The sequence below is a fragment of the Crassostrea angulata genome, chromosome 3, assembly GCF_025612915.1.
Source record: "Crassostrea angulata isolate pt1a10 chromosome 3, ASM2561291v2, whole genome shotgun sequence".
NCBI lineage: Eukaryota > Metazoa > Mollusca > Bivalvia > Ostreida > Ostreidae > Magallana > Magallana angulata.
In genome coordinates this window covers 52184233-52256321 of record NC_069113.1, presented here as the reverse complement: position 1 = coordinate 52256321, position 72089 = coordinate 52184233, and the positions used below count along the sequence as shown (strand labels likewise).

Sequence of the window (72089 nt, the reverse complement as noted above, 5' to 3'; positions counted from 1 at the left end):
GAATTGATTTTCGAAAAAAATTAAAAATACAATTCTGGTTAAAAACGCATTCATTAATTCAACAAAATACTTTTTTTACAAAACATAAATACAGTTTATTTTGTGAAATTAATGAAAAGTTGTAATCCAAAGTAACTGAACTCTCGTGCAATAACCTCGGCTAAAGATATTCCATATGTTGGTCTGAATAATAAATGTGTTACAAAAAATTTACTTTTTAATGTAAGATTAACAACGTGCTGGTCAATGTGCCCCCAAAACTAATTTATCATTCACGTCAGTGGTGAATCGGAAAGACATTTGTGACTTTTCTAAACCAGGAAAACATACCTTTAAAATATGTTAGAGTACACAAAGAATATATTGTCGCTAGGTTTTTTAATCGACTTAAGAAAAACTTATTACATGTATTTCATGAATGGGATGGCTTTAATGTTAGATAACACCGCTTATATGAACATTATAACTTTCAATCTGAAATTGTCTCAAAATGATTTTGGACTAAACGTATAACTTTATGGATTGTTTTTCATTCAAATCTTTATATTTTTCTTTCTTAATTATTACTCGGCCACTATCGGAAACCAATCACTAAATCCATTTTGATGTTAGTTTTTAACATATCTAAATATAATAAGATAAATCAAGCATTGTGCAACCATCATTAACATTTATAGACACATTTATATTGAATTTAAATGATCAAAGGGCAACATTTAGGATAAACAAAACATGGAATGTACAAAAAAGTTGAATAGAAATGAATTTTGAAAAAAAATGCATAAAAATAATACTGATCATCTTTTTTAAATTAGGCGAAATAAACCGAGGGCTTTCAATCGCTTTCACAACTGACCTATTTCTACCTTTTCTGCGTAGGATGTTGGTACCCTTCTTGTCATTCGAGTGAGTGCAATAAATGTTTGATTTAAAAATCTTTTTTGATAAATAGTGTAGTTTGGACGATTGTTTAACAAGTACTTGTGGCGAAATGATGGCACCTTGCGGTTAATATCAATCACTTTCGTAACGCAGATTACGATGACGTTTAACCTGCTAGTGAGTATATAAGTCACAACTGAGCTTCAAACAATATTGGATAACCACCAAAGACCGACAAAAGGTAAAGATTTAAAAGTTATTGTATCTGAATAAAATAAAAGGTTTGAAAGAAGTTCTTTTTCAAAACAATGTAATTAAATGGTTGTAAGTTATTGGCTACTTTTTATTCTTTTATTATTTTTCGATTTAGATGTTCCGATTGCTCTCTTGCCTTGCCCTTTTCTCTGTGGCCTTTGGCTTTTACTACGGAGGCATCGGCTACGGTCAGGGACTTTACAACCCCTACTACGGTAACAGTCTCTATGGAAACGGACTGTATGGAAACGGGTTATATGGTAATGGGTTGTATGGAAACGGTCTGTATGGTGGGCTGTATGGTGGTCTATATGGAAACGGTATCTACGGAAACGGTCTCTATGGCAGGCTCTACGGGAACGGTCTGTACAATAGCTTGTATGGAAACAATGTGTATGGAGGCCTAAATGGATATCGAAGTGGTCTTGGCCGTCTTGGCAAGGTAAATTGAATATTGCAAGTTCGAATAGGTTAATCATGAAAAATTGTTTTTATAGTTTTTCTTTATATTATATGTTTTGATTTTCTTTTCAGAGCTATTATTAGAGGAATGTTCGACAAGGACGTCTTGGATTTGTTTTTACCAAACATGACCGTGTACATAACTCATAAAATGTATTTAATGACACAAAATAAATGACTTTACACCGTATGATTGTTATTTCTATTGATTAATTTTTTTTTGTGTTTATATTTATAAAGGCGTTCAATATAGCTTGTTGTTTAATAAATATAGGAAATGTTTATTTTTTTTTTCGTGTTTTCAGCCATTCTTATAGAACAGAAAGCTTAGCGCGATAGGAAATGTTTGATTCCCAAAATCTTATTGGTATTATAGACTTCATTGAGAGCTAAACTATTTAGAAGACAAGGATAATGCATTACGTAAGGTGTTTACGGCGGTGTAAATGGAACATATTGTATTGATGTCCTAATGGATGGTTGCTGGAATGAAAGAAAACAGCATGTTTGTACAAGTTTGACATGTACAGCTTTGTTAGTATGAGCTGAATCAAAAACTTTTCATGTTGTTACCTTGCTGCTTTGTTATTTTCTTAGATTTATTTCAATCGTTATCGGGACCTAAATTATAAGATTTAATTACCTTGTCATTGGAAATCTAAAGAATTATTTTGTTAAAAACCATTCTGATTGCAACCACAAGTACTTTGAAGTTGACATTAAAAAGATGCTTGAGTTTCTGATAGACAACATCTATGTAGTTTTTGGAAATCAAGTCTTCCAACAATCTGTTGGAATTCCCATGGGTACCAATATTGTGCCCCATCGTTAGCAGATCTATTTTTGTATTCTTATGAAGCAAACTTTATTCAAAAACTTGTACGTGAAAAAAATCACTCGCTGTGGCCTTCAACTCAACATTCAGGTATATCGACAACGTATTATCAATTAACAATTGTTATTTCCATACCTACGTCGACTCGATATATCCCAGTGAACTTGAAATAAAAGATTTCTATCGTCAACTTACCTTACTTATGTAGCAATATACCTTCATCACCTGCATATGGTGTTTTTGTCTCTCAGTTAATTCGATACGCAATGGCATGTTCTTCGTATGAACAGTTTCTAAGACGAAGCAAGCTACTGACAAACAAGTTGATAATACAGGACTATCAACAGTCTCGCTTAAAGTCATCTTTTCGTAAGTTCTATGGTCGATACAACGACCTTGTCAGCAAATACAATCTTCCACTGGGTCGCATGCTGACTGACGTTTTTCACACTAATTGTTAGACCATAATTAATCACCTAATTGTCTACAGACTTTTCCGATTTTTTTTTCCGATTACGACAAAGAGCACACGGCTGTGACCAGTCAGCAGAGGATTCTCACTCCTCCATGGCACCTGATCCTACCTCTATCTCTTTGGAGGTCCGTGTTGCTCTGCTTTAAATTTGTATTTCGTTTTACGGATTTTAAGATGGTTCACGGTTTGTTATTGTCAGTTTTTCACGAAATTTCGTCCCAACGAACCTGAACAATTTACGCAATCCACGAAAATTCAGCCACAGTAAATTTAATGATTTCACAATACATAAATATGTGACTTATGCTTAAATACAATGAGACGTTATAAACATCTTAAGAAGTAAATAATAGCAAAAAAGAATTTTAAAAAATATACTAAAGATAATTTGATTGTCCTAGCCTTGATAGAATTAAGAATAAAACCCAAACATTAATGAACCTACATGCATATCTTAAACTAAGTGAAATATATATACAGTACTAAAATCTCTTCGCGTATTTAATAAATCAATGGACAATAGAAAAACAAATCAGAGTTTAATTTATATGAATATTGACTTTTTCCCCTTAAATAAGAGAGTTTCAAGATCAAAATCAACACCAATATTATTTAATTTATATACAAGTATACATGTATATTAATTAAATAATATTTGTGTTGATTTAAAATTATAATATGGACACTTCCAAAAATAATGTTTAGTGTCTTCTACATAATGACCACATTTTGATATAGCTGTACATCTGAAAAAATTGACTTTTTACGTGGGAATTAAGATGTCTAGCATATTATTTCTAAGTTTACAATCTAAGATATTTTCTTTTCTGCTACCAACATTTAAATATTTAAAAGACGTTTGTAACTTCGTTGCATTTAAAGATTAAAAATGAAGAAGAGGGTTGTTTTTTTTACATTTTCATTAATATTATTATGATTATGTTGAAATATATGCACTACATCAACCCTTAAGATCAGAGATCAAGTCTCTATCAATTATTAAATCAATTATTAAAAATCAACTATTGAAAATGAAATAATTGTTCAATAGCGACCCTTTTATGAATTCAAAATATGCAATTTGTTCTAAAAATTGACTCATGTATTCAGAAGAATTTGAATCCAAAACCCTAAAGTGACAGTTTCCATGGCGTATTCATGAGAGTGGTGGACTTGTGCTCAGTTGACCCGGGTTCATTCTCCGAGAGCCGATTTTTTTTTTGTTCTTTAATTGTTTCGCTTCTTGATCTTTTAACTTATGGATTTTACTGATTTCCGTTTATAATTTTATCAAAAATCTATATATCAGTGCCTTTTCCCAATGTAAATATTGTCATTTGAAATCCTTAGAAAGGGTTAAATAGAATTTGAAGAAAAAATAAGAAATTATAATAGAGAAGAACAACTTTCCTAATAGCAAATGCACTCAAACAGAAGAACTTTTGCTGATAGCAATGAGACCGCGTCTAGCTTTGATCATTTTTTAAACTTTTTCTCAATAATGGTTTCGCAAATTTCGATGAAGCTTTTAGATCTTATCCAGGACAAAATTTGGAAAAAATAATTTACACTTCATTTTTGGTCGTCACTTCCAGTCATGAGATTATAAAGATTTTATGTTTTTTCTTGTTTACAATTTTCCTCAAAAGGTTTTAAAGAAAGGCTTTCAAATTTTCAGGAATGGTGGAGAATCTCCAGCCTGGGGTTTTTTTTGGGGGGGGTGCTTCTTTTTTTTTTGGTTCCTTCGTTGTGTCTTACTTTTTTATTTTATCTTAAGAATAATATATTTCACTTATTTTCGTTTAAGATTTTATTAAACATCTAAATAAAAGCGCCTTTTATATATCTATTGAAAATTTTACAAGGGATTAAATGAAATTTGAAGAAGCGTTAAAAATGATAGGGAAAACTGATTGTTGCGAATATATTATATTCAATTTTTTGTCGCTAAAGCACAATTAATCGAAGTGTGGCTTTTTGAGAAAGCGTACATAACAAACCATTATTATCACCTCTTGAAATGACATAACTTTTATTACATTTATACTCGAATTTTATCATTTACACTTTAGATTTTAAAGTTTATGTTTGTGTAATATTCCCAATTTAAGATAATGATAACGTGTTTACGTAAAAGTGCTATCACCAAATCTGAGTAATGCACCAGAAAAAAAAAATCTTTATATGTTTATGCCACGAATTTTTTTTCCTCAAAGAATAGCCCAACATTAGTGGATTTTCTTTTCTTTTCTTTTCTTTTTTTTGGGGGGGGGGGGGGGTGGTAGGGGTGTTATTTACTTTCTTTATTAACTTTTTGCTTTATCTGAAAGGTATAAACATTTTTTTTCAAATTATACATTTTTTTAAAAATGGTTTTGAAAGCAATCATTTCCTTCTAAATAAATCGTACTAAAACAGGAAATTTAAATGAAAATGATACGAACAGATTGTACATTTAATCATATTTTGAAATTAGTGACAAACGAGGACCACAATATGTAGAATAAACATTTACCTGGATGAACTTTAAATTTGCGTCGCTATATTGATGACCCTGCCATATTTTTCATTTTTATGATTATGAAATTGTCTTTTAAATGTGACCTCCTATGATGAATCATCTTTATCAATGTTGAATGTTTGTTGAAAACAAATGTCCTCGGTGGAGTTGTGTCACATGGTGGTTAATTACGATTGTTTTTATTGATGATGTTTGGTTGACTTTTATGTGATTATTAGTATATATACCCCTGCACATACAACCTTTGAGCACACAGGATCTTAACGAAGACCTTTTTAATTATCAAAAAGGTAGGCCACATTGATTTACCTTAACTTCATCATTGGCTTATGCTATAATTTTCTCAATACTCAAATAATCAAATAGTCTTCATTAAATAATGTCAGTAGGTAACGTTTCATTAAAGATACTGAAATAATAACATCAATTCTCCTGCTTTAGATGTTCCGATTGCTCTGCTGTCTGGCCCTTTTTTCTGTGGCCTTTGGTTTCTACTACGGAGGCATCGGCTACGGTCAGGGACTTTACAACCCCTACTATGGTAACAGTCTCTATGGAAACGGTTTATATGGAAATGGATTGTATGGAAACGGTCTCTATGGCAACAGTCTCTATGGTGGACTCTATGGAAACGGTCTGTATGGTGGTCTTTATGGAAACGGTCTGTATGGGGGATTGTACGGAAATGGTCTATACGGGGGAATGTACGGAAACGGCCTGTATGGAAACGGACTGTACGGAAATGGACTGTACGGAAGAGGCCTTGGCTATAGCAGACTAGGCAAGGTAAATTGATCTTAGTTAAAAATGATTTTAAAAATAACGGATACTAAAGGATATTCCTTTTCCTTTTCATTAACATTTCTTTTTGTTTAATATATTCAAAATCAATGTGTTGAGGCCTAAGTCGCTTTATAAATACGTGGGTTTTTTTTTTTATGTGTGTGTCTAATTCTAAGCTTAAAATGAAAATAGTTATGAAAAATATGAGTTTTTTAAATACCAAAAACATTAGAACTCTTCTTTAAATTTTATTACAAAAAGATATTTAATTCATTAAACATTTTCATTAACCTTTTCATTAACATTTCTTTTTGTTTAATATATTCAAAATCAATGTGTTGAGGCCTAAGTCGCTTTATAAATACGTGGGTTTTTTTATATGTGTGTGTCTAATTCTAAGCTTAAAATGAAAATAGTTATGAAAAATATGAGTTTTTTAAATACCAAAAACATTAGAACTCTTCTTTAAATTTTATTACAAAAAGATATTTAAGCTTCTTCTACTAAAATTGGTTAACTGTATGTAGTTTCTGACCAAAAAAATATAATCGTATTGTGCAAAAATACTGTTTTTGAATTCAAATTTATTTTTTTTCCATGTGATAAGAATATATTTCTTTGTTGAGATAACGAAGTTTTTTTTATTGATTCGATTGTTTTACAAATAAGTTCTACAATGGATAATTTTTAGCGATCTTTTTGGTCATATGTTTACTCTGTATTTATATAACATTCATGTATTTTGATGAACTCATTGTTACCCGTTAATATCTTTAAAATTATTTCATTGCTTGTGTTACTCTTTTATGAATGTCGCAACCAACACAGTGTCATTTCCAAGCAATAAAATTAAAAAATGACATCTTGCATCATATGTTTATATACCTAATGAATGTATTTTCAACAATTCTTTTTTTTTTTTTGCAGAACTACTATTAATGGCTCCAGTCATTTTTGACATTCAAGAAAACTACATTGTACCTCAAAACGCTGTTCTCATGATTAACACACAAAATAAAAGCATGCAAGGGAAAAAACTACATAAACGACTTTCTAATAATTTGTCTATTTATATTTGTTTTCCCTTGGACTGAAATGTCACATTTTCATTGGTTTAAACATAGCACGTGATTGCCTCATATATCTCAATATTTGTTCCGTGAGAAATAATATTAGGCAATATGGCCGTCATTGGTCGACGCTTCGCTTACTCATTTCGACATTTCATAGTATTTTATACATATACTGCGTGCTGTAAGTTCTTAAAGTATTTGGAGTTGTTGCCCTTTGAAATTCTTTAAAATTAGAGTAGTTGCCCTTAGAATATTGACGTCACATTGTTTTGTCTGGAGCAGAACAAAATGGCAGCGTCGAAATTTGCTCAAATCTCTGCAGAGGAAAGGGAGAAAACATTTGAAATTGAATAGCAACAAAACATTGTAAGTAAACATGGGTAAAGCAAAGATTTTGAAAGAGTATTTGAAAGGTGAGATGAAAATTTTGAAGAGTTTAAATGAGTAAAATTGGAAGATATGTAAGGCATCTTGTACACTGCTTTGCGTAGATCATCGTTATTTGTGAATAAATATGTCGCTTGATAGTCCTCGAGAAAACAAAACACTTATTAGGTTAGTTACTGACTCACTACGGAAATATATTGGGTTGATCAATCTCATAGAAGGCTCGGCTTCGCCTCGCCATCTATGAGATTGATCAACCCAATATATTTCCGTAGTGAGTCAGTAACTAACCTAATAAGTAATAATAGTGTCGACATTCATCACATGTACTGTCTGTCGATTTTATCAGAACAATCTAATACAAAAACAGTGTTATAGTTTTTCAAGGTTTCATTTCGTAAAAAAAAAACCACTAAAATGATGTTTTTACGAACAAAAGGCAAGAGACCTCTAAATAATTGTGATCGTGGTGGGGTTTTTTTTTGGGGGGGGGGGGGGGGGGGCGTCATTTACTATACCAGCGCATGAGCAGACATTGCATTACTAAATCAACAGAATGTAATATTACCTTCCAATCATTTCTACTGAGATAATTTAAATAAGTTGGTTTTGCCTATTTTATCAATTTATACTTTCATCTTTGGCCATTTGTTACAATATATATATATATATATATATATATATATATATATAATATAATATAATATAATATAATATAATATAATATAATATAAATGAATCATATGTAAAGTAATTGTAGGTGCAAAAATCAATTAAAATATTGAAAATTCATGCATAAAATACGATCTTGATTTAGTAAATAAAACATAAAAAGATGGGTATTACACTCTTAAAGTTTCACAGGGACACATTTGATGAACGATGAACTAACAAATTCAGAGATTATATATTTACTTATTTAGTAAAACAAACCTAGTACTTATTTTGATAAAATTCGGTATTTTTAACAGATAGTTTTATTCAAATTTACATTTGTGATTATTTTAGTATATTAATGCTAGTTTGAAGAAAATGGATATATTCTAGAATAGTATAATTTGATAAGTGAAGAACACTAAGACAAAATAGATATCACTATATTGTATTAAAGTACATTAAAATTGAAATACTTTCACTGGTTTAGGAGTTTATAAATTTTACAATATTTTACCAAAAAATACGTTTTAAAAATTTTGGAAAATGATAAAATTTAAAATCCCTAGCGGATCCGAACTAATGACTTAAAAATTCGTAGTGAACCCTCTTACCCACTGCGCTGCGATATTATAGGTGTCAGCTGTCAGCTTATCTCTTTATAGTCACCTGAACAATCATGCATATTTAAGACAATTTGTAGTTGAAACTTTCAGGACTAGCATTTAAGAGTTCTTAGAATACTCTGTGTCAGTTAACAGTTTGGGTCAACGAAATACTAGTGAAGAACAGGAATGCATATATACACCGGCAACGGCTCTCAATATGAATATTTTAATTACATTTGGTGGAGATGACTCCTCATCTTAGTGCTGCAAACTAGGATAACATACATATCATTTGGAGAAAATTGTTGGTGGCCATTTAGAGTCAGTGTCAGGTGTAGGAAAAGACCATATTGTGATCTTCCAGAGCATCAAATTATTTGCAGTTATCGGGATAATCTCCACACAAAGCTATAAAAGACATTGAGACACAAATATCAAAGTCAGTTGAAATCCAAAGTGTATGCAAAAAAAGTCATTACCCATGCTTAATCATGAAAAAGAAGACATTGGTAGGTTGTCAAAATGGACAAAAAATGTTCCATGCAATTCAAAATCCTGCATTAAGCGAATAAAGCGCAGAATGAAAATCACTCTTTTATATTTGATACTTTAGTAATGAGAAAAGTAAGTAAATAATTAGAAAGTAACTATATAATTAGTGTATAGACTACACGATCTGTTTGTACTGGTCCCTGCTGACAAAGCAAGAAACAACGTTGTCTTTGGTTGTAAAGTTCATTATATAAATAATTATTGTATTTTAGAAGACTTGGATTCGATTCTGCAAGTGGCATTCCCACCTATACTCATAGCTCTCTTTCCAAGGAGAATATTCTTTAAAATCGTACGTCAGTTTTGAATATTTTCAATATTCCCAACAATCAAAATAAATTTGAATAAACAATTAGTCTCCAAACTTCGTTTGGGAGACTTAAAGGGGCATTGTCACGATTTTGGTAAAAAATTATTTTTCCGATTTTAATGTTTACAATGCTTTAGTAAAGCATTTTTAATAAGCAACCAAAATTTGAGTGTCATTTGTTGAAATATAAACGAGTTACAGAGCTCACAATTCTTTACTATGTATTAAATAAAGCTTTTGTTTGCATTTTGAATGTTGAAGTATAAATTCTAGTTATATATTTAAAATGAATGTGTTAAACGTTAGGAACTGTTTATTTATCTATTTTCTTAAAATGAATAAGAAAATAGATAAATCAGCTTAAAAAGATTTTTTTACTTATATATTGAACTTATGTAAACAAAAAAAAACGCACGAGCCTTGTTTACATTACAAAAAATTGTGAGCCCTGTGTCTTGCTTCCGTCCCTTGTATATTTACATGTTTATCGAATGTAACAACTAGTATTATAAAACTTTCATGTTAGATACTGAAATCTGATTGGTTTAGACGCAGTTGATAATATTATCCTCAGCGTTATCAACACACTTGGCAACGGGTAACCAACGAATTGTTACATGCGCGTACATTATGCGCGTACGGTTCGCCGTAGAATTCACGTCATTTTTATATAAAAGCAGTAAAATTTTCTCTGAATTTTCTCCGCTTCGCGTCGGTTGACAATGGTGTTCTTTGGGTGTCAATTTCAACTGTTACCATCCCAAACAGGCACTATTTATATAATATACACACTGCAGCATAAATACAACTTGAGAACATCTTGACTATCGAGAACAATTAAATTGATTTGATACCCCAACTCCACCCCCATGGAAGAATATACTATTACCAATAAAAATTTCATTAATACAAAAGGTAAAATAGGACTTCGTTGGTTTGGTTTGAAATGTTTTATTGTATATTTACACAATATGATTGGGCACAAGTTCCATAACTTAAGTTCCTTAAGGTAGTCCTATACTCGGCACTAAATGGGCTCAATAATTAAAAGCTTAGCTTTAAATGATAAATATACATTCTAGCAATACATATACAAAAGAAAATATATATGTTTACATGCTAGTTTGTTTGTTATCACCTCTCAGACGGGTGTACCCCTTGCGAAAATTATTGACAATTATGAAATTTGCCAGACGTCCGTTTTTCCTAAAAATAATTACCAAATTTGGGAAAATTAGAACTGAACATACAAAATAGAGTATAAATATTTATTTAAGCCATATCATCAATAATTTTGCGCAAATTTTTGTATGTAAGTACGCTTTATGGACCTGATGTATCAAAATAGAATACAAAAAATGCAATGCTAGTATCGCGTTTGGTAAATTTTTTACTATTTTATGGACTCAAACTTAAATTCATGGTGTTTATTCTATTGATGACATCTTAGAAAAAAGATTTGGTAAAATAAATTATATGTTGACGGATTACTTTTCACGCTATAAGCTCTAAACCAAGTAGACCCTGACGAAAAAATCCGTAAAAATCACATTTTGCTACAGTTTTCTGCCTAGATCTGTCAACAATGTTAGATTTCATTTAAACATTAATAAATTGACAATTGATTAAATTCGAAATAGCTTCAGTCTCTAAATTTAAACCGGTTTTAGTAAAAGAAAAAGAAAATTTCGGGGGGGGGGGGGGAGGGGGTCAAAACAAGGAAGATATAAGCATACCTGAGATCCTGGTTAATCAGAAACTTCGTTTTTTATTTTACTTTAACAGAATCGAGTTTCTCAACAAAAATATTTCTATCTCTCATAGAATACATATATTACCGTTCTAATTGCTTATTATTCCCATTGTTTACTACAGCGATGTAGAGCAAAATCAAAAATCCGTATTATGACGTAATGCGATACTCGGACTACTTTAAGCCCTCTCCCTAAACTTCGTCCCGCCGGGATGTCTCAGTCATTGACTTTTACGCACCGTTATAGTGGACGAGTCCGAAGTAGGAACTTTTAAGAGACACATCATATAATGGGAATACCCTGGAGCATACATATGCATGTAGTATTAATTTTGCGTTTATTATTAAAAAGTGTTGAATTCTTCAATAATATGATTTAATTTTTTAGATGAAAGGTATTCACAGCCTTAAAATGGTTTGTTATACATAATTTGACTGTTATTTTAAATGCAGCTTCATTTTCTCCAAAATCGTTTCGGAGCGATTCTGCAATTTTTTGCTACATTACGTATATATGGGAGGCATTTTAACTGTGGTGAAGGCCTGTCCCGAGACACCGTTAGTTTATTCTAACTAAGCAGAGTGTTGTAGGCTTAAAGCTTGGTTCTGTAAATGTCAAAGTCTAGTGCCTATTTAACAACTCAAAACAGCTGTCAAACCGTGCAGCTACAGACTTATTTTGAAAATTAAAAAATCTGAACAAATATGAAGGAGGTGTATTGATGTCCTCTCTATAACCATTTGATGAGAAAAAGTTTGCTCATTTAAGTTGTACCTTTGTCTCAAAGTAAGGTACCCTATTCTTTAAATGGGCCTCAAAAACCACAAGATATATTTGTCAGTGTCAATAGAAGTACATTGCAGAAACATTTTTATTGAAATATTATGTATACTTTTTTAATGTAAGACAATCACTTTTTGGACCCCTATCCCACTTTTAAAAAAATTTACTTTAATTTATACTTCTAGAATTTTTAAAATTTCCATAAAACAAACGTGGTCCAGGTATATAGATGTATTTCAAATTCAAAACAGATTGTTTGGAATTGACAATTTTTTTTATGTTAGTGTTTATCCATAGACACAGGAGTTCTAAGTATAGACTGGATTTTTCTTGTTCTAAAAATGAATCCCATGCCGACTGATAATAAAAATAGGGTACCCTATTTTGAGGCATCTTCGCTAGCCAAGGGTTTTCGGTCCACTCTGCTCCCCATAAACCCTTGGCGGATTTCATTACGAAAACTCGGTGACAAGCTCCGTTTTATGATTGGCTGCAGCTGCGAGTAGCTGATCCAATCACAGTGCTTGTAAATATAAACTTTAAAAGAAAACACATGTGTGGTCTTTGGTAAAACATTCGGTTCCTTGTAACAAGTTGAGGCACAAGTTCTCAAGTACAGTGCCTCCCCAACGATGGTCTAACCAGATCGCTTTAAAAACCTACATATTTTACTGGGATTATATATAGTTCTGCAAACTTGTCAATGCTCGCGTGATAGCATGGGAAGTAGACATGGCGAATGTAGAAGTTGCCTATCCCGTTAGTATATTCGTTCCTATTTTGGTGCTTTCCCTAGGTTATAACTTAATTCGTATTTAATAGCATCGTTAATTATGTACCGATGTTCGGTAGTCAACATGTTTTCAAATTGTATTAATGCCGTAGTGTATATATAACCCGTTGTTTAATTCGATTAAAATGTAAATATGCAAGGGGCGCAACTCAAGTTGCTCGCTAGATAGCGCCACTACATCACCGAGTTTTCGTAATGAAATCTGCCAAGGGTTTATGGGGAGCAAAGTGGACCGAAAACCCTTGGCTAGCGAAGATGATTTTGAGGCAAAGTTACAACTTCAATGAGTAAAATTCAAACTTTTTCTCAACAAATGATTCAAAAAAGACTCGCCTCGAAAATGAATCAGATAAGGTCAACTGCAGGTTCTGCAGTAGAGAATGATGATAAACAAGGGCAAAAACTTCGATTGGCGAAGCCGTCTTCGGCATGTAAAGCAGGTGGCAAACGTAAAAATTTATTTCAAAATAATGCAACAAAAGCGATTAAAAATAAAAAGGATATTTTTGGTAATGGCGCAATTTTGAATATTGATAATAAAGATATAATTCAAAGAAATGATGGGAATAAATGACATTATTGGATGCATTTATAATCTTCAAAAGGAATGAGTATATCAGTAAGTACAAGAGAGTGTTGATCTTGATGTCAATAATAATGAATATTAAGGCTCAAGTTTAAGTGATAATAATGATTTCGACTTTGTCATGATTGACAAGGAATCGGTTGAACAAGATAAAGAAGTAGACAATGACTGGGTTATTCCAGAATGGTTTTCATCAGATAAAAAAGGGGGGGGGATAGATTATATGGTTAACACTCTCTGTACTAAAGAGGGTGACATTAAAACCAGTGGATTCAGAGAGTCTAATTTTAATCAGATTGTGGTTGTAAATTATCAAATTAATTTACTGCTTGGAAAAGGTCCAATAGAAGTAATATCGTATAAAAGTGATTTATAGTGACTGTAGTGGGGTTTTTTTCTTTCTTAAAGTCTTCCGTTTCCAACAGAAGATCTTTTTCTTTCTTTCTTTCTTCTTTTCATAAATGTCTTCCGTTTCCAACGTAGACATTATAGTGATTGTAGTGTTTTCTTTCTTTCTTTTTATCCCCCCTCCTTTTCTTTGTCTGCAGAATATTTAAAAGATGACTAAATAGATTTTCCTGAAATTTACAGGGATGATAGAACATGATAATGTCTCCAGTTTATTGTTGTAGTTTTATTCTTCCAGAAATCATTTCCGATCGTCCGTCTCGCGACAAAATGATTGTGTAGCGCGATAATGATGAGTACGTAATTATTTCATAATTAAATTTTACAGAATGTTTGAGTGTGAGTGCATTTGTTCATTTGTTTGAGAGAAATCCATACAACATGACTACGAAAGTAAGTGTCCGTCTTTCCGAGGAAAAGTTAGCTGCGATTCAGGCCTTATTTGCCTTTTATGATTGGAACTATAGGACCCCGAGCATGAGTCTGACCAAGAACATCCCGTGACTGAACATCGTTATACATGTATCATACTGCCATCAGATGGACATTTTGAGTGTCCCGACTGCTTTTGTAGACCGTTTGTCATGAGCGACCAGAATCGGCAGCTTTGGTGGCCAGAAAGAAGCAGAGAAGGTTCGAAGAAAAATAAGCACCGCAGAAAAGGACTTTATAAAAAGTTTTGGACAATGTTGTGCCACAGAGGACTATGGCAGGATAACCGCTACCTAGAAAGAAAGTCCGTATCAGTTCGTCTCGACAGTCGTCACCGCCGTTTTGTATGGAGGTCCCACGTTTACAAGCGAGAAATTATGCCAGATTGTGTTGTACGCCAGGTTAGAGGCTGATTTCCCAATCTGCCAAGTCAGCCGTACATGGGTCATTTGTGGCAGTGATGTTGAAAAACATGAGATCCACACATATATGCAGGGGAAAAGGCCATATATAAGGGAGGCCTCCGCGTGGCTAGAGCTGGACACATTATCCTTTACAGTGATCAGATTTTTATAAAATAGTATTATATATCTATAAATGATCGTTGTGAAGAATAATGGCTGACATCCCTACATGTACACATTGTCTGAAATTACATATATATTAATACATTTTTTACACAAATATATGCAAATTATAAATCACATATATAATTGATAAAGATAACTATGAAAGCGAGTTCATATGGCCCACAAAACAGTAGCAAGAGAGGGGAAAATACATGTACACCAGACAGGGGTGAAGGGGGGGGGGGGGGCTTATTGTTGCAGTACAAACAATGTTGGTTGACAAGCAATATACATTGAGCATATAGTGAACATACTGAGATCACTCCGTTTTCATTTCTCTCAGAGTGAACACGTATCTTTTGTGAATCTTAGTGTTTGTGTAAAGTATAAAATATTGTATTCTTTGAGTATCGTAACGATGGATAGCGCCCCTTCAACGCCAAAAACTCTAAAGACGCCCTGGAGTGCGCGGAAAAAATCGACTGGAATTACCCGGAGAACATGTCTTTGCCTCAACGCTTCGTCAGAATATGGTGAAGTTGAAGGAAGCAAAAAGACCAGCGCCTAAACAACGCCGAGATTATCGAAAGGGCCTTGGACGCTTTACTTCATAGTCGAGTCTCCCAATTTTTCTCTTCCGGATGTAAAAATTGAAAATACCAACTACTTCATTTGTACAGAAAGTGCTATTGCTCGACTACTTCAGTCCGCTCATAGATTTCGGAAGAACTTCAAGGACACGAACGTTGTGTCCATCGGGAATGCAGCGCTTAAGGTGATTCGTGAGGAACATGTCACTCGGACGGATGACCAGTGTGTTCAGCGTCACAAAATTCAAGGAACAAGAAGACTATACGAGTTTTTTGACAGCAACATTCCAAGCATCGGCGATCTAGTTACAGTTCGTCTCCATGCCCATGACCCTAATGCCAGTATAAATACATTCATCAGAGAGGAGCACTACGACTTGACAACTTAGTCTTTCACTATAAGAACATCCATGACAACTGTCCTGCAGAAAGCCGATGCCGCACGGATCCAAACTACGAACCATGCAAGATTTTCATTAGAGATCCTGTGGCAGAAAATCTCCTCAACAGCGACGTCTGGAACACAGTCGTGTACAAGTGCCCAGAGAACTACATATTCGCAATGATACGTACTCCATGGAGTCCTTCAACAACGTCCTCAACATATTCCATGACAAGCGGATCAGCTTTGGGGATGACTCCTACATATATGTACAAGATGATGACTGCACTAGCCATTTTCACTGGAACGGAAACGTCGACAGGTACAACACAAGTGTGTACGAGACATCATCTGGAGAAGAGAAGAAGACATCGGTGCGCCGGACTTACGCATATCGACACAAAATCTGGTGCAGGTTCCTGGACTTACTCCAAAACTGAACATAAACAATTCAAAGCCGCCACAAAAACAAAAAACAAAAAAATAAAAAAAAACAAAAAAAACCCCAAAAAAACCCCAAAAAAACGCGCACATACAACACAAAAACATGGCTTATTAAATTTGTCTACATAAAAGGCAATATTATGGTACGGTTAAAAATTCCAGATAATTAAGAGTTATCGAACATTGTTGATGATCAGAGATCGTTAAGGTTGGATTGGACATTTATTAATATTAATGTGGATTAAAATACGTTATAATTATAATACATGTACTGGTTTAGAATTTTCGGAGAGGTAAAAAATGTAAAATCCCTGGCGAAATTCGAACTCATGACTTACTAGATTCGTAGTAAACTCTCTAACACACGGGGAAGAAATTTACACTTTATTTTATTATATACCTTTACAAAATGTACACCGGTGTACCATAACACCATAATAACCATGAGATTAATTTGTTTTTCAAATATTATATACGGGAGTAAAGATTTTATTAAGATTTAATATATTTTTACGATATGGTTGTATTTGTTACGCCTTAGGGCCTAAACCCCTTGCTCAAGGGTGCATGAATTTAACAATTTTTATAGAAGGCTTCATGGACATCATAACAGTGTATTTAGTTGTTTTCCTTAGTGTGAAAGTAGAGAAGAAGATTTTTGAAACTTGTTTTTTTTTTCAAATTTGGCCATGAGGTCCCGGGGTGGTAAAGTTATGAATTATACAATTAAGATTATCATAGAGATGCTTCAAATCAGTTGGCTTTTTAGTTTTCAAGAAAAAGATACAACTGTTAAATTGTTAACGCACGAGGCACAGACGACGGACGAAGACTGACAGCAATAGATAACCTGAGTGTCTCAGGTGACTAAAAAATGCTATCAGTTTTAAGTCAATAATATCTAATACAAAAGATTGTGTTGTGGTTTTTTAAGGAAAGTATGCTCTATCATTTGAAAAATAAATAAGAAATGCTTCCCCCGGTTTAGACCCCCACCCCATTCTTTACATTTGTATCAACAAGTGTATCAAACAAGAATTGATCTTTTAAACATTTTTTTTCCACGAATATGCGATGTTTATAAGTGATTAATTATTATATATTAGGTAACTTCAATCTCTGTGTACCATTGCATAATACATGTATTTTTAAGAATGTAACAAATGGAAGGGTTTGAAGCAGTTTTTGCAAGGCAGTTACGCGTTTTCAAGTACCTTAAGCTGTTTCTAAACGCCTTCCGTATACTTCGTTGCAAGGGCACCACAAACAGCACTGTCGTCTGTGTCGGAAATCATGTCAAAACTTCTTGGTGTTCATCTTCGCAGAAGATGGTATTAAATCCAGAAACAGAGACAATGTGGATGTGCCTGCATCAGCATAATTATGTTGTACTGCTTTAGTTGCACCTTGTCTCGTAAAGATCCATCAAGTATTTGGTCCATTTGCTACGCTCTTTTCCAATTGTTTTCTTTTTGATGGTCTTGTGTTTACATCCAAAGCATACGCAACTAATGTCGTAACGTTTTTATCATTCAACTGCCGTAATTGCACGATACGTACAGAAAGTGGGCGCTTAAGATGTAGATTTTGCAGGAATATGAGCGCACAGGAAGGGCAATATTCATCAAATACTTTTGCACATATTTTGGACCTTAATTGTAATTTGGTTTCTCTGGGACGTAGAATTGGTAGATTAATGTTTGAAATACAACAGATTTTATCTTTATATGGGTATACTGGGTTTTTTTTCAATAGTTGGAGAGATGTCCCAGAGAAGACCATTTTTTTTACTTTTTGAAGGAAAATGAACAAAGTCCAGAGATATGACAATGGTGTTTCAATTAATACTTTTACCACACACTATTAAGCCTCGCATGGCTCACTGGTTTCGTGCTGGATTACTGAAAAGAAGTCTTTTTGGGATTTTTTTTGTGTTTTGGGTTTAAATCTTGCTGGTCTTTCCTTCTTTTTTAAACTGTTTTATGTTTAAATAAATTACATCATACGTATAATATATGTTTGAATTTGTTGTAATTGATTTCTGCTATATGCCCAACATTTTCTGTTCTTATTGCTAGTATATTATGATTTACAATATGTAAAGTAAACAAATCTAGCTGCATTGAAACATATGCATTAACAATGAAATGTAGCTATCCTGATTTACCCTCATGGCCCTTTTCAAAAAGCTTGTTAAGTTGTTTTTTAGAAGTAGAAATATACAGTCATGCACTTCAACTCTATCAAGAGTTTGAACCGGTAGCATTGTGAGGTTATATACATTTAATTCCAAATTATTCGCGTCGACGACCTGTAAACTAATATTCTTGTGTGCCCACTTTATTTACGACTTACGACTCAATTACGGTAGTTTGAATTAAGCAGGGTCCAACAATACTAATATTTGAACTCAGATTCGCCGCATTAAGACCAGCATTGATGCTACAAATTTTCTGCACATATCAAATGGCATCTTGTTTTGCATGACTTCCATTGATGCCTTTCTGTTTTCCTATTATTCAAAGGTCTACTGACAATTAATAAAATGACTGCTCTTTAACTGTAATGATTTACAATCAATTTTTGGTCATCTGATACACTCACAATAAAGCATGCCAATTAATTTGAAGCGCTTATAGAGAAAGTCACCAGTGGGTTTATTCTGATAAATACATAAATACCAGTATCACAAATTATTTACATGACATTATATCTAACACTCGGAATGTTCCATGTTTTTTCCAGTCAGTTGTAATTTTCACCTTCGGACATAATTGTATATTTAAATGTATATCCTTCACTATCCTCTAAACTGGACATCCATTCATTTACTTGTGTTATATTAGCTGGCGTAACATCGTCAAACTAAAAATGGTCGATTAAACTGGGATCCTTTTCTTGTTTGGGGATGTCTTCTTCCTTTGCGAAACGAATAGCTTCCAACTCTACCTAAAGCATAAGTTTCTCTAGGCCTTCCAAACGTGACAAGATCATCTCCATGTATTATGTTATTCAAAGGGATCATATAGTTATTATCGCTGTCATATCTACTATTGAAAGGATCAGGAATGCTGATATATGGTGATCCTCTTAATGTTGAAATAAAATCAGATACTTGACTGCCAACGTGGCCTTGCCTTCTAAGTCTGCTGTTCTCAAAATCTTGAAAACTTGCTTCGCCGGTAAGCAATGGTGGTAAATCTCGTCCGTACACCCTGCCGTCTACTATGAACTCACTCACCCCGCCCGTCAGTAGTTGCAGTCCTGGAGACGGGTATGCACGCTCGCCGTGATCCGGGTACTTTTGGCCAGAAACCAAAGCCAGAAGCACAACAAACACAGTTTCCTTCATCTTCTGAAATCGAGAAAAAAATCGATGTGATTAGTATGATCAATGCAGTAGTAGTCAACACTATATATATATATATATATATATATATATATATATATATATATATATATATATATATATATATATATATATATATATATATATAGCGCTGCGAATTCTGTCAATTGTTGGGCAACTCTGAGTTCTAGTGAAATAAGTTTGTTCTAAAGTTAAAGAAATGCAATGTTGATATTTCGTTGACAAGTTATACTTTTGTCTATGCCGAATGTCTGCTCTGGAAATGTTCTTATCAAACGAAACAATTCTTATTTTCCTCTTTTCTTTAATTTTGTTTTGTTTTCGCGTTTTGTGAGGTTTTTAAAGGGGTTTTTTGGGGGGCTGGTTATTAATTTTTTTATATAGCGCTGCGAATTCTGTCAATTGTTGGGCAACTCTGAGTTCTAGTGAAATAAGTTTGTTCTAAAGTTAAAGAAATGCAATGTTGATATTTCGTTGACAAGTTATACTTTTGTCTATGCCGAATGTCTGCTCTGGAAATGTTCTTATCAAACGAAACAATTCTTATTTTCCTCTTTTCTTTAATTTTGTTTTGTTTTCGCGTTTTGTGAGGTTTTTAAAGGGGTTTTTTGGGGGGCTGGTTATTAATTTTTTTCTGATCACCTGTTGTCCGTCGTTCTTCCGAATGTCTGTCTGTCTGTAAACTTTTTCATATTTTTTACTTGTTCTCTTGAATAACTATAGTACTGGGTCAAATTAAAAAAAAAAACTTGGTACAAAGGATTCATATAAAATGGGATTTGGAATTGTTAAAATCAATGGCAAACCTTAAGATAATTGCGAAAATAGGGCGTGTTTCTTAAAAAATCTTCTCAAGAAGCACTGTACAGGAGATGCCCATATTTACATCAAAGCTTGTTTATATTGTGAAGAGTGATTCTAAATTGATTTAATCAAGACCCCTAGGACAAATACTAAGGCCTCAAGAGGGATTCGATGTTAAACATTGAAAATTATATGGAAAGTGTTTAAAAATCTTCATCTCACTACAATGCTACAATTTCTTAAATAGCTATGCAAGCATCTTCAAATGATGAGGATTCTACATTGATAACATTGTGACCCCCAAACTAAAACCGGGGCTCCAACAGCGGTTCAAAATCTAACATAGAAATCTCTAGGGTAAATGTTTAAAAATCATCTACTCAAGAACTACAATGCTGCAAATTTTGAGATTACTATGGAATCATCATATAATGGTGTAGATTCTAAATTGGTAAACCGCGACCCCCGGACTAATTCTGGGGCCTACTAGTTCTTATTTTTACAGAAATATACAGGAAAATTATTGTAAAATGTTAATATTAGTGAATCATATTCCAGTTTGCTTCGTAACAATATTAATACTTTCTTAATAACTACAGCATTGGTTTCTGTAGAGAAATGCCAAGTCATGATTGTGTGGGAGTTAAGACAACAACACAGGTAAGCTGGTGTATTTGCATGTATCAAGACATTCGTCTACATTTTTAACCGTGTCGTTTTTCAAAAGCGAAACACGATAAATTAAACAGAATCCTTTAACGTAGAGAAATATAATCAACCGTATGCTGTTAAATTTATTACATTTCCATTTCACTGACCATAGCGTCATTATTAATAACGGAAATATATGTCAATATAAATAAATATATAAACATTGAATAATAAGTCTTATATAATTATAGAGAGCATTATCCCTTTTTGGTTTATCTTTCGTTTATTTATTTTATTTATCTATTATCATTTATTTTTTTATTTATTTATTAAGTTATTTTTTGCTTATAATTCCTTTTTTTCATTGATTCCCATCATACTCACCAAGTTTTGTCAATATTCCGGAATGTATTTACTAAGTAGATGAGTCAAAGAAAACTTAAACAAACATGCATCTGTTGGTGCAATGGTTGGTTTCAAGACAAAACTTACCTCTATTATTGCTGAACTTTATGACGCTAACACAATTAATGTGCTTCTCTGATTCGGAAAGAGGACTTTATAAGGAGTGTGAAATCTGTATTACAGAGAAGACGGATCTGTCTATAAGAGTACATGTCATTATAATTTCTGGTATAAACAAAGACATATACTTATTACATAGAGCAAACTGTGTTGTCATCCCAGATGGATAACTATTGTCAGTCGATTATTCTTAAGGCTTTTGTTAAAAAGGGGAAATAAAAATGGATTATTGTTTTTATGACTCTTACATGAACGATAAATGTTTAGTGTAACATAACTATAGTATACAGGACAAAAACATATACTGTATACAAGGTTATTTTCGACCCGTGTTATTTTCGCCCCTTTACAATTGCAAACGTTTTCGCCCTGTCTTGAATTCGCCCAGATACAGTTGTGTTAACAAAGATATTATTTGCAATATAGAATTCGCCCAGTCTTAAATTCGCCCTCTGACAACGAGGGCGAAAGGGGCAAAATTAAAACGTTGGCGAATATTTCCCTGTATATAGTATCTTGTTCTGAGTGAACCTACAAATTGGCCTGAATTGGTCTCAATGACTTTCAAATTGTTCACCTACAGATGGTCGATTTTTGACAGTTCTAAAAGAACAAGTGCACTAAAGCTAGAGAGGATTGGCCCTTTCTTAGTGGCGTTTATAGGTAGAAAATACCAACAAATTGCTTTTTTCCGTAAAATTTTAGCAATGATGGATAGTTCTGATTTAAATGCACGCTTAATTTTACCCAAATGTGTTTTAAATGATTGAGGATTGTTAAATGATTATAGAAATTCTAACTCCGAAAAAATCGTACCAAACTTATTTGAATAGTGTCTGTCAACAGGGGATGTGTGGCCATCTTGTATATTTGAGACCTGTTTCTGCCAAAACTGGTTAAAAACTGTTGTCATAAGATAAGAAAGCAATTAATAGAATAAATATGAGGTTCTACATGTTGTTTTGTATGCAATGTACGCAAACAAGAACAGATCAATGTCATTTTAATCACTTAGAACAGCTGCAGACTTATTTTGAAGATTTAAAAATCTGAAAAAGAGGGTACCCTAAAGGTATCAGGAGAAAACGTACCCAGGAGAAAACGTACCCAATTCCTAGGGTGCGTTTTCTTCAAGAGAAAACGTACCCTATGAAAATCATAAATAATAGTTTTAATGAATATTCTTTGATGAAACAAAATAAAATATACAATAAACCTTTGCACCATATGTTGCTGTTGTTTTTAAATACATAATACATATAGATAATAATTTTTTTTGATTAGACAATAATTTTGTTATAAACACATGTACAAACATCGCACGAGCAGTTTAATTAGTGGGCAATTAATCCACCATCAATGAAACCGTTTAATAAATAGTTTTTATTGCAATATAATTTGGAGAACTAAATGATGAGTATCTCAAAAAGTCGTTAGCGCGATTTTTTGGTACCAGTATTCTGAAAGAGCACTGCAAAGAAATGGGGCGTGAATGCTGTCTCTACTGCCAAAAGTTGGTGAGTACCTATAATATGATATAATAGATTATAAAATGAATTAAATGCTTATACAAGGAAAACTCCGAGTAAGATGCTCGGATATACAAGATAAATGAATGCATTATTAATTATATTTTCAATCGGACTGTGAATAATTCATACTGTGCAAGCTACATGAAATACCGTAAAATATGTCCGATGTGCCATGCAATGCATATTGTTTATGTCATCTTTCGTATACTATTTATTACGGCAATTTTTATTAACTGTCATTGATGCAATGTATATGAAGATGAATTTATAGTTAATAGAATTTTAATTGTTTTGAATACACAATGTCAATGATTATATATATATATATATATATATATATATATATATATATATATATATATATATATATATATATATATATATATATGAACATATTTTATTGTATACATATATATAAGATACATATACAAATGGTTTGGACACAAGTTCTGACAACTTACTTGGTCTTTATCATTAAATAGAAAAATTATACAAAACTTACAGCTGTTATTGCATGATATAGAATTGTTGATACGATAAATAAAAAAATAAGTGATATATACAAGAATAAGAAACATGCACATAAACTATATTGAACAAATCTACCAGTTTCGTTGATGTACAATTGAACTAATGAGAATAAATGCTTGTTAATATCAATGGATAATGACTCATCGCCCCATAATAAAATAGTAATATCTTGGCATAATTTCAGGTGGCGTATCAGGAGCGGGACGACGTAAATAAGTTCGCGCGGAAGGTGATGGCGCTCCCCCTCCTGCCATCGGAACACATCAGGCCTGCCTTCGAGCAGTTGGTCTTTCAGGTAGCAGACCGCCCAGTCCTGTTGGACCTGCTGTCCTACGTGGAGGACACATGGATAAACAGCACCATTTGGCCCATCCCTTCCTGGTCTGTATACAACAAGGCCATCCGAACCAACAATGACTGCGAAGGATGGCACACCTGGATGAATGTAGACCGTGCACAGGTTTGTTGTTTAATAAGGTTTAGATTTATGTTTCATTATTAATTATATTATAATAGTCATTGTTTACTTTATTTATTAATAACGAGGTTTAGATTTATGTTTCATTATTAATTATATTATAATATTCAATGTTTACTATTTATTAATTACAAGGTTTTAATTTATATTTTACGATAAATATTCAAGCTATTCATAAATTTTGTTTTTTTTTGACAGGGAAGAGTGAGTGTCAATTTCTATCTGCTGTTGGGGCTGCTGAGGAAGGAGGCTGATCTTCTCCCCCTCCAAAAGAAGTTAGTGAGTGAGGGGAAACTGAGCCGGTATCAACGGAAGTCAGCAGCAAAGGTAAAGCATGCTCATTATAGCTAGATAAATTAAATTTTTATAACTTGTGCCCAATCCAATTGTAATATATAATGCAATAAAATATGTTCAAATCAAAACATTAGCTAGATTTCATAAAACAATGTTAAATCTTAAATCATTTAAATACTACAAAATGGTACTGAATTATGGATTTTAATGTATTTGTATTAATTTTCTATTTTCAGATCCACGCCAAGATATCAGAGGCCGGGAAACAGTAAGAAGAAAAAGAGCTGTCAACAGAGGCATTGCTGAGTAGACTCGGGAGAGTGTACAGTCCACAGTGATGGGAGATGTGAGAAAAAGAGCTGTCAACAGAGGCATTGTTGAGGAGACTCGGGAGAGTGTACAGTCCACAGTGATGGGAGATGTGAGAAAAAGAGCTGTCAACAGAGGCATTGATGAAGAGACTCGGGAGAGTGTACAGTCCACAGTGATGGGAGATGTGAGAAAGACGTGGACATTTTTTGTGATGTGAACATATGGACAGTTAAAATTCATTGTAATGTGAATGATATGGCATGATTAATTTATCATCATTTATCAACCTCTTTGATGTACACACTCTATGTATATAGATTGTAAATAAACAAATAAATTATATGTCATCTATATTAATAGTTTTTTTTTTCATTGCTGAATTGTCTCTAGAATTGACCAAACTTTGAAAGTTTCAAATGTCTGTAGCAGACTACTTATATTATTATTTACCCCTTAGCGCGGGGAGGCAATTCATAATATTACATAATAATAACTGCTCAGGTAATTGACTGTTTATTACTATAATTAATAGGCAATCAGGGGATCTCGCATACAGATAGGTATTGGTTAACGGTAAAGGGAAAATTGAAAAGTAAGATAATTAAATTTGCTACAATAATCATAAAGATATTATTTATTAAATGAATATTTCTCCAGCATTCCTCTTAAAATGGATCTCAAAAACCATCAATTGGCACGAGACAACTTGTCTGTGTCTATGTAGGTACTTTGAAGTTGAATTCCATTGAGCAAGATATGTATTTTTTTATTTAAGTCAATTTGAGGACCTCTGACCTACTTCTAAAAAGAATTAGATTTCATTTATACTCATAAAACTAACAAAAAACAATTGGAACTGGTATAGAGAGGTCTATCACATTCACCGCATGACGTTTATTTTTTTTCAATGAAAATATAGCGTAAATGTGCTTCCATAGACACAGGAGTCCTATGTACAGATTTACATTTTCTTGTTCTATAAATAGATCCCATGACTTCTGATAAAAAAGTAGGATACCCTATTTTGAGGCAAAGTTACTACATTAATATGCAAGTAAATCCTTTTTTCTCAACAACTGGTGGTAGAAAGGACTTCTTATTTTTTCAAATTTTTACATCTTTAAAATAAGTCTGCAATTACGCAGTTTTTAAGCTGTTCTAAGTGATTAAAATGCATTGTTCTGTTCTTGTATGCGTACATAACAACATGTAGAACCTCATATTAAATGACTGTAACGTGTTTTTCTTGCAACAATAAATATAAGGGTTCTTTTTAAGGGATATATAATTTTCCTAAGATACTCTGTCTGGGTATTTTGATTGATCGGTTATAAAAAAAAAAAGATTCCTGAGATTAAATGATTTGCTTCTATTAATATAATTTATCAGAGACTTTACAGCTGGTATTCTATAGACTGGGTATACTGTCACCGTAGACTTCCCGGTACTGGGTTCTTAATATTGGGAACCAGGTGCCTCAATCTTATGAAGATCTACTACGTTCTGATTCCCAACTTAATTCCCCAGATACCAATACTGCTGGTGAAACTATTTCTAATTCCCACCCTAGCCTCTACTTCCTGACTATTGCCTTCCTAATGCTTTTCTTCTTCTACTCTGCCTTCTTCAACGCGCCGCCTTCGAGCTTCTCTGCCAGACTACCTCAGCTGCCGACTGAGCTGACTTATATACCCTTGGAACAGTTCATTCTAAGGGGTGTCAGGTCATTCCATTTTTTATGAATGCGTTCAATTCGTTTCATGCTTTTCATCTTTTGACAGCAGTTTTGGTCACTTTTAGGCAGACATGAGCCAGTTCAAGAAATGTTTACATTTTTATTCTCAAATGTACAAGATGACCGCACATCCCCCTTAGATAGGCGAGCTTAGACCTTTTCCTCAACAAATTGTTGTAGAATTGACACTAATGACCATCATTCATATTTTTCAGATTTTTAAATCTTAAATTCAAGTCTGAAGCTGCGCTGTTTAAGTGAATAAAAAAAAGGACATTGTTCTGCTCCTGTCTGCGTAATTTGTATACAAAACAACACGTAGAACGTCATTTTTATTGTTTTTCTATCTTTTGACAACAGTTTCCGTCAGTTTTGGGCCGAAACATTTTTCTGTAGGTGGATCGATTGGCGCTATTGTTGAATAATACTTTTTGCGTTTATCTATGTCTGGAAAAAAAATTGAAGTTGCATATTACCATAGTGATCAAATAAACATTCCTGACATACAAAGTCGATGGAAACGATTTAAAACGTGTCAGTGTTTTACAGTGAGCACATTTGACATTATTATACTTTCATGTTAAAAACTGAAATCTGATTGGTTTAGACGCAGTTGATATCCGTTCTATTACCCTCATCGTTAACAACACGCTTAGCAACGGGTAACACAACGAATTGTTACATGCGCGTAAATTATGCGAGTACGGTTCGCCGTGGAATTCACGTCATTTCTTTATAAATTCAGCTAAAAAAAAATCTCTAAAGTTAAGACATTCAGTATAATAAAATAAATAGTGCCTGTTTTGGAGGATAACAGTTGAAATTGACATCCCTCAAAATCATCGTCAACCTCCGTTTCGCGTCGGTTGACAATGGTTTCCTTGGGGTGTCAATTTCAACTGTTACCATCCCAAACAGACGCTATTTATATATTATTATACTCTCATGTTAAATACTGAAATCTGATTGGTTTAGACGCAGTTGATAATCCGTTCTATTACCCTCAGCGTTAGCAACACACTTAGCATCGGGTAACACAACGAATTGTTACATCCGCGTTAATTATGCGCGTACAGTTCGTGGTGGAATTCACGTCTTTTCTATATAAAAGCAGTAAAAAATCTCTAAATTTAAGACATTCAGTATGATAAAATAAATAGTGCCTGTTTGGGAGGATAACAGTTGAAATCGACGCCCCTCGAAAACCATTGTCAACCTCCGCTTCGCGTCGGTTGATAATGGTTTCTTCGAGGTGTCAATTTCAACTGTTACCCTCCCAAACAGGCACTATTTATATAATGGTTCTACCTGGTTAGAACCCACGTGACCATTTGAAAATATTTATGCCAAACACGTGGGTTCTACATGGGTCACTTAGGTGATAGCTCTCGCTTGCTATAGGAAAACCTTGGACTTTAAATACTTTTTCATTTCGTAAGTTCCAGCCTAATGTTGTACAAACTTCTTTTGCAAGAGTTTTCTAATTGTATAATGCGTCTTTTGTTTTTCCAGTAAACAGAGGATTTGAAATGAAAGCCTGTTCTCGATTGACTGTATTAAATCACGATTGTCGTCTGACCCCTACTATGTTGTAAAGCTTCGTGCTTTTTACATACACTAAATTCAGCTCTAAATCTGGTTGATTCTTATGGTTTAAATAACAATAGATGATGTGGGGGGAAAATTATGCATATAAATCTTCATTTTTTTTTTACCGAGTTTTCCAAAGGAAAAATCCGGTTATTGAAATGGTGAAAATGGCTGGCGGCTGCTAAAAGGGTACCCTCCTTTTACGGATAACTCCTCCTACAGTTTTCAAGATAGGAAGTTGTTCTTTTGCAGATCCATTGTACATATTTCAGAGGTGTGCATATTGGTAGGGTTTTTATTTCTAATAATTTATTATAAAATACCAGCTTTTGAACTTAGTAATTTTTGGGCAAAATATTGCATATGGGTACTCCATTTCACGGGATACGGTTGGTGTTTATCAATTCAGGGTTGCCATGGACTATGGATACAATTCACATAAAAAAAACCGGTATGCTGTCACATTGACAGCTTTTCACTTGTTTAAAATTTTCAATGATGTACCTGTATATAGTTATTTGATAATTAAAACACTCTCTTACAAGATCATGTAGTTTTAAATCTAATATGTATTTCCATAGCAAATGAAAATAAAGTTCTCAATCAAAATGAACTTGTTAACATCCAGGCGGCATGCTATTTGAACTCAGAAACGCATCCATCTTCTGGAATAAATTATTCTAAATGATGAATAGGATAACGTTTCAATCGTTCTTCTTTTTCTCAAATTCAAAAAACTTCGTATAATGATGTACCAGTTGGGCTTACCAATTTTTTCAAATAATCAGTTTATTTCAAGCCATTTATTTGTGTATCTGCACTGATGAATCGAGGTTTATGTAATCAATGCACTTTCTCTTACAAATCTAGGTTTAAGTCAAATTGTTGCAAATTAAGAATCTTATCACTTCAATATGCATCAATTGATTTGTCAAAGCTGAACTTTATTAATGAAGATATCACCCGGAGACTGATCAACAGAATAAACTTACGGATCTTTCTTTTCTTTTATTTTATTTATTTATTTTTATTTTATTTTTTTTTTTTTGGGGGGGGGGGTTCTCAAAATCCAAATCACTGGATTTCTACGTGTGAAGATACTGCGTTTTAAGTTTTGTATATGCAGTTTCATCTCCTTAGATGTGTGTGGCTATATGTATACTAGTATAAACGCAATTGTTATGAACATATTTATATTCAAATTAATATAACCATTAAGATTATAGAAATTTTAACTAATTGTTATCCTTAAGTGTAGAACAGTTCAGTGACCATGATTAATTTTGAAAGAATGTTAAAATTCATACAGACTGATACTGAATCACCATCAGAACCTATATAAATAATCCAGCGACAAAATGCTGTTGTTTATTTCTAATGATATTAACGTTGATATTAACGTTGTCCAACAAAAATTGCACTCCTTTATAATCTAAGCCAAGTCAAATATGTATTGTTTCGTTGTAATTTTTCAGACTACAATGTTAAGGTGGGTTATTTTCTTACAATAAATCCCTAATGCAAAATTTATTTATGAATTAACAATAATATTGCTTTTTTATAACTAATAATTGAAATCAAACTTGTTTTTGTACTGAATGAAAGTAACTGTTGAAAGCATAATTTTTTGTGCTTGGAACTCATGTTTTTTTCAGTGGCTGATCTAGAATTGGGAAAGGGAGGGTCGTAAAAATATTTTCAAAGGAAGTGAGTTTGGGTGTCGCATCCCTGAAATTTAGAGATATGAAAAGTAACAACCTGGCTGGTAATTAGGTCACCTAGGTTAATTGTAATAAATTATCAATAGATTTGCAATTATATTGCGGTTTCAGGGGGGGGGGGGGAATCATTTATCAAAGCAAAGATTATTGCGTCGGAAAACTAAGTAGTGAAATGTACAAGCACTTGTTGCTTTCAGTGCAAATTATAAAAGTATCTGATTTTCATAAATCTGTGTGATTTTCATATTGCATATTAGGCCAAAAAAAAATATATTCCTGTTTCCTGTCACCTGACCAAAAAAATTAGGGTAGGTAGGTAGGAAAAAAAATTTATTTTTACAAATATTTTATTTTTTAAAACTGGAGCTTGTTTGTTAAAATGACAAAGAAGGATATTCACAGTGTACAGTATATTAATGATAACTTAAAATTTCCAAAGATCTTTGAACTATTGATGCATATGTAATGTATAGGAAACAACATGCAAGCAAAGAAAAAAATAGATTTTTTTTTTTTTAATTAAAAATAAAAACTAATATTATTTGCAAAATTTAATCTTCATGTGTATGAATGTAATTATCCTTTTTTGGATAAATATTTCTGTATTTTATTAGCTTAATGTCAATATTTAAATAAAATTAAATCAGTCTCTGTACTTCCATGTTCTTGGGGTATTAGTCCAACCCTTTGACCCACTTACTTCCGTACGTTAAGTAGAGGATCTGTTTAATTCTCAAGATGATACAGAAAGCAGTTTTTATGATAATTTTAACATTTATTTCAGTTATTAACTAATAACAGGTTATTAACTAACTGTAATATTAGGATTTAAAGTAATAAACATCGTTTTTGTAATTTCTAATACACGGTATGTTGTTGCATCACCCGTATTTATAACCCCTGAAGATAATATAGTCGCAAGTTAATAACCACAAGGTTAATTCATGCAGTAAAAATGTCTGTAGATTAGTTTTCTATCATTCTTTTGCCAGTAAGGTTAATTTACACGATTGTGAACTTAGAAGACTAAGCACTTTCAATTCTCTTTATGAGGAAATTCTGGCGAAGTTACCGATCACCACCATGATCACAAAAAAACTCTTAGGGTCGGAAGGTAAAAGATAGGGTCGGTCGGGTGACAGGAAACAGGAATAATTTTTTTTTGGCCTTATGGACACTATTTACTCATAATTAAGTAACTTGAATTTGATGTAAAATGTGTTAGAAATATATTGGGAAAAATTACATCACTACACATAGATGACTGTATTCATAAACTAATTAACTGCTTTTTTAAAAATTGCTGTAAGGGCAGAGGAGCATCGCAGTACAGTTAAGGCGGTCAATAAAAATATGGGCAAATTGTTGTGATGAAAACACGTATACTTTAGTTAAACTGGCACGTCCTTTTTAAAATCAATAACAGTCACTCAAATGCAATATATTTCTAAAATATATATATAACAGTACAATATTTTATGTTCATAGTGGTCACGTGATATGACAGTCGCATGGTACAAGCAGATGTATTTGTGGTTTTGAGGTCATTTAAAAAATTCAATATTGCAAGGGCATAATCATGTCAAAATTCACAACTGAATTATGAAATAACTTGATGTTATATCGTAGATTTTGAAAAACGGTGCGAACTTTTTAAGATAAGAATATTTGTTAGTAGAAACCGTAATTTATAATGCATATGTTGAATAATTTTGAAGGTCACAGGGTTAATTTCATTAAAAAAATAATTAATTTGTAAGATTTTACAAGGATCGTAGAAGTTTTTAAGTTACATAGCATATTTCAAATTCACATGTAAAAGTTTGTCAGGATCAGGTAAGTGTATGCCCTTGCAATTAAGTGATTTATTTAGGTACTCAGATTTTAGATATACGATATTTTATACAAAACCGAGGTGGCTTCTTTATACGATGCATACTTTTAACAAAATGAAAATAAGACTATATAGGTAGCATTCTATTAATAATAATTTTAAACAAAATATTCATTTATACTTTTCCGTTAATGTATGACATTTATTTTTCTTCGCTATAAAACTGCACGGTAGCCTTCAATGATTTAACTTAATGCGTCATTTTGAAGCATATGACGTCATATTTTGTAGTACAGCGAGAACGACATCTCGCTTATTTTTCAGTGTGTACGATATAACGGACATCAAAATTGTAAGTAATAGCATTTGTTGTTTTTAATTAAAAGATTAGTATAAGTTAATTTTACTAATAAATAGATTAATAAGTACTTTCGAGGTTTGTAATATACTGTGATGTCATAATGCACATTTCCCGTACTTTTTGTCTGAACGGAGTTTATTGACAGCCTTAACTGTGCTGCGATCGTCGCAAACCGCGGCCAATACGCTCTATCCTCTTCCATCTGCCCGTGGGTAGAATCTACAAGTCCATACCAAATTTATTCGGAAATCATGACTTGGAATTAATGACTTGGAATCATTCGGAATCATTTGGATTCCGAATACTTCCAAATCATTTGGAAGGATTTAACTTGAAAAACTTTTCATGACATTCGGAAACACCACTTGGAACTCATTCGGAACAGTAGGAAGTTTTATATTTGGAGTTAGAAAATTTTCATTTGTAAGTTTTAAAATTGAATTTAGAAAATTTTCATTATAAACGCAATGTTGAACTCAGGGATAACTGATACTAAGATGCTTCAGTTAAACAACAACAAAACAAATATTGAAGTGTTAATATTTTCATTTAGATAAGACACACTCAGTCAAACAACCATAAGGCACAACAATTTTTTTTTTTATTCAGTAGATTGTTCTTGCAGCACTAGAGTTTATCAATACTCAAAACCATTAAAACATATATCATTCAAAATAATCCATATGGCACTAGTCTTTAAAAGTTGCTGCATTTAGGCCTACAAAACTTATCATCCAATTGAGTAAAATGGCTACCGTAATCGCATTATAAATTTGTTCTTTACATGCACAGTATAATGATAAACAGCGTTTGTGTAAAGTTCTTTGTAATAACTGAACCTCTTGTCTCTTAATAAAACAACAGCATTCAATATCAGAGTTTATCCACAAATAGCTATTCAACTTAATAAATTCATCATCACCATTATGATAAATAACTGTCATACTAAGAAATCTGATTAGTACCTCTCTATAAAATTTGGAAAACGGGCAATGATTTTCTTCCCACTGGCTTCCATGTATACAACATGCTCCCCAAACAAAGAAACGGGAACAAGCATAAAATCATATTCTTCTTGCTTGCATCAAAAATGTAAACTATTTTTGAAATAGGGGGGGGGGGGGGGGGGGGGGGGGGGCAATTAACATGAATTCACTTGAAAACTATGCTCAGGGTTTCTTAGTTGATTAATTGCAGAGAGTCCCTACTATGCTCAGGGTTTCTTACTTAGAAACCCTGAACATAGTTTTCAAGTGAATTCATGTTAATCCATTGCAGCCCCCCCCCCCCCCCCCCCCCCCCAGTACAAAAAAAGTATCTGTTCACGTCTATCATCATTAGCAAAAGAGTTTGCAATAAAGAAGGAAAAACTACCTTTCAATTCCAAAACTTGCACATGAGGTGCCCTTCCTTGAACTAGGTTATGAACCCGCTGAAATCCATTGCAGGTACACACCTATGGTTTTTAGTAGTGTCCTTTACAAAAATTTAGATTATTGAAAATCAAAATTTGTACATGACAACCAAATTTTGATTTTCAATCATCTAAATTTTTCTACAGGACAGTAGACTACTTCATCTGTATGTCACATCTATGTCACATCTATGCACATCTCTAAATTGGTTGTAGTAGTAAAACATTATATGAATTATCAAGAATTTTTTCACTGTGAACGGTTCAGTAGACCTCTCCACTTACATTTCCCTTTCCATGGATAGCTTTAGAGATTTCCCCATTAACTGATTCTCCAGGAGAGAGCTATGCGGACTCTGGACCGTGGCTTGAGACGTTAGCAGAGGAGTAGCACTCTGTATTTAAGCGTAGAGACAGTTCACAGTTATATAACACACTTGAAACCTTACAATTTCAAAATTTTGAAATGTGATGGTATCGCCTTCTTTGAATCTAGAACCATTTTAACAAGAGCTAGCTTGGACTATGGGTAGTTGTTTCAAACAGCAATGTGACGTAGGCCTGTCTATTTCATTGCTGGCAATTCAGTCGTGGTTCTATATGAAATCAACACGACTTACGGGGCTTTTGACGCAGTCGGTGTATATTTCGCTTGAAACCACCGTCATTTTAACTTGTTTTGACGCAAGAAATACATAGTTACACCCTACTGAAAGTCCAAGGCTTCAAATGGTTTTAGAATCTGCAGCGTCATTAAAATTTCCGTTATTTTTCCTGGTGTGACGTCATGAAAAACAAGCTGTAACTATAACGTCAAACTTCTTCAGTTTGCTGATAGATGCTGTGGACAAAGGTATGTTTATATTGACATGTACAGGGCTGAGGCGTTGTGAAATATTGAAATAACTTTTTTTTTAAAATTTAAATTTGTGCTTTTAAAGTTTAGATCAATGTCAGGGGCCATATGATCTCGCCTATAAAGTGAAAGGTGCAGTGATAGGCCTATAATTATAAAAAATATAATTTTCTTATAGTTAAAGTTCTATAACGTTATATTGAGATACGAATTATGCCCCATTGTATGCGTCCATAACGTTATCTATTTACTTCGGCTGCAAAGAATGTGATTTTTTAAAAAAAAAATATACATACACACTGTACATATATATGTCTCTGTTTAGAATCTAGATTATAAAAATTATACTGTAGATTCAATATTTTGCCTTTAGTTTTTTGTTAATTGCGTCAGAAATTTAAGGTACATGTAGGTGAATACAATTAAATAATTCAGTCCAGGCCACGGCTAAGCCTGATAATTTCATTGTCGTAAAATGAGACGGTTTACGGTCATTGTTTACATTCTCGTAGGGAACATGTCGGTTCCTGAAAATCGATGGAAAATATAAATAAGACAACTTAAAGGTAACATTGAAAGTAAAATAAAAATTTGTGTATGTAAATTTAATGTTCTAGGCAATCGATAAACATTAAAAATCACATACTAAGATTGGTCTAAATCTGAATTCAGGTTTTTGTCAATTTTATATCTATATCTCGAATTTCCTCCAAATGACTTTTCCCTGATGAACGTCATGACTGAAAATTAATAATAATTGAAAGTTAGCAAATGAAAACCATGGAGCATTTATGTGCTATCTGTTAGGATGCATGATTTTATTCAAAGATTGTTTCTATGAAAACAAATAAACAGATAAAGTTGTTGACGAACAAATTCTAAGTGTGATGAGATGTAATAGAATAATTTCACAATATTCCCATTGGTGTCGCTTGTTTTTCTAAGTAAAAAAGTATTGTAATTAACATTGTCAAAGGAAGAAAATAGCATAGCAAAGTTGGGCATATCTATTCACTCGAAATTGCTTGAACATCCTTGATACCCTTGCAACTCAGATGAATATATTTTCAAAAGTGCTAAGACTGTGAAAATGTATTCAAACTCGTTGAAATGGTTATATTCGCTCGGCAAGCCTCGCGAATATATACACCATTTCAACTCGTTGGATAAAGCAAATATAAAATCACACAATATAGATATCCTCTAGATATATATATGGATCATTACATGGCAATTTTTATATCGCATCCTATATTAGTCAGAGGTCGCTGTATATCAGCCAGAAAGCTGTCAGGCTCGAGGGCTGATACACAGGGACCTCGGGCTAAAATAGGATGTGATATAAAAATTGCTATGTTTTTTTATACCCCTGTTTTTCTTACCTTATGACAACATGTAACATGACATTGTTGAGAAAATTGTGTATGTTTATAACAAAGATATATGAGGTAGTCTGTCCTCCATGAGTTTCTAATCAACTTGTATAACTTTTCCCAACTTTCTAAACCTTATATAATTATACATGTTCATACTTTTGTACCTCTGACCCAATTTATATGAATATTTTAATGTTATACAGTGGCGTAGCTACCTTTTAATTTACTGTATTCAACAAAAGGTAGGGGGTCTGGGGGCCGCCTTGAGGCCCCCAGCAGGTCCAGGGCATTACAATCAATCTTTATTGTAGAAGCCCCCTGAAGCTCCTGGATTTTATGTTATTTGAATGACAAAACAGCCTTAAAAATACGACATTTTTTAAGTATAATGATTCCAATAAATATGAACAAAAGTTGCTGAATTCCGAGACAAACATTATTTACCTGGAACTCTTCGAATATTTTCTTTAAAATTTCAAGACCCCCGATTCTCTTGGATTTTAGGTTTTAGCTTTTAGATTTACAGGCTTTTGATTATGAGATATTGTCTCAAAATGGTACAATTTAACATACTGTATGTGTAAGGGAAATGCTGAATTTTAAAAGAATGTGTAATTATATATGAAACACTGATACCTCAGCGGAAACCAACTGCATATGACTAAAGATAATAGGCGTTTTGAAACAGGTCTATTATTCAAACCGTAACATACTTACCTAAATGACAAATTTTTGATCAAGTTTATCACAATGTATTGTGACTTTGTCAAAATTTTAATCACCCGACCGCCGACTTTAAATTACATGTAAGTATAGACTGACAGAATACAATTACGGACAAACACTCAAAACTTGATGTGTTTTCAGATTTCAGTATGAATATTTAAACTTGAACGGAGTTAAAAGTTGTTCATCTCATTTTAAGAAGTTTATTGTAGATCATTCTTTAAGCCAATAACATGAAAGTCAAAGGTATAGCTCGTCCATATTAATTTATGATTCAAACGAACTTCCAATTAATTTTAATGTAAAGTAAGGAATGACGGTATTTTCCGGAATCGTAGTAATTGCATGGTTTACGATGAGAACTGAATACTAAATATGCAGATTATAATTCAGTGGAGTCTCAATACGATTTGTTTACGTGCAAACAATAGGAAACTCAAATCATAAGACCTATGCTTTGCAAAATTCTGTGTATTCATTTGCGTTTTTGCGTAAAGGGCGCTACGCCACTGTTATATTTGTCCTCATGTACCATATGTTTGAAATGGTTTTGAATGAGTGAATAAATGAATTGAACTGACAAAGAGTAAATTAATTATGGATTATATAATGATGTCATACATAAAATCACAGCCTGGCTGGAGCATATACTTTTTGGAGGGGCAGGGCAGTGGTTTATTTATGTCACATGTATTTGAATTTATATAATCCTTCAGGCTAATAAAATTTCAATCAGTAGTAAAAGCACGTTGTGATTTAAAGAATTAAGTCAGCATTGTAAATATAAAGTGTTGTGCATATTTTAAATGACCGCACAAATTCTGTCATAATTCCTACACAATGGACCTTAATATTTACATATAACTATAGCACAGTGCATTGTATTAAAGAATTAAATGAATGACTTGGATATTGAAAGAGAGACTTCTTTGGCATGTAAATTGTGTGTCCAGTATTTAACATCAATGCATGCAGCATTATTGATTGTGTAAATAATGAATCACGGATCATTCAGTGGTCATTCCAGGTTCGTAAAATAAATGGTCATACTTTTTGCTGTTCATGCAATCACCATTGTGACTTCATACTTTGATAAATCAAAGTACGGAATGTTGACCCTTTGGATGTATGTTGTGTAGTAAAGACTGGCAATCTCTCTCTCTCTCTCTCTCTCTCTCTCTCTCTCTCTCTCTCTCATTCATGCTTTTAATGTCAGAAAAGCTTCAGAGAGAATCTAAATTTGTAAGCAGCTATAAAAAATATGTCTGTTTTGTAGAAAAAATTCAGTGCATTGAATTGTAAACAAGGTTCATAGAATCAAACGTCCATTTCTTCAATGTGCAGCGGAATACCAATGCTTTGTATAAGTAGTTCATGGAATTTCATGCGCATTGTATATGTGCCAAAATGCATAATCTTGTTTTTTAATCACGTAATAAATAAGCACATGGAGAAAGTCAAATTCTTTGCTAAATTTATTCACACAAAAAAAAAAAACAATTTGATAAATTTGGCAAAACATGGTTCTCTGTGAAACTACTTGATATAGTGGAAGCTTCTACTTTGCTGCTGTTCAATTTTGTGCTCTTTATAGAAACACTTGCATTTTGCATGCCTATAACCTAAAGACCTTGCTTTCAACAATACCAAGCTAAAAATCTGAACTGCATTTTACAAAAAAATATATATATATCACGTACATCATATTGATAAATCTTTTAAGTTTTCGTGACAATTTCAATCTATATATAGTGTGTGAATTTCATTGCTTTCATTTCATTTACTATAGTTATATTTGATTAATATATTACAGATACCTATATAGCAATCTCTATTCAGTGAACTTGGTCTGAATTTCTTTAAAATCTTAAAATACATCTCTTAATTAATTTATAAAAAAAAAAAAAATCAATTTGAAAATATCTCTTCCAGTTATAGTTTTTTATCTATTAAGATTTACCAAAAATTGGGGAGAGGGTTGGTGAATCAAATCTAGTGTTATTATTAATGCCATGGGAAAAGTGGAGTGAGGGAATTACATGTAATTCTGAGGGACACATCTTTCTAGTAAGCTATAATCCTGTATGTATAACTGTAAACCTGTTGTTACAGTATGACTGTGAAATGACCATCTCCTGCTTTATCAATATTTAATTAGGCTGATTAATAACAGGTACTTCAAGCATTGTTGTAGATGATCAATCTGGCCTGGAGTGAACTGTAATGTTAACTTCACAGCCTCTCCACATCAATTATGTATGGCCTTATACACACCAGCTCTATTCCTCCCCATATGTTGCCATATTTTTTCTACTTGTCCTACTTTTGCTATGAATGCTACAGGGTCAATCCAGGCAGGAGTGATTATTTTTCTAAATTTGTGAAAAATTGGTGAAAGTTGATTTCTCAACGGTTTTCATGTGTAAGTATTTTATGGTATTTTAGGGTTTTGTAAAATAAATATTACCTAGATAACCATGGTTTCAGACTGGATCTTATTCTCTGAAGGATAGATATAAAACATGCATGCATGTTTATATTTTGAACATGCATTTGATCAAAGTTGTACTTAATTTGGTTTTACATGCATGCATGTATGTATGTAGTTGTGTACTAGTGAATGATCATTCACTTTATGAAAGTCTACTAAGGAAAACCACTTTATTTTCCAATCACTTCGTAATTCATACTGGTAATTATTTTTCAGGTGCCCTGTGAATACTTGGTACACCCCGCAGCAGTTCTATCTGTACAGCATTCCAGAGGAAACCAGACATAGTAGGTATATAAGTTTACTTCACGATACATGTACATGTATTTGCAGCTATTTGTACATAGATTTGTTGAATTTCAATGTTCTTGTTTGTGAACATTTGGAAAATGTACTTAATTAATTCATTAATTAAGTACATTGACATGGATGATTATATTTTTAAAATATCATAGGACTGGTTGTTACCAAAGTAACAGATTACTTTATTTCATTATTTTAAAAAAGTATGCTATTCGACATTCATCAAAATCTTGTTATTTGCTTAATGTTACATTTAGATTTTGTGTAACTTATTGTCTTTTGAAGGATAATTTCAAATATTTTGTCATTTAATGGTAGAAAATAGAATAATATGATAAAAACTTATTTAAATGATTATTGTTACCCAAATTACACTCAAATAATCTTTTTGTTACATTGTGTTACACAATTGGCTTCACAATTGTAAACTGTTATATCCCAAGTTATACCTGTATAACTTGGGTAAAAACTTGTATGAAATTTTCATGTATTAAAGACCACAACTATCATGATTATTGTCCATCTTTTGTTGTTATATCAATAATTAACATTCATACTGTTTTTTTTTTTTTTTTTTTTTACAGGGAATGAGATTTACACAGCAAATATGAGTGATCTGAATCCACCAGGTACAAAATCACTTTTATTAAATGCATAGCTTATGTTTTATATTGATGCTATTTATGATGTGTAAAGTGATGGAAAGCGTGACACTGAATGCTTGACATTGTTTCAGATGATGAGGACTCTGGTTATACCAGTAAGAACCAGACAGAGAGTCTGCCCACGACCGGTTCAGTCCCTGACATAGCGGCTGCAGAGTCATCCTCTGTATGTATTCATGTAAAACAGTGGGGTGAAAGTGACTCAGTGATAATTCTATGTAGTCCTTGCTCATTGAAAAAGACTCCAAAACCACGGAAACATTCAATAAGTTATTTTAATAAACATACAAATTTTCTCACAACCTGTTCTTTCCTTGTAATGTATTTCTCATCAAATTGCACCCTGTCTGCTTTAATTAACTCTGCACTGCTATACTCTTCTACATTAGTCTTCATCAGAAAATATCAAAAGCATCAGTACAGACCAGAAGGATTCAAAAAGTGTGAAAATGCAAAAAGATTCCAGACAAGGAGATTTGGATGAGACTGTGGTAGCAGGGAGCTTACCAGCCTCTCCCAGCACACCTCCATCCTCCAGAGCAGAGTTATCTCCCCTTGTCACCTCAACCCCAAAACAGTCAAGAGAGTTTTCTAAAGAAAGCAATACCAGAAGCACAGAAAGAAAGGATAATGAACAGGCACAGGGATTGATAGGCTCCAGTATTTCTCAGTCAACAGAATCTGACAAAAGAGATGCCACAAAATTAGAAGGCAGTGCTACAAGCACTGGAGGGTCTGGGATACAGTCTATTAAAAATCTGTTATCTTTAGGTGCTAGACCTAAGTCGCCTAAAGTTAGTAGATGGGCAGCATTGAAAAAGCAGGAAACTTCCCAGAGTAGTAGGTCCTCTCTATGGCAGCATGTAGTGAATTCCTCCATCATTAATATTCATGATATAGGATCAGGGGTTGATGGAGCTCCAGCCCGAAAAGCTGAGCCCAAACCAAAACCTCTCTGGAAATTTAACAGACCTGCTGATGTGGGTAGTAGTAATGAAGTCGAAGCAGCTGAGAATGAGAGTGAAGCTGCAAATGCAGAAAGGAAAGGAGAAAGCAGAGAAAGTATTTCAGAGCCTTCATCACCTGAAATTCCACCAGAGAAAGAGCAAGCCATGGAAATGTCAGACATGGAAAAGTTATCAGAGGTTCTGGCAGAAAAAGGAGATATAAAGGATATAGTAGGTGAGAGACCATCGACACAGCTTCCATCAGAAAAAGAGCTAGTAAGGAAAGCATCAGATAAAGAGAAATCATTGGAGGAGGTTTCCAAAGAGCCTGAAATTTTAAAGGAAGAAATAGATAGAATATCATCAACAGAATATACAACTGAAAAAGAACAAGCCGGGGAAGCATTGGATAAAGAAAATTCATTAACCGATGCTCTTAAAAAGAAGGAAAATGCAATGGAAATATCTGATGTACATGTAGAAAGATCATTATCAGAGATTTCACCAGAAAAAGATCATACTGAAAGACAATTGGATACAGAAAAGTCATTAGCTGAGGCTCTTATAGAAAAAGATCAGAGTGAAGGAATACTAGATGAAGAATCAAAGATAGAGGATACATCAACACCTTCAAGATCTAGATATGATGAAGTTTTGTCTTCAACAGTCCCAAACCAAGGAATGATAGAAACTCATACACCAGTCGCAAGGCCTATTTTATCAGAAGACACCACCTCTGTTCAAATGAGCAATCAAGTTTTTAAAGGTACCTACAGCAATAAAACAAGTAAAAGAACAGACCCTGTTCCCTATAAAACAGATGATTATACCTATATGAACTTAGGGACACCATCATCTTTGGTTGTGAAGGCATCTCTACCACCTGACACCTCTGAATTACATGGATCTCCAGTTCAAATAAAGGCAGGTGGTGTATCAGATACTAAATTGATTGACTCTGATGAAAGCAAAGTATTGGAACAGATATCCAAAGAAATTCCTTCAGATGAAGAAAATTTTCCCAAAGAGGAAAAGCGTCTTCTAAGGGAGGATGGATATCCTCGAACAGAGGATGAACGTGATCAAAGTATAGAGCAAAATATTCAAAGAAGGGAGGAGAAACAGACTGATGCACTTCAGAAATATTCTGAGCTCGAGGGAAATTATGTCATAGAAAAAAATGATTATCTTAAGAACCCAGAGTTTATTTCCAATCAAGAAACAGAGCAAAGCAAAGAGGCAATCTTTGACCTGAATCAAGATGAGTCGAATGAGATATCATTTGAAGTGCCAGTGGCTCTAAAAAAGTATATTGACCCTTTGTGCACAGAGTGGCAAGATCCAAACAACAGAAAAATGATTTATAAATTGGCAGTTCAGAAATACTATAGTGATACAGGTACTAAGTTTGAGAGTGCCGATGCTTGCCTCCTGAAACCTACAAAACAACTACTGAAAGCAACTTACTCTCGCAGAAGCAGTTTGAAAGGTGGAGCAATACCTGGTGATTTACTGAAAACCATGCTCAAAGAAAAGGCAGCAGTAGAGCTGGCAGACCGACGCCATTCTTGTAATGAGGAAACCTGGAAACAAAACAGACCAGAAACAGGTTATCTTATGAGGAAGACAATGTCAGAAGATGGTGTTGGCCTGTCAGGCAGTGGGCTTGGCAACAAAGATGATTCACTGAAACAAGGTCATTTGGAAAAAGAAACTGCAGAGTTTAGCCATAGAACACCAGGCTATGGAGCCTATAGTTTTCATAACCTCTCTAGACTTGTTATTCCAGAAATGGAGGAAGATGAGGCCAACATTGCTATGTCTGTAAGAAGAAAGTCAGATTTAGACATAAGCTCTCATCATAATTGGAAACCTCCTAAACTTGCCCTTGAAGACTCTTTTAAAAGATCCCACAAATCCTTGCCAAGTGTAATAAAAAATAAAACAAAGCATTTTCTCAAAAAATATGATAATGAACATGCAGAAAACCAGAAAATGATGGGAGAAAAAAATCCACCTGACAATTGTGATCAAGACTTGTCAAAAGAAACAATATCATCCAAATTACCCGAAGCATTAGAACAATGGAATCACCCTCTAAGAGAAAAGGAATTCACTGGTATAGAAAGCAGTTCTATAGCATCCTCGAAGGAACCCATTGTTTCTGAAAAACATGGAGAGGATTCCGATGTCGATCAACAAGTTCAACTAACAACTGTAGTGAAAGCGGACCTACCAGAGAGGAAAAAGAGGTCAGTGACAGAAATTCAGAGAGAAGGATATGGAGAGGTAGACTTCAACTCTCCAACATTAGTCCTAGAGAACCTCAAGATTAACACTAGTACAGAAGGGGAAGACAATAAGGAAAGTACTGACCACCAGGCACTGGAAACTAAAAATCCAAACAATGAAAAGAATGGACCCTCTGCATTGTTAATCAACAGTACAATGACAGAAGGCAGTAAGAGTTGTGGTATTTCACCGGCTGCAGAACCAGAAAATGAGGAAGGAGTTGACACTAGTGATGCTATTGACAATTCCCCAAAACTTGCCACAAAGAATCCTGATATTGAATCCATTAAATTGCTGCTTCAAACAACTCTTGATCAACAATCTGCTTTGCTTCAAAAGCAAAGCCTTGTGTCAGCAATTATATTACAGTCTTTACAAAAAGGAAATCTTAAGGAAGAAGATCTGAGTACTCTTGTGTCTCTCCATGAAGCAGGTGAAATAAACTTAGAAAAGTCAACCCCCAAAAATATAATGATGATTCAACCTAAAGAGGGAGAACCAAGCACCAAGATACAAAGCAGCAAAAAGTCATTGGATGGAAAGTCAGTTTATAGAGCACAAGGCCATAAACACAAGGACCATTCATTACCATCAGAAGTTTTAAAAAGGAAGCTTGAAAAGGTAATAAAAGAAAAGGTGCCACTGGACAAGACTGAAAGAACAGAGAGTCCAAATAGTTCCATTGATAAAGGGTATGAGAGTGGTGTTGATACCAGTGCTCATACAGAAAACAACACCTTAGATCAAGATCAGTTGGAAGAGAGAGAATCTAGGCGATTCTGTTTTGCCAACAGGGAGGAAACAGAGGAATGCAATGACACGAGGGATTTGATCAAAAGACTCAACCCCAGTTCTGTTTTAGTTGAATCAATCAGTGATGAGGAGTTAGAAGTGCTTATTCCCTCTAGTTCCTCTTTCAGCAAGTCTTACTCGGACAGAAAACTGCGAGGTTTCTCCGAAAGATCTAGCAGTCATCTTGATGACTATGATGAAGAACTCATATCTTATTACAGCCATGAGGATTTCGACGTAAAGAAGAAAGTGTCTAGTCAGAGTAAGGATATTTATGAAATGGGAAGTAACATGCAGTTGTGCAACTTTCATGTGCAGCCATCAAAAAATTCCCTTAAAGTTCAGGAAACTTCTCCTTTACCATACAACAAATATAAGACAGAATATACTGCAAGAGAGATCAACACAGAACCTGGTGCAATCATTTACAAACTGAACAACCCAAATACAGTTCCAGCCAAAGATGTGCGGTTCAAGGAGAGTCCGCTTTTCTTGAGGAACAGTGATAACTACCCAAGTGAGCTGAGTGATCCTGTGTCCTCTGTCGCTTCCTTCCCTCACATAAACAGCTTAGAGGTCACAGCCAACCAGAGCTATCAGGCAATGTCTGATGATGGATCACAGGAGGAGTCTGAGGAGTTGATAAACCTCCCACCCAAAAGAGTGACCTCCATACGGGACTTTCTGAAGTTGCTGTACAGTAGAGATCCTGAGTTTATCAGGCAGTCTTTGAGCAGTGCTGACTGCGAGTACACCACCCTTAAACAGCTCCTGCATGCCTTCTACAGCCTCACCACTGATGGCTCAGCCAATGATGTTGCAGAGGTACCTCTAAGACACGTGTCCTGTAGGGAAGTCAAAAACAGAACTAGTGCATATAAATCAGTGTCTCTTCACCATTTCTATTTTCCAATTTCATACTCTACTCAATGCACTTGTGTTCTCCTGTTTTGACATTCTGCTGCAAGACATCTTCTATTTTCTTAGTTCTTTTATTATTTGTGTTACAGTTGTCACTTCAAGAACTTCAACTTACATAATTGTTGTCTTATTTCTAACTTTTATTTTCAAACAACTGATATTAACCTTTTTGCATGGCATTCCAGTTTTACTTTCTTTTTATCTTGTCTGATATGAATTACTTACATGCTATTCATCATCTTTTAAATGAAAGATATTTTGTTAAGTCATTCAAGCTACATTTTACAAATTCATACATTCACTAAAACCAACTTTTACCTTTTCATCTGTATCTTTTCTTATTTTGCACCAATTGAGCACTTTTAGGGTATATATAAATTTTTAAAATCTAAGATGACTTTAACACTCTGTACATTTGTATCATTACCTCATATTTCAGGTCAAAAAATTTATTACTCTCAAAAAGTCCAATAAAGACAATGTTCTGATATACACATTAAAACCGCCACCAAAGATCAAATCAGGGGTAAGGTGAAACGGCTGCAGTGTGTGCTTCATCACATGACACCCTATCACCATGGCAACTACACTTTTATCCATTCCCTTTTTGAAGTTTGAATCATTATTTTTTCATTTAATTTCACGTTTTGTCATGTGTATGTGCTGCTGTGTTATGGATTTCCCCGTTTACCAATTGAATGTATTAAAATTTTTCAGCAAATATATAGAATGAGCATAATTTTAATCAATACATGTTGATTACTCTGATTAAATATTCTGATCAGGATTTTTGAAAATAATTTACAAAAATCTTTTGGAATAAAGTGTTAAAAGTTATTTTTCAATTGACTATCTGGTTGGTTAGATTATCTTCCTTTAAGCTTTTAGTTGAAAGCATAGTACTGACTAAGATTTCACTCTGTTACATTGTTTTAAGCAAGTATTTGGTCGGTTTGTTCCCGTTTTGCACACATTTGGAAATTAGGTATCGAAAAAATGTGTGCGAAACGGGAATTTGTTCAGGTGAGATAATTGCTTAATTGCTATAGTCTATATCACAGTTCCTGCGAGGGCAATTGACAATAAAATAAATAAAACATATTTACTCGCAATTGAAATGTACATGTATTTTATGTTACAATATAACTTGCATAAAAGCACATTTACATAATAATTGACATCCATATTCATAAATTTGATTTCAGACATCAATTTGGTCATGAACAATTTCATTATTTTTTTTAAACAAGGAAGATTATTGCAAAAGTGTTGAATATGTAGCGCGTTTTTTAACTAACTGCCGATAGGAAGTACATGTACATGCTAAAAGTTTGAAGAGAATATCTTAATATTTAATTATTGCTTTTGCTGACATAAATGGAAGAAATGTGTCTAGTGAAAACGCTGCTTAATATTTTTCATTTATGTTGTGTTGAATAATCGAAGAAAATAGACAAACTGTATGATGATAAATAGGCAATTTTATATGCATGCTTCAAAAACTGTAAATATTATTTCACAAAACCTATCAAATGTATTCCCAATTCATGCATTTTCAACCTTTTTCAGTTTGAGGTACCCGTATATCGCATCAATATTAAAATATTATTTTTGTCAGATTTTTTATGTATTTAACCTCCGATTTGAAAAACTAGAAAGTGACCCGCCATATACTAAAGCGGCGATGTCATAAGAACTACTGTCAAGGTCGCTACTTCAAACATTGAAATATTTTGTGATAAAAATCTGTTTTCTTTCATAATATTCTTTCTGTTGATACCAGACAATCAATTATAAACATGCGTTTTACATAATTTGTAACTCAATTGTAAAAAGAGACACGGAGTACCCCATATGACTGTTTATGTAGTTTTCCCCTCCATCATATAAGTATCCATTGAATCAGCTTCCAAATGGCTTTGGACCATTTTTCCTAATTCATTTGGTTTTATATTTAAGGTAAATGGACAAAAATGTAAAAGTCAATTCATGTAATCTAATCATTATTTTTTTATCAGACTTTTTAAATATATCATTATCTTTATTTTATCAACCGAAAAAAATGGTGATAGTTATTATTTATTAGACCTAAAACACAACAAAATATCTGTATCTTTCTTGTTTTATCGTTAAGGCACTGATAAATCACAGGTAAAAATCCAGGTATAATCTTTGACCGAAAGCAGACTATAATTGCTATCACATATTGTCCTATACCCAATTATCAAATGTGTGCAAAACGGGAACACACCATTTGGTCCGAGTGCTTATTGAATTATTTTTGGGATGTTTTCTTTTCCAATGTTTCACTGTTTATGTACACAAAGTTTGTTATTGAATTAATTATAGTCTGTCCCAAGTTATTGTTTTTGTCACATTTGGACAACTTTAATAAAATTAATATACACATATCTGTGAAAGAAGTGCAATTGAAATTGATGCAAGGAAAAAAATCCAAGATATCTTCATTGATACATAATAATTTTTCACTCGGAAAAAAATCAAAATAACAAAAACAGATTTCTGAAGGAGATTTTTAATGGGAAATGTTAGCATCTTTTTGTCCATTTGTAAGATACTAGTAGTGCCTTGCACAATTTTTCAACATTATCATCCGGGTACTTTTCAATGCAAAATCCCCATATACTCCTTATTTTTAGCATTGTTTTGAAACATGTTAACGATAGTTTATATAATTAAACAAAATGGGAATCAGTGATATCTTGGGACAAAGTATAAATAAATTTTTGTTCTTATTTGACAGACTTGTAACTTTAACACTTTCATTGAGCTATACAATATAATAATAATTATGTAAAATTCAATTTCTCTTTAACAATAAGCTTGAGGTTAATTTTAAAATGAATTCTTTGTACAGTGGAGTTTATAAATGGAAGAAACAGTGTGTAGTTCATCATGTTCATTAAATCATTTTGATTTTTGTTCAGTCTCCAAGAAAGAGGAGTTTGCCCTCTGTCAGCCCTAGGAGTATGACCCCTGAGGCTCGAAGCTGGCTGATGGAAAAGGTCAGTGTTTCTCTGACAAATAAAAAATCAATTAGATAAATCTTGATTGTATGAATGATTGTTGATGAAAATACTTGACTTATCTGTCAAATTATAGGAGGTCTTAGAAAACCAAACAAGAAAGTTACAAATGGAGGTATCCTCTCTCCACACCGAGAACAAGATCCTCAAAGAGAGGCTCAACAGAGCACAAGGTAATTGATTTACTCTATTGATTGATAAACCTGAAAAGATTCCCAGTGTCGATACATTGTAATCATCATGTTTTGAATCTTCTGATTACCACTTCAGTAACAGTTGAAAATCTTGAAGAGAAACTTGCCAGCAATAGAGATGAGGTGGACAGTGTTTATCACACACTACAGCAACAACAAATGGAGGCTGAAAGGAAAGCCTCTGATGAAAAGTCAGAGGAACACTCTCATCTGCAGTCCCAGATAGAGAAACTGTACCAGGAGAACTACCAGCTAAAATCGGAGGTTAGTCCATACATATGAAGTCTGAAGGTTGTAGAGGAGTTACAGTAAACTGTTTAAAAAATACATAACAATATTGTAAAAGAGGACTTAATTTGTTCTGAACCTTATTTCAACTGGTTGATTAGGGCCAACACTTTTGTACAACAGGTTAAAATTATGGTCTATTAAAGATCACGATTTGCAGATTGACATTTTACACCAGGATGAATCTACTGTAGTTTCATTAATATTCTTAGTCATCAATTTTGGGAGATAAAGTGAAAATCAGTTCCAAGGATGCATAAATCTGTGGCCAATGATCCATCCTATCAATACAATATATTATTATATATTGCAATAAATTGAACATTTGATTTGGTATACCCATTCAACAATGAAATCCATGAAAGCTGAATTCATTGAGCATTGTAAATTTTGACACATAGTGCAAAATTATTCACATGAGTTAATTTTCTGCTGTACAATATTTTCAATGTTACATTCCATATCTTTTTATCTGTAGGTGTCAAAGTTTGAGAAACATTTAGATGCTGCTGAGAAAGCATCAAGCCAAATTAAACTGAGTGCAGAAAAAGCAAAAACATTGGAAGCATATAAAATGGAAGTTTTGACCCTGAGGGTAAGTTCTATAAGGAATAAGGAATCATTCTTTGAGTATTATGAGGTGATAATTTTGGTCAGGGCGTGATCAAATCCAATAAAGACCGAAGGGCTTTATGATAGATTTGATCACGCTCCGACCAAAATTATCACCTCATAATATTCAAAGAATGATTCCTTATTACTCATATTTATATAATTTTAGGCCATCGTACGATTAAATATTTAAATGTAAATAAGCAAACCCCGCTGGCGCCTCAATTTGGCGTCATTTGTACTATGGGTTATACAGTACAAATTTGATACATAGTGTTATCACAAGCAAAGACATTGGAAAATGTAAATATATACAATTCAATACCTTCTGAAGAAAATATATTATTTATGTTTTTTAGAACTTTTAACACATTGTGGTGTTATTTTGTAGGAGGAAGTTGGAAAAGTAAAAGCTCTTTTAGAGCAGAGTGAAAATCACCTCCATGAGGAGGAAGTCAGGAGTAAGGAACTGAACCAGCAAGTTATAAAACTGACAGAAATGAAGAATCTTCTGCAGCAGCAATTAGACAAGGGAGGTGTTGGAACAGTGTCTGAAAAACAGGTAGGTACTCAATATAATGAGGGGGCGGAACAGTGTCTGAAAAACAGGTAGGAACTCGCTCAGTATAATGAGGGGGTGGAACAGTGTCTGAAAAACAGGTAGGAACTCGCTCAATATATTGAGGGGGCGGAACAGTGCCTGAAAAACAGGTAGGAACTTGCTCAATATAATGAGGGGGCGAAACAGTATCTGAAAAACAGTTAGGAACTCGCTCAATATAATGAGGGGGCGGAACAGTGTCTGAAAAACAGGTAGGAACTCGCTCAATATAATGAGGGGGCGGAACAGTGTCTGAAAAACAGGTAGGAACTCGCTCAATATAATGAGGGGGCGGAACAGTGTCTGAAAAACAGGTAGGAACTCGCTCAATATAATGAGGGGGCGGAACAGTGTCTGAAAAACAGGTAGGAACTCGCTCAATATAATGAGGGGGCGGAACAGTGTCTGAAAAACAGTTAGGAACTTGCTCAATATAATGAGGGGTGTCTGAATAACAGTTAGGAACTCGCTCAATATAATAAGGGGGCGGAACAGTGTCTGAAAAACAGTTAGGAACTCGCTCAATATAATGAGGGGGCGGAACAGTGTCTGATGATAAACAGGTAGGTCTACTCTGATAAATAATATAAATTGGATGATATAATTATGTGTAATCCCAAAGGTGAGCATGTCTACCGGTTAGGATGACTTCAGAAACTTTGAGACTGTTTGTCATCAAGATGTACTCACAGGTCTTAACCTCTGAAGATTACTCTTATAGATATTATTAATGCCATGTCATGAAAGTGATTTTTGATGTGACAATCAGAAAACATAGTTATTATATGTTAGAAAAAATGTATGTTATGCAGTTTTGTGAAAAATATATTGTGAATGGAAAAATATATAATTTACATTCACTTTTAAACTTTCGTAGATGAAAAAAATTGACTTTATGTGTTTCGTATGGTATCTTAGTTTGAAATTATTACTTAACTTTGTATATCTTATTTTCAAAAGGATATTTTGCTTTTTATCATTTTGCTGTATTAGACTAAAAATTTTGAATAAAGGAAATTGCCCCTTTATGATATTTTTCTGATAATTTAACGCCTATATAATATATATGTGTTGTTTTTTTTTACCTCTGCACTCACCATTTTCTGAACTTCATTTTCTTTAAACTTCCTTTGATCAATTTTCTCTCCCTTTCTTTGCACTCCCTGTCTCCCTCAATGCTACTTCCATCTCTTTCTCCTGCTGTCTGTGACCTTTCTGCACTAGATCAAGTCTCTAGAAAAGCGTCTGAAGATCACGGAGGAGCGCCTTCACCAGGAGCGGGCGGACCGCGCCAACAACCTGTCAGAGGTGGAGGATAAGCTGCTGACGGAGAACGCACGCCTACAGGTCAGACATCTATAAAACACTGGACACCTACATAATAAGACTCTGGACACTCATAAAACACTGGACACCTGTATATTAATAGGACACAGGTCAGAGATAATACTCCGGACACTCATAACATTCTGGACACCTATATGATAAGACAATGATTATTATAATAATACTGGACACTTACTGTGGAATCATTAAAATTCGTGGGGGTCAATTTTCGTGGATTGCTGAAATTTTATAGGTTTGTGGGAATGAAATTTCGTGTCTTTTCTTATACCCACAAAAGAGAGTGTGATTTTATAACCCTATTTTATGAATTCTTGGAGGATGTTAATTTGTGGTTGAGAGGGACCCACGAATTCCACGAAATTTGAGCCTAAATCTAATGATTCCACAGTATATGACACTGGGCACTCATGATATACTGGATAATTATTATACTCTGGACACAGTCACTTACAATATACTGGACACTCATGGTACTTTTGTACACTTAAAATACTCTGGACATTTATAAGACACTGGACACTTATAACATAAACGCCTATAATACTTCCAGTCTTGATTTTAAAAAAATACAAAAAGTATTTGATTACCGGTAGATATAAGTGTAGTCATGTTTTTTAGTGCTTTTAGGAAATTATTCTTTTTCTTGTAAAACTTGTATTTGTGGGTCTTTTGTTTGCAGGCTGTAGAGAAGGAACTTAACAGGCAGCTACAACGTGAAAAAGACAAAAACCGTAACCTTGACAATAAGGTCAAGGACACAAGAGAAGAAGTGGAAAGACTGCGATTAGCTCTTCCGTTTGATGAAACTACCTTGACCTCAGCTAAGTCTGAGGAGTATGATATTCCGTACAGTATACACAGCAACCAGAGGCACGAAAACAAAAAGGTGCCTTAGTTTGTTAGAATCTGTGCATTGGTGAATGGCTGCAGAGCTTATTTAAGTTGTTACAGTTGTGTAAAATCATATTTAATTTTTGAATTACAAATGTACAAGCAATATGGTTTTTCCTGTCCTTTAATTTGACATTATTTGAATGCATAAGATTTGTTAATTTTAATTCAGTCCTGATGTACCGTTTTTAAATATAGCTGCATTTTTATAGTGTTAATTTAAAGAAATGTTTGAATTGCGTAGTTGAACATGCTTGATTTCTTGATAAGTTTTTACTTTTTCAATTGCAATCACTCTTTGCATTTGGTGTAATTTGTTATTTTTCTTTACACTATAATTAGACACCAGATTATAAATATGTCATGGGACAAGTAGAACAACAGTCTGGTCTTACCATTGGTCAAGAGAAAGAGGTTATATGTCACCTTTGGAGCTCAAGGGAGACAACTTATCAGCAATTACGTCATTTACAATACATTCTCCAGGATTTAAATCTCCCAGACAATGATTTATCTGCTGGGCTGAAGGTGAAATCATTAATACACAAATCAGACTTCTAAACTCTACCAAATCTGTTTTCTAATTACCAACACCTTGTCTTACAATCTATCTACTATAACCTGGTAACCAGAAATATTATTTTTGTTTCTCTTTTAAAGTGCTTTTATTAAGCTGTTTTAGAAATTTCACCTTACCGGTATTTTGATTTTTTAAAATAAAGCCAAAAGAACTTTGTTACCCTATGTTAATTTTCCTGTACATCCTATATATATGAATTCTGTTGAGCTTTTAATAATAAGTCAAATCCAGTTTTTATTCAAATTGCATATTTATTTTTTTAAACCCTGATAATTGTAAAAAATGTTTATTTGAACATGATTCAAATACCTGGTATGTTGGAAATGGGAAGTCTTTTGTATTATCGATGAAATTGGTTTTTATTTACAAAAATTTTTATTTGTAAATTATATTTTTGGTCGTAACATTTCTGAGAGTAAATATTTCCTTCTACAGAATAAGAACTATCCCCTCACAGTTGTGTCCCCACCCTGCATGTCAAGTATCTGACAGTTTGTTATGATGGTGCTGGGGGACTCTTTGGTTTCATCAATATTCACTGTACACCAATTTTCTTGTACATGTATTTACATGTAGTTGTTAAGGTAATTAATAGAATAAAATTCTCATTGACAAGAAGAATTATTACAAGGATCTTTGAATTAGTCTCCTTTAAACTTTCAACCTTACTGAATCCTAGAACATTGATGTCCACAAATATTTATGAAACCACTGTCCATGTAGAAGTACTCACAGCTCTTTATCCTTGCTGCTTGTTTTCTTTTGTATATTAACTTGTCTGTGTGAAAACTTTAGATTGTGTGCTTCATACATGTAGCTTTATCATGTGAATTTTGTTTGTCTTTTACATCATATCATTGTATGCTGTAGTAGCCTAGCTTTTATCTACTCTGCTTTGCACTATGTGTTGTAGATTTGTGAATTCTAATATCATGACATACTGGTTATCTTTTTACATTTCTTTGAAGATAATCACTTATTACATGATTGTATAACTATATCCTGAAACAAGTGTTACAGGTAAAAATTTACCAAATATCAATGGTGAAGTCAAAAAGAGAAGGTTTATGGCACATTAATGACATTATTTGTCAATGAACCAATTCGGTAGCCTACGTTTTTAAATTTTAAAGTATTACCGGTATATTTGATAAACAATTGTTCGAGTGTTTTCTATACATGTACTAGCTGCTTTTGAATTTCATGAATTAGTTTTCTCAAATAATTTCCAATCAATTTTGTTCATTCATGAAATTTATGTAAAAATAGTAAGCTAATCTTAAAATTTTAGAAACACATGTATTAATGAAATTAATCTAAGATCATCCCATGCCATGTTTATTGGGAAAAAAAACATAAGGCTTTTTTCTTCTGAAATAATTTAAGGAAACTATATTTAAAACTAAATAAAAAATAATTAAAGAATTATAAATCAATAAGTTTCTTTAAATGATGTGAGCTTTGAACCTTTATTTTATCCTTTTATTAACAGCAACTGAGAGACCTGAAAAGTCAGTACGAAACCAAGCTACAGCAGACAGAGGAGAAGCTTCGTGACTCCCAATCCCAGCTCGCTACATTTGAAACAACCTACAGAGAGTGTGTTTATACAGTCATAACCATGCCTTTTTTTTTGCGCTTGAAAAAAATCCTCCACCTTTGAATGAATTTTAATGATATAAGATTTAAAATAATACATGTGCAGCTGTTTTGAATGATCATGCATTTACTATCACATAAATATAGGCTGTTTTAGATTTGTAATAATGATTGTTTTCAAGTGAGAAAAAATGTAGATATGTATTGTTGGATTTCAGACAACTAAACACGCTAGTCAAAGAGAGACATGATTCTTTTGCCCGTTTGAAGACAACAGAGGACTTGCTAGAGGCCCTCCGAGGGGAAAATGAAATCCTCAAGGCTGGTGTAGGTGGTAGTGTAAGCACCAAAAACTCAAATGCACAGAACAGTAAGTAAAGTTCATTGTTTCAAAGCTTATTTGTTTCGTATATTGAAAGAATGGTCAACTAGATAAAAATTTTGATTGGTAGACTTTACACAGTTTTTTTTTATTAGTACTTTTTTCATGACAAGGATTTTATATTGCACTTGTCATAAGATACATGCATGTATTTCACATTGAACTTTTTTTGCACATTGAATACTGTAAGAGCTAAGAAAAAATATGTGTACTATCAAGTGTATTGGCTCTAAGTAATCTTTAATATATTTTACATTCAGGAAGATTTTCCCATTCTTCTTTTATGTAAATGTTATCAATACACTACGGCCAACGCGGTTTGCGTATTTACCGCAAGTCCTCGTGGTATGAAATTGATCGCAGTTTATCACAGGTAGCTCAGGTAAAACCGCGCATCCTCGCGGTACGGCTTCTCACCTTGGCCACACCGTCGCGGTACTGTGAAACCAGTCCCAGGTGAAAACTATTGTTATTTTTTAACGCGAGTTACCTCCCCCAATATCTTCTCATACGGGAAATATGATTGAGAGATTTAATGAATATTAATTCATATTCCTTTATTTTATAAATGGAGCTGATTGTTACAATTTTTTATTATTTTAAAAAAGTGGGAGAAATAAAAAGAAGGTGTAATTATGCTAATACAGAATTTTGTATACTATTTTGTTTACTCGATGGCCTTACATATAATTTAATCTTGGCACGTTCATCGCTGACAATTCTTGGTTATCAATTAATTTGATTGATAATTATATACCCGGTTATAAACACTTCACCAAAATATCTTATTTCGCCTCGAGAAAGGGATACTAATTAGCGTTTCATTTACAATCTTTCATATTTAATTCTTACCTTTAAAACATACCTTACACTTGGTCATTTCTCTTAAATACAATTCGTTTAATGAATAACAAAATACATGTAGATGTAGAATGTTTTAAAGTGCACTCGTTTATCACCGCTGCAACCCGAGTTCTATCCCCGCGATCGACATTAGTTGAATAGACATGCTGGTTGCCCGCTTGGACACGTGGGTTTTCTCCGGGCACTCCGGCTTTCTTCCACATCGATGACCTCCTCGCGTTAACATCCGTGCCAACGAAAGCTATTAATATAAGTTGTATAACTTGTTTATCAAACGTTTTTAAATAAAAAAAAGGTTCAATCAGTTTACGAAAATGCTAATGTTAAAATCGTGTGTATTTAAAAATTGACTTTCCTATCCGATCTAGCAAAAGTATGATGTTCAGTGGGTCGCCCAATATTTATATGTTTGTCGTTCAAAACCCGGGATTTAAAAATATGAATGATCATTTATTCTGGGGTATCCATCACATGTTAAAATTTCGCAGTGTCAGTTGACAAACAGAGGGGGGTAAATTGGGTAACATTACGTATGTGTATATAGAATTTTGGGGTGGGTGACCTGCAGCAATTAGTGTGACTAGGGGTCCGCTAAATTGAAGTAATAGTCCGTTCTTTCAAACAGCAAAATTTTCTTGATAGTATAATTTAATTTCAAACAAATGAAAATTTGTTTTTAATTTAAATCAAAGGAACTTATTCTGCGTATTCATAACACAGTATTTACAAAATACATCCATAAAATTACCTTTTAATGATGTACCGTACACTCGATTGAAATACGGCTACATGTACTACATACTTTAGCAGTTCACATAAATCATTAGTTATTTGAAATGATAGAGAGAGGGGGGAGAGAGAGAATCTCAACATTCAATAAAATTCTTCACGGCACGTGGTCAGAGCACGGGTGCTGCCATGGTCAGGAAGTGTTATGTAATAGTTACACACCCGTAAACACAGGGATGACTGATTGTCAATGTACCTGTCTGAATTATGCATTATTTGCTCGAAGTGAGTCTCTGGTCCATATCCTCCAACCACTAATATTACCAAGTAAATCTACTCTCTTGATCTCTCAAAACCTTTGATCCCTCGAGTAAAACTGCAGTCCCAGTTATTCATAATCTGTTGTTCTTTTACTCTCGATACTCCAAGTGGCCGGAATATGCAAGCGTTACCTAAGTTTAACACTTACTTTGTCATTTAAATGGCTCAAGGCATTAGACGCGGGACCCGTGTTACGGGATTTTCTTCAGGTAACACTTGTCCTGCAAGGTGATAATTGTCCATGATTGACCATACCGTTGCCTAGACTATAATTAACACCGATCATCCTAAATGTAGATATAATCGTATTTATTTAAACGAGATACAGAGAGAGAGAGGCTGGAAAATATTTAATGAGTTAAAAAAGAGTAAGATTGAGGGACAACATACACGTTGCGTTGATGCCTACGGTAGCGACCTTATAATAGTACATTGCGGAATATTTGTCTTCTTTAAATCTGTGGCATATTTTCAACTCATCATATGCAAAAAATAATACTTTAAAATATTACTAATTTTCAAGTACACGTATATGCATGATTTTGTAACATTGCTATGTTTGGGACTCTTGAACAACATTAACAAAATACATGTAGCAATAGTTTTCTCGAGGTTTTTGTTAAAAACAATTCAAAGAGAATAATGAATTTTCTTCTAATAATATTTATATCTAAATTCTAACAATAGTTAAAACAGCGCTTGTTTTCTCCTTCTTGGTTTAATCCCTAATACAGATAACACGCCTGTTACGGTGTCTTACACCATCGCGGTAAAACCGTGACCCCGCGATCACCGCGATGACAATACCGCGACGGTGTATCGCGGAAAAGATTAAAACACCATCACGGTGTCACGGGAAAATACGGGATCCGCGTTGGCTGTAGTGTAGATATAACTGATAGATGTAACTGAGGGTAGCAACTGTGTCCACTTGTAGACAACACAGACGCCCTTCACTTAGAGATAAAGAACCTAGAGAACCAGCTGCACCGCCTACAGACCAGGAACCAGGTTCTGGAGGGGGAGGTGCACACCCTGAGGGTACAGCTGGAGGGGAGGGAGAAAGCCCTGGAGGAGGCCCAGTCAGAGGCTGACCTTGCCAACCGTCGCCTTGACAACACAGACACTGTCCAACGGAAACAGGACAGGATTGACCAACTCCTAGCAGAGGTCAGGGGTCAAACTCAGTGATACAAGACTGACTTATGTAACCTAAATGTAGTACCCTTTAATTTCATATACTAGATAGTGTAATGAAAAAACACTTTCAAACACTGTTTCAAAATATTTCGATCCTGTTACCGGTCTTCATCAGTCGGTGTTTATTGTGTTTATTGTCTATAGCAACACAACGTAAATAGTGCAATGTATATATTTATGTTACAGAACCAAAACCTTCTGACAGAAATAAGGATTCTCAGAGAGAAGAATGGCTATTTGACCGATGAGAAGAAGCGAAGTGATACTAACATTGCAAACTGTCATCGGGAGATAAATGTGTTAAAATCGCGTCAGAAAGAGGGTAAAGCTGGAGACCTGGCAGATAACAAGGTATGCATAGATGACAGATTCAAATGATAAAGAAATGTTAGAAAGTTACAGAGTGGGAAACTGAATTAACAACTGATGTTTGTAGTATGTGCAGTCATTACAAGAGGAACTACAGCAGAAGGAGGTTCAGCTAAGTCGGTCAAATCGAGATTTACAGAGCCTGGAGAGTGAGTTACAGCAAACTCGGCATGCCATGTACAGTGAGCAGGCTCAGATCGCAAACCTACAGGCCCAGGTAGGACTCGAATTATCACCAGTATACAGACATCTGTACTTGCCAAGGGTGTCTCATATAAAATTGACACTAAAATAAGTGGACACATATGTCAATTGTGGACTTAAAATGTCTAAAATTGTAATTAATCTTACAATTAATTAAGGTCAAGATCTAGTAAATGAAAGATGCCTACAGGTTTATGAAATTCAAGATATATATTCTTTTAATGATGCTTCATAACGATATCTTTGTTTCATGGGCTGTACTGGGGCTTAAATTTTTGGTAGACCACAATGAAAAATCATGTTTTAAACAAGCATTTTCTACGAAATATGAAGGATAAAAGTAGCTAATCTTGGAGTTTTGTCCATTTTTGACTAATAAAATATATCTAGAATGCCTACAGTCTCTCCAAAAACGGCATCTAACAAGCTCTTGACCTCCTCTTTAAAATGATGTCAAATTAGATATAGGTACCCAGATTACTTTTCCTGTGATTAAATATAGAATGTAAAAATATTGGGGTTTTTTTCTACATAATTCCTTTAAAGCCATAAAATACGGGAAAAGATTCATCAAATCAATTATGACGTCATAAATAATGGTTCTAGCACCAAAAAGACAGTCTGGGATCATTTACTAGATCTTGACCTTAATAAAGAAAGTTGGATACGTTGGTGGTTATGTTTTAATGGTTATGTACATGTATTTAGGTGGATAGTTTGAGGGATCAATTGGAGCAGAAGAACTCCATTCTGGACACTGTCGGAGGAAGTGAGTCAGACTCACAATCTCATTACAACTCGCTGAAGGACACACTGGAATCTATGTCTCAAGAACTCACTCTGGTCCAAGCACAGGTTTGTAGGGGCTAGATACTCACCAGTCATGAATCTAAAAACTTGATATATATCTAATTGTACATGACTGTATATTACTTGACTGTATTACAGGTATTTGCTTGTTACTTATTGTAGAACAAGACTCTGCAGGCAGAAGTCAACCGCGAGAAAAGTCGATGTGAGATTCTTCAGGAGGAGATGTCTAGAACCAGTGTTCACTCAGAGCCCAGAGAGAGTTCTGACTTGGAGCTCCGGATCAAACAACTGGAGGAGGAGCAGGACAGGCTACAGGAACATCTCATAGTCAGTACTCAGCTTATTATAGCTAGTGTTAGTGTTTTGAATTCTCTAATGTCTGGAAGTTATTAATGGAAATGCTTTAATGCTGTATTATTAATGTATAGGAAACTTCCAAGTCAAATGAGGAGCTGACACAGAATATGATTGACACCCAGTCGGAATCTCAGAAGCTGCAGCAGGAGATTAGCTCAGAACAAGCCAAGCTTCTCCACATGTCAGCACAGAAGGGGGAACTAGAGCAGCACTTGGAGGTAAGATTAAAGGGAATTAAAGTCTTTGTGGACAGTCATTTACCACATTTAGTAAATTCTTCTGAAGAAATCCATGTATTGTGAAGACATCAATAATCTTGTCAAATGATTCTTGTAGACGACATCTTAATGATAGAACAGTAATAAAAACATCCAATCATTTCTTGGTTTGAACAGGAAATAGCAGAGGAGCATGATGCTCTGATTCAGGAGAAGACCCAGAGTGAGGAGGACCTGGTGAAGCTGGAGAACAAGGTACAGGAGATGGTGAACAAGTTTGAGACGGACAGCCAGCGCCAGCACAACAACTTCCAGACCCACTACGGCGACATTCCGCCCGAGTTCAGAAAGGTCAGTGACATGTAGATCCACTGTAACAAGTGTAAAAAGTGAAGGATGGAACTACTCATTGTTCTGATTTTCTGTTGGGGGTTCCACTGATTTATATACAGTATTCATAATACAGTGGTAGCAACGTTATTGTTGACAAACGACACGCACGATTCTGATACACGATGATCACAAACGATACACGAACGATCACGCACGATACATGGACGATCACTAACTTACTGAATTTTCACGATACACGAACAAAAACGATAAAACACGCAACATACGTACGGTTTGATTATGCGGGATAGTGGTAAATTTGTTACCTTGTTCCATAGAATTTCGATTTTACACATTGAATATTTTCATTATTTACAGTACATAATTGATTTATTTCTATTTATTCTAAATTTTAAAGCGTCTATAAAAAAATTATATCAAACAAATGTTTACACAATGAACCAGATAGGAATGCATATCGTATTCTCATTTGAAAGAAAAACGTTGGGGATAATCGTTTAGTTTAAAACGAGGAGTGGGTAAGCTTGACCGCTTGCATTCAATGTGTCGCTCTTGCTAATATGATTAAAATTATGCGTCAAGACACAATGGATGCTTGATATAGGCTGACTATAACACTATGCAAAACTAACTCGACCGAACAAAGGATTAAATGAGCTGTGGAAATACTTGATAAATGTATCTAACCACGAAAGAAAGAATGAATGTTAACAACTGTCAATGTTCTTCATAAAAAAAAAGTTTAAAATTCACATTGTTTTACAAAAACTACTTGTCGTTGTTTTAAGAATAAATCCTGACATTCTGTAAAAAAAGTTACAAAACGAAAAAACCACACTATCACGCTCGAACAAGCAAGGTAAAAAACGCAAACTATTTTTCCTGATACACGCACGATCCTGCACGTTACACGAACGATCACCCATGTTACTCGAACTATTTAACACGATTGGCTTGTCAACAATAACGTTGTTACCACTGTATATCTCATCAATAGAGACACTAAAACTTTGGCAGAATAGTTAATGAAAGCAATACTTGGTCCTTTTTTTCACCATTGCTCTTTTGTTTAATTGTAAAGTGATGCAGCTTAACTTGTATTTGTAGAGAGATTTGAATAACTTTTAATACAAATTCGTTAACAGATGGCTGCTGAACTAGACTCCTTAAGGACACTTCTAGATGCCAAGACTGGAGAAATGGAAATGTTGCAAGACAAGTTGACGTAAGAATAAATAAAATACTTCAGCTGTTCTCTTTCCAGGATGTTTTGAATGTTAATATGTGAAAAGTATTTCTTTGCTGTATGTTTGGTATTAATTTTTCTTTCTTAGTCGGCAAAGCATGGAGACAGAATTCCTACAGCGACGTATAGAGCTACTACACAGTGAGAACCAGTGTAATCGTGAAGATATTGCGCGACTGACTGGTGAACTAGCCCACAAGGTAATTATTCTGTTATTCTTAGCCTGCTATTTATTAGCTGAAAATAATAGTCTATACATGTACATACATCAGTCATAATCTAAGTGAGTCAGTATCCTCTGATCAGTGATGGGATTAAATTTACAGAAAAAAACCTTTATGTACTGTTTTAGATAATAGAGGCTAGTTCTTTGAAAGAAGTGAACCAGACATTGTCCAGGGAGCGAGTTAAGATTCAGCACCAGAGGGAGACAGATGAGAGGGAGAAGGCACTGGAGAGGTCACACAATGAGAAGTACAGAAAGGATGTGTCCGAGGTCATACACAAGGTAAATTCCCAAGAGGTGCTGAACAGACTATAATTTCATTGCTAAATCAGAAATAAACAATATATGTTACATATACAGGTCACAGTAAGAAATTGCAGACTCATTACATACATTTATATTTTACATACTGGTTTGCATAATCATGTATGTAATAATGTAATGTATGAGATTATTCATAATGATTTCATGCATTAAAATGTATAATTGTAAAAGTGCATTTAAAAGTGTGATGTCATTAGCATTCAAATGAAAGCAATATGATATGCATTCATTCTGTCCATTTTAGATTTTTATAGCTAGATAAATTTATCCATTGACTCATTTAGATACATATACAAAGATGTACATTATGTATTTCATCAACCAAAGCTACCATATACACATTAATATGTTTTTATCACTGGTCTAGGCCTTTCAGTGAATGTATTCTCAAATCTCAAAGGTACGGGTAAGGTACCTTGATATATGATGTAAACAAGGTTGTGAATGTGTCAATATTGGGATTTCAGTTAAAAGAGGAAAAGAAATTTTCCTCCAGAACTGACAAGGAGGAAGTGAGATTGACCAATCAGAGGCTCGATTTATTATCGTCAGAACACGAGAAGGTCCTCAATAGTCTGAACGCGGAGAAGCAGGCCACAGCACAGCTCCAAGTTGGTCTCAGTCCTGTGTGTTGTGTGCCTCTAGTCTAGCCTTGATTCCTAAATCCTTATTACACCAAACGTGCACTGAGTGGAGACATAATTATGCACATTATTCACTTTAATACTGTTTTTTATTTTAATAGCATGTTTGTGTTTTATGAAGCTTGATTTATTTTTGAGCAGCAATGAGATGTCAAAATAGATTTCTCTGAAACAACTTTTTGACAAGATATTATTGTGCACTGGGGCTTGTATTGCACATTAATTGGTTAAGAAAAAGCTGTATCTAAACTAGACGGAAAGTTTAATAATGAAGCAACTGTTTGACCCATAGCATTAATTCATTAACAGTTTGTCTGTGGTATCATGCAGACTAGATTAAATATAATTTTTTATAGACTATAATTACATGCAAATCTTACATGGTAAAATTCCTTTAAAATGTGCACTTAATTTGTTTATTTATATCCTGTTGTTACAGTAATAGTGGAAATAGTACTGAATAAAAAAAGTAGGCTCCTCCAAAGTTTAACTTATTCTGGCACTTAGTAATGATGAAAATACTTGAAACAAACTTTAATAGAGTCTTAAGTTTTATTCTTATAACATCACAGTTATGGTTTTGAAATATGAATATGCTTCATTAAAAATAGTATCTCGATATCGATCTAACATGACACAAGTTTAAGAAATATATTTCTTTGCACAGCTATTTATATTGTTGTATGTACCAGAATTTGGATTTGTAGTTTGTATTACAGTTTTTATCATAATGATTTGCAGTTTGTATTACAACTTTTATCATTATGATATAATTGCAGGCTGATGTGCAGAAATACCAGAGGGAGTGTGCAGAACTAAAAGAACAGCTTCAGACCATCACCATGGAGTTTGAAACAGCCAAAGCACAACTTTCAGCTCGTGATGAAACCATTGATAGTCTGAAGCAAGACAAGGGAGCATTCTACCAAGGTAAAGAATGGCTCCAAATGTTATACACACAGCTGAAAAATGACTCGCAGCTGAAAAAAGACTTCTTGCTTCTTTGAGAGAATTTTTAAAGGTTTGATTGGAATATTTCAGAATATGACAGCATGTGTAGAAGACTTGCTGAAAAAGATGAGAAAATTGAGATGCTCCAGCAAAAGTATAACAAGTCTTTGGATACCATGAAACAGGAGTTTTCTCAGCAAAAGCTGAATCTCGAACAGGAACGCACTTCTGCAGAGAGTGACCTTGACAAAGCCAAGTAAGTTGCTGCCTCAAATCAGCCTTGAAAAAACCAGCTCAACAGAGAGATCTAAACAAAGACCCTGTATAGTTTAATAGTAGGGAGTGTTGGAATAATATATCATAATTAAGGTAAAAACTTAATTGAAGTACATGATTTTTTTGTGAAGGGAAAAAATTAATTTCTTAAATGAAGAAATAAAACAGAAGGATGCTCAGCTGGTTACATTTGGACGAGCATTACAGGAATTGGAGGAAGCCTCAAAGTAAGACATACAAAATACAGATAAAATTGGATATTTATAAAATCACAGCACATACAATGTATAAAGCATGTTTGTACATGTAGATTGCATCAGTGCATGTAAGAAATAGCTTAATGTTCTGATTCTCTCTGTACCACCTAGGAAGAAACATGAATTGGAGAACCAGGTGGAGATGTTGGAGTTTGACTGTAGCTCTGTCAAACAGCTGCTGCAGAATCACCAGAGAGAGATAGAGTCCCACCAAAGCACAATACACAGAATGCAGGTAAAGTAAAAAGTATACATCCTGGTCACATGGTAACACATGTATCAACAGTTTATAAAAAACACACCATCTTTAATGAGTATGATGAAAAATAAATGTTGTGGTGTTTACAGGAAATCCAGGCTAAACTCCAGGTGGAGAAAACCAGGCTGACAGACCAACTCAAGGAGGAGAAAGAGTCCTCCTCACGGGAAATACAGCACTTGAAGAAAACTTTATCAGACACCGAGTCGCACCATGAAGGCGAGAAAGCCTACCTCAAAGAAAATCTGTCTCAGGTAAGAGAAGACGGAAAAAGAACATTTTTGTAGTAATTCATAGGTAATAAACTTTCCCTAAAAATGAATGAAATCCTTATCATGGTTTAAAGCCTCTTCAGTAATTATCAGACTATACAAAATAAAGACATTTATTTTATATATCGGTGTTTGATTCTTTGTTCAGACTCAGGCCAGGCTAAAGGCCGTGGAGACCAGTTTGGCATCAGCTGTGGAGGCCCGCGACAAATTCCAGATGACCAATCGGATGCTGGAGCACTCCCTGGAGGAGAAGAAGTCCAAGCTCGAGGAGGAGAGCACCTGCTTCCGAGTCGCTGAGAAGAAATCGGAGACCCTGCAGAGTCAGCTGAATGACAGCCGCAGGGAGAGGGTAGGGTTATATTGACTATTTATTTGTGTGTACTTGGTTCAATTATTTATGGGAAAGTGAAAGCTGTCTCTTATTAATAACGACATTAATTAGCAAGTCACTAATGTGGTTGGTGACAATGAATATGCAATTAAGTTTTCAAAATAGTGTAAAGATTAGGACTTGGACAACAGGATTATTTCAGTGCAGATATTAAACTCAGGATTTTAATTTTACCCAGTAAAAGAGAAACATGATATAACAAAGCAATTACTCCTTACAAACAAGAGCTCTCAATTTTAATAAAGTTCTGTTTACCATAAATCTATTCAATCATATGACGTTTCTCTCCCCTGTGACAGTTTCTTACGGAGGACAAACTGAACCAGTGTCAGACTAACCTAGTGAAGGTAGAGAAGGAGCTGAGGGCGGAGAGGGACCGCTGTCTGGAACTGGAGGAGAGGATTCAGGAACTAGAGGCAGTGTCAGCCACCCAGCAGTCCGCAGTGAGGGCCAAGCAGGAACAGGTGGACGTTCTACAGGTCAGTGGTCACCACAGGCAGATGGGGGGGGGGGGGGGGGAGAAGTCATGAGGGGGGAGACTGAATCAAGGAAAGATCATTGAAATCAGCTAGGGAGGTGTTGAATCAAGAAGGACCAGAGAAATCAGGTTTGGTGATGTCAATTCAAAGAGGGATCAGAGAATTCTGGTAGGGAATCAATGAGGGAGAAGTCAGGTAGGGAGGTGTTTTCTCATTGGGGAGTCAGAGAGTGCATTGTGTGTAGTAATATGAATAATCTTTCCTTCCAGAGTGAGATTGGAAAGTTAAGGCAGATCATTGATGGCCAAAAGCAACAACTTGGTGGGAAACTTAAGAAGTCCGCCCAGGAGTTCAAACAACAGCTGTAAGTAAAAATGTACCAGACAAGTCACTCTGTCTGTTAGCTGATGATGTAGATCTGGTTTGTTTAAAACAATCTGATACAGTATGGCTATTGAACAATCTTGTTGTTAAGGTGTCAGGGTTATATTTTACAGAGACTTGGTAGAGATGGAAAAAGAGCAGCTATTAAAACAGAATCAGCAGTTAACATTTGATCTTGAGAAGGCAAGGGAAACAATCCAGTCTAAAAACAAGGAAATTCTTAAGGTTAGAGAAACATTTTACCCTGTATGCATTAATTTTATACATAGTCCTGTATTTGTCCATTCAGTAGGATGATTATCTCCAAAGACTAAATGAATCATTGTTATGATATTTTATTTTTTACAGATTCAGGAAAATATTCTGAATTTAGAGGAGCAGATAAGAGAGAGGTCATCAAAGCTAAAGAAAATGGAGGATAACTTGAAAGTTGAGGAAGAGATCCAGTCTAAACTGGCTTCCAGGTACAAGATACTGTTGATTCCTTATCCTACACAAGTACTTAATTTCGCGATTCAACTGTTTTTCATCAAATCGCAAGAATAATAAATTGCAAATGCCGATGTTTTATCATAATTCTTACAGTTTACATGCGTCCAAAAAATAGAAGTGAGATTTAAAATCTGCGAGATCTGCTTCTCTCGATTTTACGCGGATATTAATTCCTCGCTTTTAATTAGGAATTTACAGTACACTGATATACTGGTGACTAATATCATGCTATTCATTTCATATACATAATTAGATAGTACATGTAACGGTAAAACATATAAGAAAGAATTGGTTATCCATCCCAGCCTTGTTTGTTTTCTGTAGATACCAGGAGCAGGAGGATGAGGTTAACAGAATGAAGAATTTCCTGAGCAAGAAAGCTGAGGAGGCGACCGACGCCGACAAGTCAATGTGGCAGGACATGTCAAAGGTCATTCAGGACATGAGCCTCAAGATCCAGCAGCACTTTGAGGGATCCAAGGAGCGGGAAAACCAGCGAGAACAGGACCTCAAGCTGATCAAGAAATACAAGAAGCAGGTGCGTGACCTGGAGGGGGACCTCAATACAGAGAGGGCAGTCCACTCCATCACCAAGTCCTCACTGCAGGCCCTCGAGGAGGACTGCCAGAGGTTGAAGAAACAGTTCATGGCCTCCAAGAGAAGGGACAAGTCCTCAGCCGACAAGTAAGTCGTCTCAAAATTTTGTTTTTATGTGTATTAGTAGATGAAGTCTGATACATGTTTAACACACAAAAAAGCAGGCACAAGTACTTAATGACAATCATTTTGAGTGAAAGTGAAGTCTGGTACATGTATTAAGCACAGTAAATTAAGAGAACATTTCTTACTTGCATCACAAGCATTAAAATATTGACTACCTGTTCAGAAATGTAATTTTCTTTCTCAAAACTTTAGATCATCTAAGTCTCGTATGGAGGCCATCAATGAGATCATAGCTCGCTCACAGACACAGGCCCAGAACATGCTGGCCGCTGGTGGTTATTTTGAGGAGACTCTACGCAGCATCACCACTCCTCGGAATGCAAACTACAACTACCATGATGGTTCCCCGGACACGTCCATTGCCAGTGACTTCTCCTTCAACAGCATTTCTCCAGCTGTAATGGCAACTTATCCGTCACAAGCCAAATCCCCCCGCAAATAGTACACAGATTATAAAGTGTACATTTTTAATATCAAGGCATTATTTATCTATAAACTTTTGTCAAATCATGGATTTTAAACAGAAAAAACATGATCAGGCCTTAATATTTCCTTTAATACATCAAGTTTGATTTGATCACTGGAGTAAGTGTCTATGCTAGCACAATTTTAAGAAATGATATTTTTACTACAGAAAATTTAATAATGAACAATTTTTATAGATTGGAGGCTTATTTTTTTAAGTTGATCGTGCAATACTTTTCCTAGCATTCCTTTGTTGCAACTTCATATAGTGATATATGGGTATCGGTTTACATGTAGTGTCAGTGGTTTTTTATGATTGTGGAGAATGACTGCCGTCCTTTTTTTTCTGTGATAGTCAGATTTTTTAATGAGAGAAAAAGTTTTAATTTATTTACTGTTTATCAAAATATATACGGTATATATTTTATCATGTAAGGTACGTGTAGATATTCATTTTAACACAGTACAGTATAATATCACATTCCTAATTATGATATATCTTTTAAAAGAAGTTAATATTAGTATTATTATTATAGACAGTATTTCCTAAATATATCATAGAACATGGTGATTTTTCATCCGTCCTGAAAATTTATATTAGAAGTGCTGGATTCCAAAAAATGGGTTGATCTGCTTATTAGTTGTAAAAACTTTCTTTCTTGTTAATTAAAGTTAATGTTAGATACATCCTCTGTGCAACACAACTTGATAAAATATGTATGTACCAAACAAAGGATCTTTACTCGAAAAAATGTGTTCCTCTTTTTCTCTGTACGTGTTCAGACTGCAATATACATATTTTCTTAGCTACTTCTGTGGCTTACTGCGTTATCAGGCAAGTCTTATTGATATTTAATTAGTTTAAGCAAGTGTTCTTTTGTTGTTTATTAGAAAATCAAAATTGTTCCACTTGCTTGCCATTGCCCATTAAATCCATCACAGTATTTAAAATTAAATTAATGGAGATTTCTTTAGTATTTCAGTCTTCCAGCCAATAGATTCAGTGTAATCTTTCAGTCACATAATTTTCCATTTGCAATTATATATTGGTTAACTGTCAAGTGTCTTAAGTCCTATTTTTGAGGCAGATCAGGTATATATAGGCTGTTCAATTTATATCTTCAACATCTTTTTTCAATTTAATCCTCACAATAATTTTGCCTTAGTTGTCAAGATTTCATTTTATACATATATATTTACACTGTTAATCTGTATTTACACAATAAATGTTAATTGCAATATCTGTGGTTGAGTTTCTTTATTCCTTTGTCTGGGCAGTTTGTTTTTTTAATCGATTAAATGAGGTTGGATATTGATTCCTTTTATTTTAGCATTGAATCATGATTTTTTGAAGTATACAGTCTCATAACTGCAGCGGTGTGTGCATACAAATTGAGTAACGCGCATTTTCAAAAAATCATGATTTACTGCTTATATTTACATTTGCCTTGTCTGCAAAATCCTATTTTATTCTAAGGGTAAGTAAATATTAATGGAAGAGCCACAGTAACGGCCACAAGTGTGAACTTTGATTTTCGCTTGTGACGTTGCAGTTTACAGCATTCAACGTTTGTGACGTCATAACGAAACTCGTCATTTTAACCTTTGAGTACCCAGTGATTAGTTGTTGCATTTAGAGGCATTAAAAGATCACAAAATTTAATGAAAAAACACAGTAGACTGTAAATATTTGTTAAAAGAACAGAATAAAATTTATTTGGCAATCATGATCCCAAGTAGACAAACACAAATACTGATGCCATAAATATGATTGTTATTCACTGTTCAATTTAACTTTTTGTTTTTGACATTGCGCCGCATATCGAATTTCTGATCTAACATGCGTTTATTTCACTAACTTAATATCAAATAATATATGATTTTAAAACATTATTTGAATGCAAATTACTTGAACCCTTTATGGCACAAATTTCATCATTCTGTGCCTTCGATTAACTATATAATGCCACTTGTCTACGCTATTTTGGGACAACCCTCGTATAAAAGGTAAAATGAAAAATGCAATGAAATACAAGAAATTAACACTGACAGAAAGAAAGAAGGAATGAGTAATAATGGTCTCCTTTTTACCAGGGAAGATATTAATTTAGTCAAGAACTTTGCAGTACAAACTTGGTAATGAAACAAGTGTGTACTCAATATTAAAGTAGGCAGTAAATATCAGTAATACATGTAGCCTATAGTGACATCATCAGTAGTCTATGTTCCAGTCTACAGTCGACAGGCTCTTCTTATTCTGTCATGTAAATATTCTAAACTGCAGAAACGATGGCGCCAATAGTGAAGAGGTAAATACAACTTGAAATCAACCGCACACTTCAAATTGTTGCTCTGTTCCTATAACCCAGTCAGCTCAGTCTAAGTAAGCAGAGCCCAGGGACCTGATTCTGCTCCTGGACTGCATTGATCTGCAGATCTGGGATGCAATATCTGTTGTATCACACCGATAAAGTTCAGCCTTGAACAGTAGAGATTTCATTTCCTGCGATAGTGCCCAGTATTGATTGCAGAGTCGACAGAACGGATACAAAAGAAGCCGTCTAATCACATCCTGGCTTATAAATAACCTGTTAATACACTAACATTATGGTGCAAGTATTTTGTAATATTAACCATTACTGGCTATAGCTGAAATAAAAATAAGGTCATTAATTAAGGTCAAAATCTAGTAAATGATTCCAGAGTGTCTTTTTGGTGCTAGAACCATTATGATGATTTAATTCTTTTTCCTGTACTTTACAGCTTTAAAGGAATTATGTAGAAAATAAAACAATTTCTTGACATTTTATATTAAATCATGGGAAAAGTAATTCCGATACCTATATTCAATTTGAGATCATTTTAAAGAGGTCAAGAGCTTATTTAATTTTGTTTTTGGAGAGACTGTAGGCATTCTAGATATATTTTATTAGTAAAAAAAAACAAAAAAACCCGCCAAAATTTGTTACTTATTTCCTACATATTTAAATGAGAACGACAGTCTGAAACATGACTTTTCATTGCGTTTAGCAAAAATTTAAGCCCCTGTACACTCTATCAAACAATGCTGTTGCTAATAAGCATCGTTGAAAGAATTAATATATTATACATTTCATAAGCCTGTGGGCCCCCTTCATTTACTAGATCTTGACCTTAAAAAGTTCTAGCTGTCAGTAGCTGAATAAACAAAAATACGGGAAATAAGACTTGCAGATATTTATTCTTATTGATATACAAATTATTGAGAGAAGTCATCAACATCCTAAAAAGATGACACAGAAAATTGATTTCACTGTCTTTGTTACAATAAATTGTCAAATTTTATTCATTCCTAGGTTTAAAAATAAAACATGTAAAAATCTATAATAAAATGAAAAAAATACATGAAACAACAAGAGGCCCATGGGCCACATTGCTCACCTGAGGAACAACAGGTATGATAAAGTCAGCTTAATGGAGTCATAATACAATCTGGACAATGTACATTAATACATGTAGATCCTGTATAAATAAAATCCATTTTTCCCCCTTGGAACTCGGATAGCCCTGATTGCTGCCAATATTTACAAGAGCAGACTTTAATCACCGCTCCCGCACATATATAGGGACTCAACGTTACGCAGGCAGGGATGACCACACACCTACGCAACTCAACAGGTACCAACGTTAACGCAAGCAGAGATAACGCAAGCAGGGATGACCGCACACTTGCGCCAACAGCTCAACCTAACGCAGGCGCCGCACTCACCACCAATACAAGCAGGTATGACCGCACACTTGTATTAATGCGATACAGGGCAGAAATGACCACACATTCTGTATCGTTGGTTAGAAAAACACGAAGATTAGATAGACCAGGGATGTTAACACCCTCAATCTCTTCGTACCTGTTCAAGTTTAACCCCAAACAATCGCTCCGAACAAAGCAATAGACACTGTCCCTATATATGTGCCGGCCTAAAATAATTCATAGTATCTAAAAATTGGAAATCAAAAATAAACAAACTAATCCAGCCTAACCCAAAACTACTTATGCAAAAAAACTTATATACTGTACATTGAATATTTATTATTGTATAAAAATAATCATCACAATAATTGGTTAACAGTGGATGCATTAATTAAAATAATCAAGAATCAATAAATCAAGGGCAATAACCCAAAGCAGTAATACAAAAAGATTCTAATGAAAAAATAGCTGCCTGCTTCAATTTTATAGTCATATCACATGTTGAGTATTGCAGTTCTCAAAAAGATCCTTTACAATTGTTTATATATGGGATATTTTGCTACATCAAACTCTGAACCTTCTTGTGAGGCCGAAGAATTGTCCTGGAGCAAAAGTCTTAACAATTATAAAGAATCATCTTGCTGATTAGTTTCTGAGAAGAAGATTTTTAAAGATTTACTCTTTATTCCTATGTAAAACTTTAACACCCCCCCCCCCCCCCCGATGTGGCCTCACCCTACCCCCAGGGGTCATGATTTTCACAACTTTGAATCTACACTACCTGAAGATACTTCCCACAAGTTTCAGCTTTCCTGGCTGATTAGTTTCTGAGAAGAAGATTTTTAAAGATTTACTCTATATATTCCTATGTAAAATTTTAACACCCCCCCCCCCCCCAATGTGGCCTCACCCTACCCCTAGGGATCATGATTTTC

The 72089-nt window shown here is 34.1% G+C and overlaps 4 protein-coding genes across 4 annotated transcripts; all 4 read left to right on the top strand.

The window, feature by feature from the left end:
• Window positions 1-1090: 1090 nt before the first annotated feature.
• LOC128178274 (uncharacterized) lies at window positions 1091-1880 on the top strand. Its single transcript, XM_052845373.1, has 3 exons — window positions 1091-1123; window positions 1253-1579; window positions 1672-1880. The coding sequence occupies exons 2-3, from the start codon at window positions 1253-1255 to the stop codon at window positions 1681-1683; spliced, it is 339 nt and encodes a 112-aa protein (XP_052701333.1). The 5' UTR covers window positions 1091-1123; the 3' UTR covers window positions 1684-1880.
• Window positions 1881-5581: 3701 nt separating this feature from the next.
• LOC128178944 (acanthoscurrin-2-like) lies at window positions 5582-7259 on the top strand. The gene is made up of 3 exons (XM_052846380.1): window positions 5582-5720; window positions 5872-6216; window positions 7141-7259. Exons 2-3 carry the CDS (start codon window positions 5872-5874, stop codon window positions 7150-7152), a joined length of 357 nt encoding a protein of 118 aa, XP_052702340.1. The 5' UTR covers window positions 5582-5720; the 3' UTR covers window positions 7153-7259.
• Window positions 7260-24049: 16790 nt separating this feature from the next.
• Window positions 24050-25379, top strand: LOC128179090 (uncharacterized). The gene is made up of 3 exons (XM_052846587.1): window positions 24050-24411; window positions 24628-24756; window positions 24963-25379. The coding sequence occupies exons 1-3, from the start codon at window positions 24184-24186 to the stop codon at window positions 24996-24998; spliced, it is 393 nt and encodes a 130-aa protein (XP_052702547.1). The 5' UTR covers window positions 24050-24183; the 3' UTR covers window positions 24999-25379.
• A 9649-nt stretch (window positions 25380-35028) lies between these two features.
• LOC128176466 (golgin subfamily B member 1-like) lies at window positions 35029-68667 on the top strand. The gene is made up of 38 exons (XM_052842845.1): window positions 35029-35115; window positions 39359-39429; window positions 40030-40074; window positions 40182-40276; window positions 40500-44966; window positions 48011-48088; window positions 48186-48282; window positions 48380-48567; window positions 49070-49186; window positions 49595-49765; window positions 51029-51151; window positions 51831-52037; window positions 52385-52570; window positions 54115-54221; window positions 54440-54591; window positions 57455-57687; window positions 57904-58068; window positions 58154-58303; window positions 58999-59145; window positions 59263-59430; window positions 59532-59678; window positions 59856-60029; window positions 61178-61257; window positions 61367-61478; window positions 61631-61786; window positions 62296-62439; window positions 63252-63402; window positions 63514-63679; window positions 63831-63926; window positions 64068-64191; window positions 64305-64469; window positions 64636-64839; window positions 65181-65360; window positions 65630-65724; window positions 65858-65969; window positions 66093-66208; window positions 66561-66920; window positions 67152-68667. The coding sequence occupies exons 3-38, from the start codon at window positions 40053-40055 to the stop codon at window positions 67399-67401; spliced, it is 9705 nt and encodes a 3234-aa protein (XP_052698805.1). The 5' UTR covers window positions 35029-35115; window positions 39359-39429; window positions 40030-40052; the 3' UTR covers window positions 67402-68667.
• The last annotated feature ends 3422 nt before the right edge of the window (window positions 68668-72089 follow it).

Bases quoted from the DNA above. Each gene is read 5' to 3' on its own strand.
- LOC128179090 (XM_052846587.1), top strand. From the start codon at position 24,184: ATGGCGCTCCCCCTCCTGCCATCGGAACACATCAGGCCTGCCTTCGAG. The intron at 24,412-24,627 runs GTTTGTTGTTTA...TTTTTTTGACAG, and splicing joins TGAATGTAGACCGTGCACAG to GGAAGAGTGAGTGTCAATTT. The intron at 24,757-24,962 runs GTAAAGCATGCT...TTCTATTTTCAG, and splicing joins AACGGAAGTCAGCAGCAAAG to ATCCACGCCAAGATATCAGA.
- LOC128178274 (XM_052845373.1), top strand. From the start codon at position 1,253: ATGTTCCGATTGCTCTCTTGCCTTGCCCTTTTCTCTGTGGCCTTTGGC.
- LOC128176466 (XM_052842845.1), top strand. From the start codon at position 40,053: ATGAGTGATCTGAATCCACCAG. The intron at 58,069-58,153 runs GTATGCATAGAT...TGATGTTTGTAG, and splicing joins GAGACCTGGCAGATAACAAG to TATGTGCAGTCATTACAAGA. The intron at 61,258-61,366 runs GTAAGAATAAAT...TTTCTTTCTTAG, and splicing joins ATGTTGCAAGACAAGTTGAC to TCGGCAAAGCATGGAGACAG.
- LOC128178944 (XM_052846380.1), top strand. From the start codon at position 5,872: ATGTTCCGATTGCTCTGCTGTCTGGCCCTTTTTTCTGTGGCCTTTGGT.